We start from the raw sequence: 72,089 nt of genomic DNA, 5'->3' as shown, positions 1-72,089 counted from the left end.
GATGCACATCCAGGGCACGAAGCTCCCGTTCCACCACATCCCAAAGATGCTCTATTGGGTTGAGATCTGGTGACTGTGGGGGCCATTTTAGTACAGTGAACTCATTGTCATGTTCAAGAAACCAATTTGAAATGATTCAAGCTTTGTGACATGGTGCATTATCCTGCTGGAAGTAACCATCAGAGGATGGGTACATGGTGGTCATAAAGGGATGGACATGGTCAGAAACAATGCTCAGGTAGGCCGTGGCATTTAAACGATGCCCAATTGGCACTAAGGGGCCTAAAGTGTGCCAAGAAAACATCCCCCACATCATTACACCACCACCACCAGCCTGCACAGTGGTAACAACACTGTAAAGAGGTTGCTGTAAATTTTACAGTAACTTACTGGCAGCTGGATGCCAGTAAGTTACTGTAAAATGTTTTACAGTAATATTACTGTATTTTCACTTACAGTATACTGTACCATTTACTGTAATTGCATTTACAGTATTATTACCGTATTTTCATTTACAGTATTAGTATTGAGTTTTTTTTTTTTTTTTTTTTCATCATTTAAATTTTCTTTTTTTTATTTATGTTTACCCCACCCCCCAAAAAATCACAATAACTCACAAACATTTGTCCTTATAATATTCTTTTTAATCGTTGAACATTTTGTTTTAGAAGTACAAATTACAAATCTTGACCTTTAGGAGCCACTAGCTGAAGAAAAAAAAAGGCAACATCTCCAAAGTCCATAGAATTAATCTCCTGGTGACCATTTGTATCTGTAGCATGGCAAAAACGTACACGCACTGAAAAGCAAAACAGGCCTTAAAACAATAAAATACAGTCAAAGTCAGTGTTGTGTTGTTACATTTCAGTAATTTTGCCAGTCAAAGTTGACAAGCTCTCTGATGAGAAACACTGAGGGTTTCAGGCTGATGCTTTTCTTTGGACCTTTCCAGATTTCCATCTGATCTGTGCCTTTGGTGTTTGGTGCCATCAGGGTTGACTCTCAGAATGAACCTGCAAACACAAGCAGGGAAAAATATATAATTTTTTCAGACCGGTGTTGGCAGAATTTTCCCTAACCCTCAAACTTGATGCTGCATGTACTTTGGCGTTAATAAAAGCACTATATCTGATTCTGAATCCACTTACAGTAGTGGTGGGGGAAAAATCGATTCTGTTCAGTGTCGCGATATTTTGCGCACGCAATTATATTGATACAGTAGCGCAAAGTATTCCAATATAGGTTATAAGGCTGTGACGGTGGCAGTTTTTTTACCACTGCGGTGGTAATGGACCAACTACCTGCAGTGGTTGGGGGGTTATTATGAAAATTGAAATAAAAAAATGTAGTTTATTCGAGCAAAAAAGTCTTTATTTGAGCAATTCCGTCAAAGAAGCAACACAAAGCCTGTAAAGCATTCAAATACATATCAGTAAATATTAGAAACTTACATAATAGAAAAGTTAAATCTATATATAAAAAAAAAAAAAACTTTCGTTTAATACTTCCACACAAAGACACGTGATTCCACATGAAGCCATACCGCTCTGTGCTTTGAGAGGGATGACACGAGGAGGAAAGAGACCATTGATCTATTTTCTGATATCTTCATGTTTTCTACTTGTTGTAAAAGGTATGAAAAGTGAATTTAATTTTCCACAAGGGCAAGACATTTAAGCTATGTTTGAAATTGCGCTGCCAAAGAGAGCGAAACTAAAAATCAAATAAACTTGACGCGCCGTACATGTCTAATAACAAGCAAAAACTGTGTTGAAATGAATCTGACGTGCAAGTAAAAATGTAGGCTATCTGTCCTACAACGTTTTTCTACTTTACCACAGTAAAGAATGTGAATGTAATAGGCCTAAATAAAAGCGAACCAAGGAAGAAACGTTTATAATCCCCTTCGAAAATCGAGACGTAAGTGAAGATTTTGGGAAAAAAACAAGGTATTACATGCAGGGATGAGTCACAATTTTTGGATATTCGATTAGTTTATTTAATTATAGAATTATAGTATATCGAATAGGTTGTGTAATTATTCTCTAAAATAAAATCTCCATGTTTTTGGTGCTAATGCGGTGGTGACGCGTTCATATAATTACGTTCTGTAATAAGGTCCTGTGTCCTGAATGTTCAAGGACAAAGTTTTTGCACTACCCTCCAGTAAATGTGTAGAAGATGTTCACAGATTTAATGTGACATTTGAAGTGAGTTGAGCAGTCTTTGAATAATATGGGGGACATGAATCGCAATTTATCGCAGAATCGAATCGCAATACTTGCTGTATCGCAATGTTAGGAAGCGCAATAATATTGAATTGTGGCCCAAATATCGCAATACTATCGAATCATCAAATTTTTGCCAATTTCCACCCCTAACCTACAGGGATGGTATTACCCCATAATAAATTACATTTAAATCATTAAATCTTCATTCTTTTTCAATACATTCACAGGAATGCTTAGATTTCCAGGGAATGGATAATTTAAATTAAACTTAATACAATGTAAGTTGCTTTGGATAAAAGTGACTTCCAAATGCATGCATGTAAATGTAATGTAATGTAAAAAAAAAAAAAATATATATATATATTGGTTTACCTGATTCTGCATTCGACAAAATAGACAGCTAATGCTGAAGAGTCGTCTGTTAGCAGTTGTAACTGGATGATGATTCTGCCCTTCATTGTCAGCATCCATGTTTTTGCTTTGAGAACAGACTCTCCTGAAACAGACAAAGTCAGAGCAGCCTTTTAGTGTTATAGTTTACAGAAAAAAACTAAAATACAATAACAGAACTTATTACTAACAACAATAACATGTGGGGTGAAGATGAGGTAAGATATAATGTTGTATGGTGTTTATAGTTTTTAATCAATTAAACAACATTAAAAATATTAGTTAGCAAAACTTTGCTATATTGATAATGGTATATTGCTAACCCTTTCCTCCTCCTTCTCCTCTTCCTCCTCCAACGTCAACCCGTTCTGTGTATTAGTGGAGAGCGTCAGCAGTGATGTACAGTCCGGAGGGAATGGCCGCTGCAAATTCAAAATAAAGAACAGAAAATAACATGTTTGCCTGCTTAACTAATGCATACTTCAGCTAAGTTAGTTGATGTCATCTTACTCACCTGTAGATGTTATCACCATTACGAAGGCAATCACAAAAAAGACTCCAAAATACACCTCCGACATTTCAGACGACATAATTCAGACCACAAACTTGAAAATAAAACAAAAGATGAAATTAACAACGGTGTTGGATAAAGGGTTAGTTTACTCAAAATTGTAAATTGTCACCATTTACTCACCCTCAACTTGTTCATAACTTCCATTAAATTATTTAATGTGCTGTATACAAAAGAAGATATTTTAAAGAACATGAGCAACCAAACAGTTACTGGTCCCCATTGACATCCAAAGTATTTTTTTCAATTATAGAAGTCCATGCGGACCAGCCACTATTTAACAACATTATTCAAAATATCTTATTTTATGTTCAGACGAAAGAACTTCATGCAGGTTTAGAACACGTTGTGGGCGAGTAAATGATGACATACATAATTTTCTGTTTAAGGTGTACTACGTTATCCCTTTAACTTAGTTTTACTCAGTATTTACGTTGTACATCTGCCAAAAAGTTGTGAAAGAGGAGACAGAACATACCAAAGTTATTATGCTTCTCTGTTTAATAAGTTTACTTCGGCTAATTTAGGTGAAGTTGACCATAACGTTACATACCAGTTGATGTTATCACAATGAAAAGGCTCCAACACACTCCATCGTTGCAGATGGCATTATCCAGATCAAAAACCTGAAAATAAATCATATAGGCCTACGTGAAAATATTGTTTAAAACCCGCACTTTAACAAGGGTTTCGTCTATCTCACTTTACCTCAGTATTTCACGTTGAGTTCGCTGTTAGCTCGGTTAACGTTACCGATGACTCCGCCCGCCTGATGAGCTAACTTGCGTTAAAGAGGCAGAGGAACACACAACCATTATTTTTTATAGTTTTAACTAAAGAATATTTCGGCTAATATAGGTGAACTTAACTTACTCACCAGTTAATATTATCACCGTGACAGCGACCCGGCCGACAGTCAGGAAAAAAGACAGTAATAAAGGCACCAAAAAAACATTCTGACGACAGTCAGGAAAAAAAGGCACTAAAACCATTCAGACGAAAACAAAACGATACATCATGTTTGTTTGCTGTTAACATAAGTAAAAACATTTGAAAATGTTTGTTTTACATAAAATAGAAATTATATACTAACCTTTTTGGTGAGTTACATGATCTTTTGTCCGTGCATTAACTGCCACTTCACCCCTCAAAAAAACACTTGAAAAGAAATCCCTCTTGCCATTGGTCAGTTTTTCGCGGACAAGTTCACTACTGTAAATTGATTTACAGTAGTGAAGAATTACAGTAGTGACCCTATATTTTCCCATAATCCTTTGCTGTTTACAGTAACATACTGTATACATATTTTACAGTATCTTACTGTACATATTACAGTAAAATACTGTTCAAATTACAGAAATCCGTTACAGTGAAGGCATGATGGATCCATGTTCTCATTCTGTTTACGCCAAATTCTGACTCTACCATCTGAATGTCTCAACAGAAATCGAGACTCATCAGACCAGGCAACATTTTTCCAGTCTTCAACTGTCCAATTTTGGTGAACTCGTGCAAATTGTAGCCTCTTTTTCCTATTTGTAGTGGAGATGAGTGGTACCCGGTGGGGTCTTCTGCTGTTGTAGCCCATCCGCCTCAAGGTTGTGCGTGTTGTGGCTTCACAAATGCTTTGCTGCATACCTCGGTTGTAACGAGTGGTTATTTCAGTCAAAGTTGCTCTTCTATCAGCTTGAATCAGTCGGCCCATTCTCCTCTGACCTCTAACATCAACAAGGCATTTTCGCCCACAGGACTGCCGCATACTGGATGTTTTTTTTCCTTTTCACACCATTCTTTGTAAACCCTAGAAATGGTTGTGCGTGAAAATCCCAGTAACTGAGCAGATTGTGAAATACTCAGACCGGCCCGTCTGGCACCAACAACCATGCCATGCTCAAAATTGCTGAAATCACCTTTCTTTCCCATTCTGACATTCATTTTGGAGTTCAGGAGATTGTCTTGACCAGGACCACACCCCTAAATGCAATGAAGCAACTGCCATGTGATTGGTTGATTAGATAATTGCATTAATGAGAAATTGAACAGGTGTTCCTAATAATCCTTTAGGTGAGTGTATATATATATATATATATATATATATATATATATATATATATATATATACAGTGATATGCATAAGTGAATACACCCATGCTAAAGTTGACTAAAAAGAGGAATAAAAAATCATATTTTGGAAATTGAACGTAATGCCTTAATTTAAAAAATTAGGAAAAATCCAACCTTTAAGGACACCAATTTTCTTTGTGAATGAATAATGTATCGTAAATAAATAAATGTTCTTCCTTAAAATACATGGTGCATAAGTGAGTACACCCCTATGTTAAAGGGGGGGGTGAAATGCTCATTTTCACTCAATCTCCTGTTAATCTTGAGTACCTATAGAGTAGTATTGCATCCTTCATATCTCCAAAAAGTCTTTAGTTTTATTATATTATATTAAGAAAGATAGGATGTTCCGGAAAAAAACGAGCGTCTGGAGGCGGCCGTGTGGGCGAAGCTTAGCTGTGCTAACGCGCCGAGCTAGTAACAACACACAGAGACAATAGATTAGAAGCAGTTTTACTCACCGAACCTTTATCATTGTGACTGCTCGATCCTTAAGCATTAGACGATCTGCAAATCCGTCGATCTGGGCTTTGTTTATAAAACAATCATCGTCGAAATGCAGGGAACAAACAGTCTACACCTCCGTTTATGCTCAGGAAAAACAAACTCCATCCACTGGTGCCTTAACGCTGGGTTCTTTGGGAATCTGTGCAGGGTTGTCTTGCCCTGGCAACCAAAAACACACTTCTTTGGTGACATTGGCTTCCCAAAAGCCGGGCAGGGCGCTTTGATGGCGAACTGCTTTCGCTCTCTTGCTCTGGTTTACGAGTGCGCGCGCGCCCGCGATCTTACCGGAGAAGTGCCCTTAGGACCCATATTAGGAAATTCCGTTACATCTGACGTCACACATACCCATACTCGAAAAAAACTTTCCGAAACTTGTGACAAACCGGAAGGACAATTTTTGGCACAGAAATACTCCTTCAAACGTGCAATTAAATTTTTGAAACTTTGTCCATGTTTAGCATGGGAATCCAACTCTTTAACAGTGTAAAAAACTCAGTATGCATGAAATAGCATTTCACCCCCCCTTTAAATTCCCATAGAGGCAGGCAGATTTTTATTTTTAAGTATTTTTTTTAGGATACTATGCATCCTGATAAAGTTCCCTTGGCCTTTGGAATTAAAATAGCCCCACATCATCACATAGCCTTCACCATACCTAGAGATTGGCATGGTTTTATTTCAGTTAGCCTAATAGCTAGTTTGATTTGCATTGAGAGATGATCTTATGGAAAGTACCCCATGCCAATCTCTAGGTATGGTGAAGGCTATGTGATGATGTGGGGCTATTTTAATTCCAAAGGCCAAGGGAACTTTATCAGGATGCATAGTATCCTAAAAAAATTTTTTAAAAATACTTAAAAATAAAAATCTGCCTGCCTCTATGGGAATTTAACATAGGGGTGTACTCACTTATGTACCCTGTATTTTAAGGAAGAACATTTATTTATTTACGATACATTATTCATTCACAAAGAAAATTGGTGTCCTTAAAGGTTGGATTTTTCCTAATTTTTTAAATTAAGGCATTAAGTTCAATTTCCAAAATATGATTTTTTATTCCTCTTTTTAGTCAACTTTAGCATGGGTGTATTCACTTATGCATTGCACTGTATATATACACACATATACATAGCCGACTCACCTATATGTTCCTCAACAGTTTTTCACATCTCTCCAACACCCAGATTCCACACGCTTTCCTGGTTTCTATCCTAACAGTGATATGGGGGAGTACACTGGGTTCAGAGCCCTCCCCTCGTACAGCACAGCCCGGTCTCACCCCAAAACGTCACATACTGACGCGTCTTGACCAAACGGCAATATACGACGAAAAGGGTACCCCTAAAACGTCCATATGAGACGAAGACATAAGCGCACCAGCAGCGCCTCTTAGCGGTACCCTAACGCATACCTAAACCTACCCATAACCCGAATAGTCACATACGGACGTTTTAGGGGTACCCTTTTCGTCGTATATTGCCGTTTGGTCAAGACGCGTCAGTATGTGACGTTTGGGGGTGAGACTGTGTTGTACAGCACACCAAATAAGCATACTTTTTACTCTTTCTGATTATTTTTAAGAGTGATCTTGTGAAATACACATACTTATACATAGGCCTACATACACACATTTATGTTAGATGTGATAAATCATGTTTGATCGATTTGACAGCACTAGTTAATAGTTTTAGGACAATGGTTCTCAAACTTTTTGACTATAAAGCCCACCATCCAACACAATAGTCAAAGGCCCCTCAAATTAGATATTTTGTAGGATGACAGTGACGTTTGTTTTCAAACTTTTAAGGTGTTAAAAAAAAAAAAGCTTCAATGTGCCAAATAATTAACCACAATTCATTTTATGAGGCCCCCTAGTGAACCCTAGAACCCTAGAGTCTTAAAAATGCAACCCTAAAACGCCTAATTGTATCATATTTTATAGTCAAATTTCTAAAGCCTCTAAATTATCAACACGATCAAAACTTGGCTGAAATTTTTTTTTGTTTACAATCGTATTCTCGCATTTAAATATAATCTCAATAAGACAATATTGGGAGACGTGAGTTACAATGACAAATTATATTTGTATGCATTTTATCTAATTAGTCTGCTGTTATAAAGTTCTCTTTAATATACCTTACGTTTTCAGAATTGTATCTTACTTTTTTGCCCATATAAACATAAGCAAATTGTAAAATGCACCAAATTGCATATTTTTGGTCAGTTTGTGCCTCTGAATAAAATTAAAAGAAATGAAGGAACACAAAGTTGTTGACATAACATTTGTTCAACATTTTATCTCAATCAGATCCTCCATATGAAGTAACCGTGGTGACTAAACCCTCAGTGAAGGAGAATGACTCTGCAGAACTGACGTGCTCCAGTAACAGCAACCCTCCTGCTAACAGCTACCAGTGGTTCAGCTTAAATGGGGGGTTGCTAGGAAATGGACCCACTTATAAACTGGAGAAAGTGTCTCGTCATACTGAGGCTATTTCCTGTACAGCCATTAACACAGAGGGAATAAACAGTTCTAGTCCAAGGAAACTTAATATATTGTGTAAGTATGTGTGAAGGTTCAACAATCAATGTTTACATTGGTATTGTTAGTGAAAGAAGATTGCTGGTTTTGATTTAAGATATATCTATCATCTATCTAATTTAGATCCTCCTGAAATTAAAAACGAATCGACTTGGGGATAAAAGGGGATAAAAGTGTCCAAATAAATAGGGAATCTGGTGTCCTCGCTGTGCTGAGGCACGTGAAGGAAAGGGAGTGTTTAGACAGGATGGTCCAGGTAAAAGGTCCTAGCAGCCGCACACTTCTTTAGCGGCTCATCTACCCAGGGCCACGGAGCTGAGGGCAAAATGCCTGGCCATTCTCAGCCCGACGGCGACGACGCGTGCATCCTTGCGTAGGTAAACGGGTCCAACGGCTCTACGTCATCGTGGAATGATTAGATTAGATTAATTTCACCTGCCTGCTCCCCTCCTGGACCTGCAAGGACGCCAGCGTGCATGCACAAAGAAAAGAGCCCGGTCTCTTGAGGCGGCATTTAACAGCGGCGGTGATAATAAGGCTTCATTATCTGCAGGTGTGCCTCACCACGCACCTCCAGTTCTTGTTGTTTCAGCACCCTTCCTCTCTCTCACACCCACTCCAGTCGGAAATCTGGCAAAAGGCGGCGATTTAAGAGACAGGGTGGCGCTGATAATAAGGGAGAGGCAGCCGTTTAGTCACAACACAGTTATAGTTTATTGTATTGTTATAATTTCTTATAATTTATAATTTGTCATTTTTTATAATTCCTCCAAAAGCCCAAGTGTACATACAGGCCTATATGGTGTGTAAAACAAATTCATGAGGAAAAAAAAATGCAAATAAAAAAAAATAGCTCCATTGCGGATTCCAAGTGATCAAGGTCTTAGGATGTTCCATTTAAACATATTGCAAGGGTTCCGCCAGTAGTGGGCACTGGGAGGTATTCCAGAAAGCAAGGTTATCTTACCATCAAATATACCCTTAACTCTTGGTTGGTAAACCCAAATCATGCTTACTCGAGGTATGCTGGTTCCAAAAACGTGTCCGAAAGTAAGTTCAGTCAACACAGAGTTTGTCAACGGTTAACACACAAGAAATTCTTAACAGAACGATCAATCGACGAGTCACAGACGCTAAGAAAAAGCGTGCCATACTACCTCTTTCTTCTTCTTGTCAATTTCCAATTGCCAATTTCTTCATGTCAATTTACATACTTCGTGAATATCGCCACCTATTTGGTGGTTGTGCAATAATGTTTAAATCTTTTAGTTTAATAATCTTTAATCACTGTGAATAAGAACTATATTATTTGTTTGATGCTAATTATAAAATATTTACTTTATATTAAATTAGACTATTCAATTATTAATTTTAAATTAGACTAAATAACATTTTGTGCTTGCAAAGATAACATGGCTGCAAAAGTTTATTTTTTGTTTAGTCATTTTGCTTCTGCATTGTTTGAAATGTAAGATATATCATAAATGTTTTTTTTTTTATTATTGAAATAAATTATAGCATAGAAAATGTCCTGTTGCAAAATTAAACATCTGAACAGATGAACGATGTGTGAGATTATATGTATATATATATATATATTAGTCGAAAACGGTGTGGTGTAAATAGCCCCTAAAAGTTCATGAAAACTGACAGTAACTGAACACAACTGACATATCGTGACATGATAGAACTTAATTTGCACTGAACTTAGTCCTTTAAGGTGTGTTCATTGACAGTCCCTATACGATTACACTTACATTTACATTATCCAACTGTATCAGGAGGCGGCATAAACTTCTATGTACATACCAACTTTAATTGCTTTGAAAAAAGTTTGATAAAGACAGGCCTTTGGTGACCAAAAAAAAAAGACATTTTATCAACATTTTATTTAAATCAGATCCTCCATATGAAGTAACCGTGGTGACTAAACCCTCAGTGAAGGAGAATGACTCTGCAGAACTGACGTGCTCCAGTAACAGCAACCCTCCTGCTAACAGCTACCAGTGGTTCAGCTTAAATGGGACGTTGCTAGGAAATGGGCCCACTTATAAACTGGAGAAAGTGTCTCGTCATACTGAGGCTATTTCCTGTACAGCCATTAACACAGAGGGAATAAACAGTTCTAGTCCAAGCAAACTTAATATATTGTGTAAGTATGTGTGAAGGTTCAACAATCAATGTTTACATTGGTATTGCTTGTGAAAGAAGATTGCTGGTTTTGATTTAAGATATATCTATCATCTATCTAATTTAGATTCTCCTGAAATTAAAAATGAATCTACTTGCCAGGGAGCGATGTTGACAGTCTGTGTCTGTATTGTGGACTCCAACCCTCCCAGCGAAGTCAAGTGGTTTGGTCCAGATTTCTCGAAAACCTTCCCCAGCTCCAGCATCAAACAAAACGAGTCTCTGACCACATTCACAGTACAAAGTTGGCTGGGTTTACCCGAGACTGTCCAGTGCTTTGCCAATAACAGTTTGGGAAGCTCTTCTATCACTTTGGAAGCTCCTCAAAATGGTGAGAATTTACATCCAGTCTTTTTAAAGCACTCTATCATTGTTTTAATGCAGAGGGGAAAAATCATTAAAATATTTGTTTGTTTCTTTTCACAGGCATAATAATATACATTGCTGTTGCATCAGCTATTTTAGTTGTTTTAGTTGGCGTTTTGGTGTATGTTGTGAGAAGACACCGGTAAGGGTATTTTTTTCTCTCTCATTTGTTCTCTGGCAACTTTAAAATACCTTAAAATAACGTATTTTTTTTTTTTAATATTTTAAAAAAAATCTTGCAGTGGGAACAGAGCTACACAACAGCCTGCAATGAAGAATGAACAGAATGAAATGAAGACATGCCCAAAGAGGTCTGATTTTAAAAAGTAAGTCCCCCCCACCTACACAATGGCAGCCTATGGGCACTGGAACAATCCTTCCTAAAACGCATTAAACTTTCGATTACAAAGACGTGAAACTCACCGAGTGGTCAGGGGTGTTCACTGATATGCTCACACAAAAATCGCTGCAAAAGATGCTTTCCAACAGGTTTTATCGTAGTTTTTGTCCAACTCCATTGACTTGAATTGGATGGGCTGTGTGCGGTACGGTATTACTCCGCCGCTTCTTCTTCTGCTGCTTCTGTGTATTCAATTAAATGCCAGTGGTTTGCTTGTAATTGGCAAAGGTGCATTATCGCCACCAACTGGGCTGGAGTGTCTATTATTCAAGCTCTCAACGGAAGAATCTACGGGTGTGAGGCGTTTGGAAAAATAGGTCCACAGTTTTACAACGAATGGTAAAACACCTGTTGGAAAGCGATTTTTTTGTGAGCATATCATTGAACACCCCTGACCACTCGGTGAGTTTCACGTCTTTGTAAACGAAAGTTTAATGCGTTTTATGAAGGATTGTTCCAGTGCCCATAGGCTGCCATTGTGTAGGTGGGGGGGAAAGCGAAATAAACCTAAAATTCTCGGGACAGCAGCATGTGTCCACATTTTAATCTTAACCGTTCTATTTCATCAGAAATGATCTGTAAACAGGGCTTTAAGTGTAAAATACCGAACTTGTCCTTTAAAAAAAAAAGTCAGCAAAGATGCATTAAATTGATCAAAAGTGACAGTAAAGACATTTATAATGTTACAAAAGTCTTCTGTTTTAAATAAATGCTGTTCTTTTGCAATTTCTATTCATCAAAGAAACATTATACATACAGTTTCCACAAACTTTTGAAGCAGCACAACTGTTTTCACCATTGATAATAATAATAATAAATGTTTCTTCAGATCATCAGAATGATTTCTGATGGATCATGTGACAGTGAAGACTTGAGTCTTGTTTACAGGAATAAACTACATATTAAAATCAAACATCAACAGTTATTTCAAAACCCAACAGTTATTTTATATTCTAATAATATTTCACAGTATTACGGTTTTTACTATATTTTGGATCAAATAAATGCAGCTTTGGTGAGCAGAAGAGACTCATATATGATAAAATGGAACATAAAAAAATCCTAATGATTCCAAACCTTTGGAATCATTCTATAGTTTGTTCCCTATACCTATTTCAGAACTCTTACCAATGATTTTTTATCTAACATTTTATGCAAAGCATTAAAGAAGAGAAAGGCCATGATGAAGATATTTACGCAAACAGCCCGGACGGTCATGACTATGACAACTGGGGGGTAAGTATACTAATTTACATCAGTAAGAAAACACTGTTTTACAAATAAGAAGTCTGTTTGAGTGCAACAATTCATTAGACATTTATAAGAGTGTTGATTTTGTTGTGATCTGAATGTGTTTTTTTTGTGTGTGAAAATCTCCTCGACTGAACTGTTTGCACATCAGCTAACTGTTAGAACTGACAACAACACATTTAAGAATCCTGTATGCAGACACTAATATGCAAAAGCTGTGACTTTAAAACAACACTGCATGGGCCTTTACATTTATAATTACAGTTTTTCTCGATTGCTTAAACACATTTCTTGAAACTATGCCTCGTATTCTCAAAACTATAAACACAAATCCATAACGTCTCACCCAATTCCCCAAACATCCTATTTTCAGGTCAAAATGAAGCTCTACACTCAAAACCATTCACTCTTGCTGAAAAACCAAACTTTGCCCTCAGACAGGACACACAAGCCCTCAAAATCACACACACTACAACATAGTCTTACACACTGGAGCAATAAATTCAAAATAACATTTCCAAAACTGGTAAGTTATGTTGCTTGTGGTTCCCCCCCCCCCCCCCCCCCCCACCCCCCACAAACCTTTTCACAAGATGAACACAAAAGACACAACCTGTAATTGTCAATACACTGGCACATTTTTATTCATACACAGAAAACACACACACACAATTTTTTTTCCCTGTTTTACTCTTTTTTTTTTTTTTTCCTTTTTTTTTTACTCTCTCCTCTAATTTTTTTATATATATATACTTACAGTAAGATGTGTGTGACCAACATATGACAGTAAAAGAGCACACACAAACCATATTCTAATATGGAATTCGAATTGTATTGGAATGGTAAAGAGTGTTGGGATGTAACAGGAGGGCCTCCACTGAAGGAGACAATATGATGGACACGTCTAAGAATGTTCCACATATGGTTGAAATACCATCATTTGCCTAGAAAGATAACATTCTGGGAGTCGAGACTATAAAGGAGAAAGGATGCCCTCCCTTCACTGTCACACTCTGCAGCCACACTGTGTGACTGTACGACTGCTGGCCTTTTCTTGCAAGAAAATAAACCTCATCAAAGACTATTGGAAATGTTTGTCACTTATTCAGTGATAGAATTCTCCCTGAAGGTTCTCGAGGCGACGGTAAAGCGACTCAAATTTGGCCTTACTCGTAGCCGAGCCTCCCTCATAGTCATGCCATTGACAAAGACATGGGCAACTAGAGTGGCTTGAATTTCATCTGAGACTGCTTGTCTTCTTGTCCTTGCCCTTCCTCCTCCTCATTCTTATCCCTCTTCCTTCATGTCTTTCTGGATCCATTGTTCAAAAACTCAATAAACTGATTTGGGCCCTTTTGTCTATCTATTGAAGGATCTGATTGATGTGTGTTAAATTTTGACTCCTAGTGTTTCCACCTGGGTAATTGTGTGCTAACTGAGCTGAAGCTGTGCTGACTTGAGTGAACAATTTTGAATGCTAGTGCTTTCTAAATGACAACATGGTCTAGGCCAGTGGTTCTCAAACTTTTTAGCCAGCGACCCCTAAACTAACATCGACGAGAACTCGCGACCCACTACCACAGAATACACAAACAATATACCAAAAAAAAGTTGTTTTAAATCCACATCCACTTCCTATGGAAGCTTGTTTCCACCACAGAATAAAAAATAAAAAAGGTAATTGCGACTTTATATCATTTATAACTTTATAACTCGCACTGCAAGTTTATATTTCACAATTATGAGAAAACAAGTCAGAATAGCAAGATGTAAACTCGCAATTTTTAGATAAATAAATCGCAATTATCTTTTCAAATATTTACTTACGTGGTGGAAACAAACTTCCATAATATTTATTGTATATAAATTTAGGCTTACCTTTCAGTGGGATGGGTGCACTTGTTTTTCGGTGCACAAAAGCGTAATCTGTGGCCTGATGTTGGATACGGCTACTCGCAGATCATCCTCAACATCAAGACGTGATCTGTATTTATTTTTCATGTATGTAACAGCGGAAAAAGTCTGCTCGCACAAATAAGTAGATCCAAACGGAAGCAGTACATCCATTGCCACACCGGATAACTCTCTGTATTCTTCTGCTACTGCGATCCAAAATTCAGGCAGTGTGGAACTGGAAAATAAAGTTTTTAATGCCCTATCACTGGACAGCTCCAGCAAATATCTTCCAGTTTTGTGGGGAGATTAGTCCTAGTTTCAGTGAATGGTTGCCATATCCAGTCATACAGTTCTGGTTGCGTCTCTTTTGGAAAATACTTATGGAATTGTTCCAAAAGGCCGTGGAGATGACCAGTGATGTGTGCTAGGTTGCCGAGACTCAGTCCATTCTCCTCCAGATGTTCATCCAGCTCAGGAAACATCTCCACATTACCTTGTTCAACTCGCTCAGCCCATCTTTCCAGCTTTTTCACAAATGAATCAATTTTCTCATTCATTGTCAAGATGTTTGTGTTTGGACCTTGTAATGAAAGATTAAGCATGTTAAGCCTTTCGAATATACAGGCCAAATAAGCAAGTTTTGATAACCAATCTGGATCTGTCAGATGGTGCGCGAATTCAGATTTAGATTCTTTCAACAACGAGTGCACTTCCTCACGCAGTTCGTAAAGCCGGCCGAGTGCCTTCCCGCGAGATAACCACCGGACTTCGGTATGAAACAGCAGCGCTTCGTGCTGCGAGCCCATCTCGTTGCAAAGGGTGGCTAGCAGTCTACTGGTTACTGGACGTGATTTGATGTGATTTACAATTTTGATTGCACCTTTGAGAACACTGTTAAGCTCACTATCAAGTGCTTAGCTAGCAAGAGACTCACGGTGAATTATGCAGTGCGTAAACTTAACATGAGGAGCCACTTCTAAAACCTTTGCCTTGAGTCCCTTGATTTTACCTACCATTGCACCTGCACCATCAGTACATACGCCAACACAGTTATCCCATGAAAGTCGCATCTCTTTTAGTCTGGTGTCCAGCTTGTTGAAAATGTCACTGCCGGTACAAGTCCCCTCCAGCACTGAGCAGAAGAGCATTTCCTCATGCATTTTTCCATCAAATGTGTATCTGATGAATGCCAGCAACTGAGAAGAATTAGACACATCGGTAGATTTGTCGACCTGTAACGCATATTTCTTTCCATTTAACCTATTAATCAATTGACTCTTAATGTCTTTTGAAATATCATGAATACGGCGAGCTATCGTGTCATTCGACAATGGGACAGTCATAAGTTCACTTGCAATTTTCTCACCATGCATGGCCCGACACATAGCCACAGCTGCGGGCTTAATCAAGGTTTCTCCGATCGTGTGTGGCTTTTTGGACTGTGCTATCAGGTATGCCACCTCATAAGATGCCTTCAGAGCATTAGCAGTAATTTGGGTTTGTTGTGCGAGTGTGCGTTTTTGAATCTGTAATTCCTTCTCTTTTCTGCGAAAAAAGTCTATAGGTTTTTCAACACAAGCAGGATGTCTTGTCTCCAAATGTCTCTGCATTTTTCCAGGCTTCATACTTTCATGGGCAAGCACTTCTGAACAGATTACGCACTGAGGATGGTCCACATCGTTGACAGTAGAGCAAGTGAATCCATACTTTATGAATTCCTCTTGATATTTCCGACGTTTCCTACATTGGTCAGAAGGGGTCTTGCTCTTGTGTTTTGTAGAGGTACACGGTTCAGATGATTCAGGCAGACTGTCCACAATTTCCTCAACATTTTTAACCTTGTTGCGAATTACAAATTTATCCATTCTTGCAGTTGCAGTTTCCACGTGCAGTTGCGTGCTGTATTGATAACTAGAGATCAGTCGCCGCACGGTGACGTCATATCTTAGAGTGACGAAATATTATTTAACATTTTTTTTAAACCTTCTAATCACTTCTGTCTTTAGAAATCAGAAAATATTTATTTGTAATCTTAATTTTTTAGTAGTGAAAAATATTTATTGTAATCAGAAAATACAGAATTTTTTCAAACCAACTCGCGACCCCTTGACCCCAGTTTGAGAACCACTGGTCTAGGCAATGAGAAATGAAGGGATTTGTGTGTAGAGTTTTGCAGTGACAGTTCAACAAATCTGACTCATGTGTCAAAACAGGGAATAGTGTTTATAGTTTGGTGAAATGGGTGTGCTTTTTGATAAATGGCGTTATGGTTTTGAAATTTTAGTTCAAAAGCCTGGTTATAGTGTTTAAGCAATCGAGAAAAACTGTAAAATGTATTATTTAGTGAACCTATTCTTTTTTGTTTAAATGTCTGTAACATATTTTGCTTCTTTTTAATTAGGATTATGTGGGACCATTGTCATCTGAAAGCTCCTTGAAAGATGAATCCATCTATGAAAACGTTTGATGAAATTGACACATGCTTCCCTACCAGAAATGACAGAGACTGAGAAAGACCAAAAAAGGCAAACAAATCTGTTGACTCATAAGGTGCTGGAAATGTTCAATGCTAAAAAGGTCTTGCAACTGAAGAAAAAAAAACAAAACAAAAAAAAAACCTTGCTATGTGTTAATATCATATTTGAAAGCTTTTAATATATAAAGAATGAACTGTAGGCTATAAGCCAAAATATGTTTATATGCATAATAGTATCAATTAAAGGTGGTATCAGCGATTTCAGGCCCAAACATAAATGTTCACATTCATCTAATCTTACCTAACGATCCGCTAGCTGCCCGTCCCATAAGCATGCCGTCAAAAAACCGCGTCTCTGTAGGCAGCCTAGGCTCTGAGATCTGCACACAAAAACAGTTGTTTTCACCCGGTTTAGCCAAACACTCAAAACCAAAATAAATAGTGTTCCAACCAATCACCGACAGGGGCGGGTGTTGTGAGGTTTTGCGCTCGTGCACGGCTGCCTATGACGGCTGCACGCGAAAACCTTGCAACACCCGCCCCTGTCGGTGATTGGTTGGAACACTATTTATTTTGGTTTTGAGTGTTTGGCTAAACCGGGTGAAAACAACTGTTTTTGTGTGCAGATCTCAGAGCCTAGGCTGCCTACAGAGACGCGTTTTTTTGACGGCATGCTTATGGGACGGGCAGCTAGCGGATCGTTAGGTAAGATTAGATGAATGTGAACATTTATGTTTGGGCCTGAAATCGCTGATACCACCTTTAAGTTTAGATGTCATCAAACTGAAACAAATACAAGAATTCCAGTAGTACAATATTTGAAATGCCTGTAAACTGAAATAATACAGTAAGAACAAGTTAATACTGCTTTGATTTATTCATATTCCGTAGTATTGGATGGCTTGGATGTTAAACCAATTCCGCATACTGTGCAATCTGCAATAAGCTGACTATGTTAGAGATTTGCTTTTATGTTCAATTCTATGCATTGTGATGCTTTCATTCATTTTCTTTTCCAAGTAAAATAAGGCATTTTCAAGTGTAGACTATACTGGACACTAGTGTGCTTGTGAAATTGGTTTAACAGCAGTTGGCACACATCACGTTCCTCAATTCTACACCACCTGGCACGGACTATGTAGTTCCCAATGAGCATTTCTGTTTTCAAAAAAAAAAAAAAAAAAAAAAAGGTTTCATTTCCTTTTCTTTTTTATAACAAAACAAAACTGAACACTTATTAAAACTTTTCTCATGAAATGAAAGTGAAAGACTAAAAGTTCAAAAGGTTTTTTGTATCCTGGGGGATTTGAGAGGCTGTGGGGAGAGGCAGGAAAAGCATAGTTTGTTTCATATTGAAAGGGTGTTTGATGTGAATTTAGATCTGGTGACTTTGTTCATACATTCATTGTTTAGCTCACAGAACACATGTAAAACAGCATGACCCCCTGTAGTGGGACATCTACTCACCTTCCAATAAAATTGATATATTTCACATATTTGAAGGGGACTTGCGTGTTTAAAAAGTTGTTGTTAAGCATCAGCTTATGTATTCTCTGTGTCTGTGTCCACAGACTTTTATTTTTATATTCTTGTGTCTTACTTTGCCTGTGTTCAGTACTGGTGTGTTCTTGTTTCCTTGGTTGCCATTGTCATTCGTCATTGCCTAATTGATTAGAGTCTCACCTGTCCCTCATTACCACTGTGTATTTATACCCTCAGTTAGCTTCTGTACTTTGTCTTGTGTTAATGTTGCTACCTGAAAGTGATCTTTGTTTGTTTGCTGGATTATTTCTGTTTGTTTCTTTTCAAATAAATACTATTTAACTGATCAGCCAGCAGCAGGTGTGACAATTACACTTATGTCAAAATTTTATGAATTTAATTTTTACTTTTTTCATAATCTGCCTGCATGTTTGTATCCCCCAGGATACATTGCCATTTGGGGATATAAAAATAGACTCTGTGGTCTGTAAACTGTATACTTTGAGGCCCATTTTAGAAAATCAGTTCAATACTTTATACTCTTACATGAATGTTTACATTCCATCATTTAGCCATTAATATTAATTTAGTTAGCACTATTTATTCGGTTTTAGGTCAACTATACATATGTTCGATATTAGAACTGAAAAGGTTGGACTGTAAAACTGCTGGGTTGTGTTAACCCAATTTTGGGTCAAATATGGTCTCACCCAACGTTGGGTTAAAAATTCAATTTAAAAATGGACAAACCCAGCCGTTGGTTTACATTTTTAATGTAACCAATGCAATTTTTCCATTTTTAAATTGCATTTTTGTCCATTTTTGATTTTGTCCAAAATGCAATTTGTCCATTTTTAAATGGCATTTTTTAACCCAACGTTAGGTGAGACCATATTTGACCCAAAATTGGGTTAACACAACCCAGCAGTTTTTAGAGTGAATAGGTGATGGTTTATTTCTAGCTTTCCTCAACAGGGTGTCGATCAGAACAAACTGGATTCGACAAGTTCCATGCAAAGGAGGTTTATTGTTGACAGTCTTTGGCTGTTGTACACAACACAGCTGTACAGGCTTTACAGCTTAATATGTTTAGATGTCTACAAAGGGAAAGGGATAAAGATTTATAATATATTAACAAATGTCTTGAGTATTATTACACAAACATTATTTCCATAAAGCTACCAATCTCTCAAATAAAGAAATTATGAAGTTCAATTATAGAATAAATAAATTTATTTACATGCAACAAAATTCGTATGCAACACCGCCACCCAGTGGTCAGAAATAGTAAAACATTCAAAACCGAAACTAATTATGAAGTGATTTAAAATTTAAATGAACGGCACATAATTAGAAACATCGCGTTCAAAAACTTAAAATAGCAAGCGTTTCAGCTGTTAATGTGATGATCACACATACATACATGCATACAAATCACACACTGGGTGCAATATAAATACTACGAATTGCAAGTAATAACATAACTTGCACATTCACGTGCACTCGACAGCACGCGATAAACTGCTTAATCACTGACGAATATTCATCACTTAGTGAAAGGATGACATTGTATCAAGGCTTTACAAACTCCTTAACCAACATGGATCATTAACTTGGTAAACAGTCAACTTACCTTTGTTTATTGACGCACACTTTGCACACGCATACCCTTGCACCTTGTTTGGGTCACTGGCCCTGTCCCAAATGACACCCTAAGCACTCGTGCTCTTCCTACGAGTCATTTTGTGAAGTAAAGCCGCTTTAACCACCCCAACTCGTAATAAGGGTGATTTACAGGTTCTCTACTGGACCAATGATTTTCTGTGGCTCAATAACCAAGGAAAACACTCAAGTACACAATTCCTTAGGTATAAATATAACAATTTTACAGCAGGTTGATGCAATGACAGGTACAATTCTAATCATGTATTAGTAATTACTGATAATATTTAATCAATAAGCTTAAAGAGAAATAAAACATCAATCAAACAGGACAATATATTCAGCACGGGTTGTTAAATACATGCATTAAATCAATTCATGTGATCACCTATAGCATGCATAATTTCATTGCACTGCAAACCTCAAAATCATATAAATCACTTAAATACCACAGCAATATACACACCAAATATCAGGACATACCATCAATACCACTCACGCTAAATACATAGCCGTCATCAATAGCTATACAGTATAATAACCATATGGGAGATAACCTGCTCTCCTAACCCCTTACTCACACACGCGCTCACTTTACACACAAATAGCGACCAGTAGTTGCACGCATAAATTAGGGCCTCCCCGGCGAACATAGCAATACCAAGACACATCAACAACATTAAAATGAGAGTGGCTTCCTTACCCGCTACCGGACGAAGGGGAAAACCCCAACAAAATATCCCTCCCAGTCATTCGCACACGTCTATCTCCAACCCACGTCCCGGCACGGCAGCCTCGGCAAAGAACTCAGCAGCAGCCAAAAAAAAAACTCCCAAACAACAAATACATCATACCTTTATGGCTTTGATCCCTAATTGCTAATGCAACACAGGTGTTCTCCTACGAGAGGTTCTCTCGTATTGCGTAAGTTGCTTACGCTATGGGAAAGTCTTCTTTCTTCGAGATCTGAAGCCAAAAAATTATCCTTAATTTTGTATTCATTGTCAACGCAGTGCGGCAGCTGGCAGACCAAGGCAGGCTGTATAAGCGTGCTCATTGGCTGCTCGGCGGCAACTGCTTAAGCCTATCAGTGAGCCTCGTGAAACGTGACCTCCAATGAGGGCGCTTCGCGCCCTCCACACCCTTCTAACCGTCAAGATGGGTGTGGCCAGTGTGTATATATCGAGGGCTCACAGGCTGAATATCTGATTTTTCTTGTCTTCAGCGAAGCTCTTCGCATCGCTGGATCTTGAGAGCCTCCGCCGTTGAAACCAGCGACCAAGCAAGCTTAGGAGAGCGCCTGCAGAAGCCGGCCGCCTTCGCCGCCTTCGCCGCCTTCAGCCTTCCGTGCCTGCTACGCTATCCGGCGACGTATCCTTTTTCTATTGCTGTGTGTGTTCGCCCTGCGACACGCGTTTCTCTCACATTAATAGAGCACGGGGCGTTTTTCTCAAAATGCCCCGTTTTTCCTGCGGCTAATGCCGCGCCCCGCTCAGCAACGGAGACCGCCACCTCATCTGCGCTCTCTGCCTGGGCCGCGAGCACGCCGCCACCGCACTCTCTACGGGTGGCTGCCCTGAGTGCGAGGAACTTTCAATGTCGACCCTGCGGGCTCGACTTGAAGTTTTCAACCAAGATGTCGCTCCGCCTGTCCCTGCTGGGCCTCGCAAGAAGAAGCGCCGCTCACAGCGACCACCGGAGACCGACGAGGCACTTAGAAGCTCGCCGGAACCTCTCCCTCGAGCTTCTCTCTCGGCTCCCCCCCCCCCCCCTCCCGGCCGCGCAGCCGCCGGCTCCCGCCCGCGCCGCCGCCGCTTCAGGGGATGAGGCGGACGAGTTTGATGAACGCGCCGCTGACAGCTGTTCCATCCTGGCCTCTGACAGCGACGAATGGTCTACTGCCTCCTCTTCAGTCCAGGATTCGGGCCGTACTCGAGCGGGCGAGGACGCGGAACTTTTACGCCTCCTCACGCGGGCTGTTGAACAGCTGGTCCTTGATTGGTCTCCTCCTGAGGAGCCAGCACCGAACAGACTCGACGGCTGCTTCCTTCATCGCCGCCGCCGACAGCCAGCGTCCAGAACCGCACCCTTCCTGCCTGAGCTTCACAGCGAGCTCTCTAAATCGTAGAATGCCCCATTCTCCGCGAGAGTTTCTTCACACGCCTCATCGACGCTCTCACAGGTTGACGGCGCCGCTGAGAAAGGGTACAATGCCATTCCCCCCGTGGAAGAGGCGGTCGCAGCGCACCTTTGCCCGCCCTCTGGCTGGCGCTCAAAGGCTGCCCTCCCGTCCAAGGCTTGCAGGACCACATCAGCTCTCGTCGGCCGCGCTTTCACCGCCGCCTGACAGGCTGCATCTGCACTCCACTCTATGGCTGTACTGCAGATTCTCCAAGCTAACCTCCTCCGTGATTTGGACGAGAAAGGTTCGGAGTCTGCTTCCATCACGGATTTAAGGAGCGCGACGGACCTCTCCCTTCGCGCCACGAAATCCGCTGCCCAGGCCATTGGACGGTGCATGGCTTCTCTGACTGTTTCAGAGAGGCATCTCTGGCTCACGCTCGCTGACATGAGGGAGTCTGAGCACGCGGTGTTCCTTAACGCCCCCCTCTCCCCCACCGGCCTGTTTGGCCCAGCGGTAAACGGGATCGTGGACCGCTTCTCGGAGGTTCAGAAGACTACACAGTCGATGAATCTCTTTCTGCCTCGGCGCTCTAGATCTGCCGCACGCCGTCCTCCTGACCAGCCTGCGCAAAGCTCTGCCCAGCGCCCAACTCGACCTCTGTCCTCACAGCGACGTCAGGGCGGCCGCCCTCGATCTCGCTCGACCAGCCGAAACAGGCCGCCTCCTCCCCGGGGACCCCGGCAGAGGATTGCGGTAAAACCTGAGCCTGCAAAAACCTCCTAGCCCGAGGAAAGAAGCGACGATTGTGTCCCGCCGTGGCCGGACCATCATCAAAGCTTCATGCCCTGTCAGTCCCCGTTGCCACGGCTACTGCAGTCACTCATATCGCAGCCAACAAGCCGGTGAATCCACCCTCTCGCCTGCACACAACCGCCGTTTTCACGGCGACTCAGAGAAATCTCGAAAAGAGCATTATGTCTGGTTGCACGGCTCGCGCCGTATGTGTTTCAAATGCAGTAAATGTGCCCACTTCTCTGTGTTCACCTCTGCACACAAGCACTATAAACCCTGTGTCTCTTACAGAGCCCACTCTCATAAAGCAGGCAGAAGCCGCTCGAGTGTTAAAAGTAGGTCACGTGTCCACCCCGCTGTGCCCACACCTACTCACTGCCTGCTCTGTTACACATCCCCTCACTACCGGTCATGTTTTAAATGCAGATGCTGTGCCTGCTCCCACGCGCTCACACATTCTTTCGAACATTTCGCCCCCGACGCCGCTGTCACGCTTCGTGCCTCACACTGTATGTTCCCCGTCCAAAGCCACCAGGACGCTGTGTGTGAATCGGCCAGTTATCGCTGCGTGCGACCCGCCGTATCTAAGCACCGAGAGCGTGCGCGCCGCGCCCGCCCCTCCGTTTCGAGCTCTCGAGCCCGCGATGCGTGGCGATCAGAGCCCGGAGGCCATTCTGCCCCTGGCTGCACACGCGAAAGCTATTCCAGGCGTGTCAGAATGGGTGCTGAGCACAGTAAAACAGGGCTATACTCAGCAGTTCTCTCGCCGCCCTCCGCGCTTTCAAGCGCGTATCGAGACCAGAGTGAATGGGGAAGTAGCACATCTACTTCGAGCAGAAATAGCCACACTTCTGTGCAAAGGGGCTATAGAACCGGTTTCCCCTTCTATGAGCGAGTCGGGCTTTTACAGCCGTTATTTCCTCGTTCCCAAGAAGGACGGAGCTCTCAGACCAATTTTGGATCTGAGACGTTTGAACAAGGCTCTTATGAGAAGACCGTTCAAAATGCTCACAACCAGGCAAATTCTCGCGCAAATTCGCCCGAGGGACTGGTTTATATCTCTCGATCTGAAAGACGCGTACTTTCAGATCCAGATAATACCCCGTCACAGGCCATTCTTGAGATTCGCCTTCGACGGTCAGGTAAATCAGTACACCGTCCTACCTTTCGGCCTGTCGTTGGCACCCCGTACATTTACGAATTGCATGGACACGGCTCTCGCTCCCCTGAGGGGTCGGGGAATGCGAATTCTGAACTACTTGGACGATTGGCTAATTCTAGCACAGTCAGAGGCCGAACTCATCGCCCACAGAACAGTGCTTCTAAGCCACCTGGACAGCCTGGGGCTTACAGTAAACTGGACCAAGAGCTCATTAGTGCCCAGTCAATCAACCTCTTTTCTGGGTTTGGATCTGGACACTGTGGCAATGACGGCCTGCCTGTCGACACAGCGCGCGCGCTGCATTCGACACCTGGCCGCGTCCTTCCAGCCGGGCAGAACCGCACCTCTCAAGACATTTCAGAGGATGCTGGGTTGTATGGCTTCAGCTGCAGCAGTGCTTCAGCTGGGTCTGTTACGTATGCGCCCGCTACAATGCTGGCTGAATGCCCGAGCGCCTCACAGAGCCTGGGCTTCCGGCGGCATTCGAATCAGAGTGACTCAGAGCTGCGTTTCAGCACTGAAGCCCTGGTTAGCGGCCGACTGGTACCAGCGGGGAGTGACAATGGGAGCCATCTCACACCGCAAAGTTATCTCGACGGACGCTTCCACCTCAGGTGTGGGCGCTCTTTTCAAGGGCAAACCGGTTTTTGGCCTGTGGTCAGACCAGGAGAAATGCCTCCACATAAACTGTTTGGAGATGATAGCGGTCGAGAACGCGCTCAAGCGCTTCCTCCCATTCATACAGGATCACCATGTGCTAGTCCGCTCGGACAACATGTCCGTGGTATCCTATGTGAACCGACAGGGCGGTGTCAGATCCAGGAACCTGTGCAAACTGACAGAACGCCTTCTCGTGTGGGCTCACCGCTCGTTGCGCTCGCTGAGAGCCGCGCACGTGCCGGGCCACCTGAATGTCGGAATGTCACCAGACTGTCCAGAGACAACATTCCCCCGGGAGAATGGTCCCTGCACCCCCAGACAGTCCAGTTTCTCTGGCGCCTATTCGGCAGAGCGGAGGTCGACCTCTTTGCGTCGAGAGACAACGCTCACTGCCCGAAATTTTTCTCGAAAAGCGAGGACGCGCTGTCCCAGACATGGCCCAGCCTCCCGTTGTACGCTTTTCCCCCGATCTCCCTGTTACCACAGGTCATTTCGAGGATCAGGGAAACGCACCACCCAGTGCTTCTTATAGCCCCGCGTTGGGAGAACCAAACCTGCTACCCAGAGGTAGTGAGGCTGTCGCACTCATCCCCATGGCCGATCCCTGTGAGAAAGGATCTCCTCTCTCAAGCCGGTGGATCGATCTGGCATCCCCATCCAGAACGATGGTCTCTGCATGCATGGGTAATCAACGGATACCCGTTGACCTGCCAGAAGGGGTCGTGAACACGATCACGCAGTCTAGAGCCCCCTCCACAAGACGGCTCTACGCGTCTAAATGGTCGGTGTTTTCTAAATGGTGCGCTACTAAGAGCTTGGATCCACGTGCATGTGGGGTCCCACGGGTGCTCTCCATCCTACAAGAGCTGTTGGACAAGGGCAGGTCCCCTTCCACGCTCAAAGTGTATGTGGCGGCTATCGCAGTGTTCGCTGAGACGATGCGCGGCCAGGCAATAGGAAGGAACGAGCTCATTATCCGCTTCCTCAGAGGAGCTAGACGGATGAATCCCCTGCGGCCCCCCTCGGTTCCTATTTGGGATCTGTCCTTGGTCCTGGAGGCCCTGAAGGCTTTTCCCTTTGAACCGCTTGAATCCGTGGATTTAAAGTACCTGTCGCTCAAAACCGTTTTTCTGATAGCTCTGTCTTCAGTAAAACGCGTGGGGGATTTGCACGCGCTATCTGTTAGCCCTGCATGTCTTGAGTTTGGACCGAACGACTCGAAAGTCATTCTCAGACCGAGACACGGTTAGATCCCCAAAGCGATTGGAACCCCTTTTAGGGCACAAATCATTTCCCTTTCGGCTCTGCCAGCATCCGATAATGGGGACAGTGATAACCTCCTATGCCCTGTCAGGGCGCTGAGAGTTTACATCACGCGCTCCGCCGCTTTCAGGCGTTCCGAGCAGCTCTTTGTTTCCTTCAGCGGACGCACCAAGGGTCTCGCCGCCTCGAAACAGAGCCTGTCCAGGTGGATAGTGGACGCGATTGCAGCAGCTTATGCCTCCAAACACCTGCAGTGCCCTCTGGGTATCAGAGCCCACTCTACTAGAGGCATGGCCTCTTCGTGGGCCTGGTCCAGTGGAATTTCTATCCACGATATTTGTATGGTGGCGGGCTGGGCCTCCCCATCGACATTCGTGAGGTTTTATAACCTGGAAGTTCCCGCCTTACAGGCTAAATTGCTGTCGGTATAAGTGACATGTATGCTCTGCCCAGTCGCTTATGTGCAGACTACGTTCACATGCTGGCGATATTTCTGGTATGGTACTTAGGGTGAAGTGTTTTATACTCAGACCGGCTGGGCCGCTCTGTTTTTCATTCCCCGTTACGCGCTGTTTACCGGTGCTGGCCCGCGCTGCTGGCCGCCCGTCTTCCACTCTGTTGCGCGGGGGATTATTCTCTTCGTAAAAGACCGATGATGTCGCTCTTTTCTTACCCTAATGAGTGCTTATGTACTGTGCGGGCTCGCGCTGCCGGCCCCACTGTTTTGCACTGATTTATACTTATAGACCGGCCGCGCCGCTCTATTTTATAGACTGAGTGAAGTGCTTTGTACTGTGTTGGCCCGTCTCTCCGACCGGCCACCTGTTCCAGCAGAATGTTTTTCCCTGGTCTCCCTGGGATTCATGTGCTGGATGCTCGGCGCACACGGCGTTGACAAGGGGTTCCCGTAGCGTAAGCAACTTACGCAATACGAGAGAACCTCTCGTAAGAGAACGTACTCGTTTACCTAATGTAACCTCGGTTCTCTCTAGAAGAGGGAACGAGTATTGCGTAACCTGCCGTGTCGCGCCACGAGCTTTTGCGCTTCAGATTACGAAAACCAGATATTCAGCCTGTGAGCCCTCGATATATACACACTGGCCACACCCATCTTGACGGTTAGAAGGGTGTGGAGGGCGTGAAGCGCCCTCATTGGAGGTCACGTTTCACGAGGCTCACTGATAGGCTTAAGCAGTTGCCGCCGAGCAGCCAATGAGCACGCTTATACAGCCTGCCTTGGTCTGCCGGCTGCCGCACTGCGTTGACAATGAATACAAAATTAAGGATAATTTTTTGGCTTCAGATCTCGAAGAAAGAAGACTTTCCCATAGCGTAAGCAACTTACGCAATACTCGTTCCCTCTTCTTGAGAGAACCGAGGTTACATTAGGTAACCGAGTACGTTTCTCTTCCCCGGCACATCATGAGGAAAACACTGTGGACGCTAGCGTTGCCACTCCCCTTATTTGGAATGAGCAGCTTACACATATGAAGGCCCTGTCTCAAATGGCACATTTCATATGCACTTTGGGTCTTGTGGACTTACAATGGCTGCCGCGTGGGCGTGTCCGTTAAGTCCGTGAGATTTGTCATTTTAGGCCTCAGAAGGGTGCTCGCGAGCGCCCCCTTTGTGGTCGATATGCGTCCTCGATGCGCACTTTTGCAGAGCCCGCACTGATGCGGACTCCGCAGCAGACTTCTTCCCGACAGTCAAAGCGGCATTACGTCACAAAAGTGCAGACTCATAGGAAGACCACGAGTGCTTAGGGTGCTATTTGGGACAGGGTCACTCTCGCTGCTGATGATGTCCCAAATAGCACACTACGGACTTGTGGACTTCCTCAGAGTCCACACTTTGGTGACGTCATGTAGTGCAGACCTAGGGCCCTTGGCGCGAGGGCGCATTGAGAGGTATTTTTGGGACAGACTCGATCGTCACGCCGGAAATAATGGTCTGGTTGTTGTTGGACAGAGATTAGCATGGTTTTATTTCAGTTAGCCTAATAGCTGGTTTGATTTGCATTGAGAGATGATCTTATGGAAAGTATTCCATGCCAATCTCTTGGTATGGTGAAGGCTATGTGATGATGTGGGGCTATTTTAATTCCAAAGGCCAAGGGAACTTTATCAGGATGCATAGTATCCTGGATCCATGAAGTAACTGATAAAAACTAATAAAAATCTGCCTGCCTCTATGGGAATTTAACATAGGGGTGTCCAGACTTATGCACCCTGTATTATAAGGAAGAACATTCATTTATTTACGATACATTATTCATTCACAAAGATAATTGGTGTCCTTAAAGGTTGGATTTTTCCTAATTTTTTAAATTAAGGCATTAAGTTCAATCTCTAAAAGATGATTTTTTATTCCTCTTTTTAGTCAACTTTAGCATCGGTGTCTAAACTTATGCATAGCACTGTATATAATAGGTTGTCGCAAAAAAATTCAGTTGCAGATAGAAGGAAAAATCAAGAAGCTACTGAATAAACCTCTGCGAGATTGCAATGTTCGATCTGTCAACACATCCTCCTCCTCCTTCATTTGCAATAATCCTCCTCAAAATTGACTTTGAGCATTTTGATTCATCATAATGATATACAGTATACTTAATGTAATACACGACCAGACTTCCTCTCAATGGCTATGGCATCTGCAGAACTTACAATAATAATAATAATAATAATAATAAAAACATTTGCAATAAATTAGCCAAGAACAACAGTGTCTTAAACTGCCTTGCTGGCTCTAATACTGTGCTTTGTGTTTTGGTCCCCTGGAGAATCAGGAAACGTCCTAAGAAAAAGATCAAATATGTTGTTTTCCTATTTGGCTACAGTCTTCTGTTTGGACTGGCTGATGAATGGTCAGATATGAAGCTTCTCTAACCAAAGTAGCCTACAAAACAAGAAATGTTAACATCCTATCAAAGGCTTCCTGGATGATTTCTGTCTAACTTTTTCTAAGAAAGGCACATCATCAGTGTAGTGCAGGATTTTTCATGTTTGGTGATGCGTTGCAATATCCACTCAAGAGAAAAAAAAAAAAAAAAAAGAAGAAGAAAAAAAAAAAAGGAAAAAATTCCAAATGGAGCATATACTGTATACGCCCATTATTTTCTTTCAAAATATGAACATATTCAGACATAAAAATGTAATAATTAATCAAACAAGGATAAATGCAGAATTAAGAAAAATATATTTCAGTAAAAAAGCTAAATGTATTTGAAAATCCTTTAAGAACATAAAGTAATTGTTTTGGCAATTACTTTGGATTTAACTTATATAACCATCGTCGTTTTTTCTCACAGGATATTAAAAGCAGAAGGTACTAAAAGAAAACACTCTTATAAAACACATTTCATGGATCGTGACTGATCTGCAATAGCCATCTTCATTCATGACACGTGCTATAAAAATATAGGTCATATTTCCACTTCAAATTTACAAGGAAGAGGGGTGATATCTAGTGACTGATTGTACAAATTACTCTCTATTTAACCCAAACCTTGAAAACGAACTAACTGACTACTGTAAATAGGTTAAATGTGGTTTCTCTATCAGAAATAAGAATACATCAGGTTTTTATAGGATAGGGACATATACAACAGTAATATTAATTTTGACATTTTAAATTTTAAAAACTTGAATCTGTGCAAAACAAGCCCCTATTTCACCCTCTGTTAGCCTACTGGCAGAGCAAATTTAGATCTAGAGATTTAGAGGTTAGAAGTTCATTTGATTACTCAATATGACATGAGACTATTATAGACTATTATATTTTTTATATTGTCTAGCCAGCATCTCAAAATTTCCACTGGTTTCGGCACACCAACAATCTTCTGAGTACATTTTGTTCAACTGTTGAATGTTTGGCCTAAAGGAGAAGTGACGTTAGATGTTAGAATAATGATTAGTTTAAATTACAGTTTACCGTTTTATTTATTAAAAAATCCATCACATTTGTATTCCTCAATCAATTCATTATTAACAACATAACAATAATTTATTTTTATTTTTTTATTTCCCATAATTTTTTTGTAAAAAATTGTATAGGGTCTAGAGGATGGATACCCGACCCGAGCCCGACGGGACCCGTCGGTACCCGACGGGCCGGGCCGGGTTCGGACAAATATTTAGAAATTATGTTCGGGTTCGGGTCGGGCTCGGTCACATCAGCGCGATAAGGCATTGAACATTTTAAATTTAAAACAGCTTATTATGTAGGTAACGTTAGCCAATGTGCCTGATGCTTTCACTTGATGCAAACGTTCGTTTTTGTGATTAAAATGCATGTAAAATTTTACTATAACATCTGTCTTCCTGTGTGCGCAAATTTCAAATTTGTTTATAGCCGTGACAACCAAACACGTGCATGCGCGCCTATGTTAAGTGCGCTTGTTTCTCCGTGAGCGCTGATGCACTCATCCTGTTGACATTTCCGAATGCCTGCCTACAGTTGCTTAATAAAAGCGGGCTTTCCACACAAACAAACGTACATGTGTCATTAGTATGAGAAAAAAATGGGATTTTAACTGTCGGTCTCGGGTCGGGCTCGGACATAAATATCTTTATGCCTGTCGGGCTCGGGTCGGGTTCGTTTACTGCTCTGTCGGACGCGGGCCGGGCTCGGACAGAAAAATTCGGCCCGATCCGCACTCTAATAGGGTCGCTAACGACCCAAGGTGTGGAACAGTGTAAGTACAGTATACTTTCTCTGCACAACAATAATTTAATATTTTATGACCTTTATTATATGTTTGATACACAATGATGAAGTGACGTTTCACTCATAGTTACAGCAGGCAGAAAACAAAAGAATAGAAAGTATCATCAGCAAAACTTGAAATGGCTCAGCGATTTACTGCAGAGCAAGTACTGAACACAATCAAATATTAGTGGCACTGTCACTTGATGATGGATCAGGTGAAGAAGCTGTCAGTGATCAAATATTGATTTTGAAGATGTTGAAAATGATAGTTTTGAGAATATGTTTTAGATCGCAAATATGAGCCAGATGCTGAATGTTCTGGGAAATGAGCTCTGATGAGGACTTTGATGATGGTATAAAACATCTGCTCAAACCAAACTCTCCCAAACTCCAAAATGGTTACAAAATATGCTTTATTTGATTCTTCTGTAATTGTTACTCTACTATTGTCACAGTTGTGTTTTGTCTGAGTCTTGTTTTCAGTAGTCACATGTCTTCCTTTGTTCTGTCTTCCCGCCACTCCTTGGTTTCCATGGTAACCTTCATTAGTTAATCTGTCACACCTGTTTCCTGTGTATGAATCACTGAGGCTTTCCCTAGTGATGGCAAAATGAGGCTTCTTGAACCACCGAGACCTCGGAGCCCATTGCTTCAGCCAAAGGTTCATTACTCGAAGCTTCATTCAGCATTGCTCATTAGTGACACCTAGCTACCGTGGAAAGAAATAGCACATAATATTTACCTGCCAGTGCCAGCTGGTATAAATGAGGATACTGATGCTTCTGATCCAGTCCAGATCCAAAAATCCGAAGCAATCCAAATAATCTTATCTAATTAATATAACAAGACTATGATATAGCTACTATAATTAATAATAACAATATACTATAACTATTCTAACCTGATAATGTAATAATATACAGCCCTAACACATACACTCACCTAAAGGATTATTAGGAACACCTGTTCAATTTGGCATGGTTGTTGGTGCCAGACGGGCCGGTCTGAGTATTTCAGCGGATGAGTATTTTCAGTATCAGGCGGATGGGCTACAACAGCAGAAGACCCCACCGGGTACCACTCATCTCCACTACAAATAGGAAAAAGAGGCTACAATCTGCACAAGCTCACCAAAATTGGACAGTTGAAGACTGGAAAAATGTTGCCTGGTCTGATGAGTCTCGATTTCTGTAGAGACATTCAGATGGTAGAGTCAGAATTTGAATTCTATCTTTTATATCTGTAAACAGAATAAAAACATGGATCCATCATGCCTTGTTACCACTGTGCAGGCTGGTGGTGGTGGTGTAATGGTGTGGGGGATGTTTTCTTGGCACACTTTAGGCCCCTTAGTGCCAATTGGGCATCGTTTAAATGCCACGACCTACCTGAGCATTGTTTCTGACCATGTCCATCCCTTTATGACCACCATGTACCCATCCTCTGATGGCTACTTCCAGCAGGATAATGCACCATGTCACAAAGCTCGAATCATTTCAAATTGGTTTCTTGAACATGACAATGAGTTCACTGTACTAAAATGGCCCCCACAGTCACCAGATCTCAACCCAATAGAGCATCTTTGGGATGTGGTGGAACGGGAGCTTCGTGCCCTAGATGTGCATCCCACAAATCTCCATCAACTGCAAGATGCTATCCTATCAATATGGGCCAACATTTCTAAAGAATGCTTTCAGCACCTTGTTGAATCAATGGCACGTAGAATTAAGGCAGTTCTGAAGGCGAAAGGGGGTCAAACACAGTATTAGTATGGTGTTCCTAATAATCCTTTAGGTGAGTGTATATGACACAATAACGACAATGACAATGATAGTTATCTAACTCTCTGACACTACTACAACTGCTTCTACTACTCCTGACAGAGAGATTCGAACCTCCTCCTACTCGAACCTCCGCGAGATTCGAACCTCCTTTTTCCGGAAGCAACACTCAGACCGAACTAATGACCTATCCACACAAACTGAGGCCTCGTTTGTCATTAGTCACGTGATTTTCACGTTAACAACACAAGCCTCGAATCGCGGCTTTATCTGGCACGCCCATTTTTTCTCGACACAAGCTCCAACGCCTCGGTTCAAATGTCACAACATTACCTGCCATGCCTGAGCCCTTGTCTTCAGCCAAGAAGGCCGCCAATGCAATGCCATGCCTGAGCCCTCAGCCAAGATGGCCGCTGCCTCGCCGCCTGAGCCCTCAGCCAGGATGGCCGTCGCCACACCAATACCTGTTCCTGTTCCTGTCCCAAGATCTGTTCCTGTAACTTGATCTGTTCGTGTTCCTAGACCTGTTCCTGCCCAAAGGACTGTCCATATTCCCAGATCTGTTCCTGAGCCCTGAATTCCCTCCCAGCCTCCCTCTCCCACTGTCACAGTTCTGTCTGAGTCTTGTTTTCAGTAGTCGCATGTGTTCCACCACTCCTTGATTTCCATGGCAACCTTCATTAGTTCATCTTTCACACCTGTTTCCTCGTTAGTCTTGTCAGCTGTCTCATCTCCCTTATCTGTTTTCCCTATAGCTGTGTCCAAATGTGAAGGCTGCATCCTCCAAAGGCCGATCTGAAGGCCGACTGCGTCACAGCGGCGTGACGAAGGTCGTCTCAATTCAAAGGCTGCATCCTTGGAAGGTCGCATTTGAAGGCTGGTTGCGTCAACGCAGCGCGATGAAGGCTACCCTGATTCAAAAGCGATGCCAAATGCGCCCTTCGTTTCCCCGTGAAAGAAAGGATACATAAATGGATACTTAGCGGCCTCTCCTACCCTATTCTACCCCATAAGTCATTGCGCGCCGTTGACGACAGCATTTATTTATTTATTTTTAAAGGCGGCCGAGACTAGAGTTCGGTGGTGGACAGCAAATTCACATTTAAATGTAAGTATTATGTTTTCATTTACTCAAATAGCTAGCGAAACCACAGTTAAAGTTTCTTATAAACTTCATCTTAACTCCTACGTCACCATTGCGTGGCTTCATTTGTCAGGTAGCTTTAGGCAAAACTTGTGGTAATAACGTTATTAGTTTAACGACCTATTTGTAATATTTGCACTAGTCTATCTCACTTGTGTATTATAAGAAATATCACTCACCCTATAAAGCCCAAAACAATAAGAAAAGCAGCAGATAAGGCAATGGGGTTTCACTTTTATGTGTTTTTGTAGTGCTGTCATGCAAGCTATGTGGTTTTAACCAAATTTGAGTATACAGAAATATTAAGTATTTTGTATGCATGTCTTGATGTGTCATATTTTGCAGTATTATATATATAAAGACAATTAATACACACATCTTTGCTGAAATGTATTGTGCTGTTGTTGTTAACAAGCCATGGTTAATTTGCTCTGCCTTTAGGATTGCAAATGTCCTGGGACAGGTGAAGGTGTGAGTGGGAAACCCACTGCTGAAACTTGGCCCAGGTTTGTCCTCATGGATGAGGTGTTGGGACAGAGGCATTGCACCAGCCCCCCGTCCTCATTGCCTCAATTCCTGAGGACACACCAGGGCCGAGTTCAGTAGTCGGTGACCACGGTGAGGAGGAGCCAGGGGCAGCAGCACCAGCAGCACCAGTAGCAGCAGCAGCAGCACTAGCACCCACACCAGCAGGAGCACAAGCAGCACCAGCACCAGCAGGAGCACCACCACCAGCACCAGCACGAAGGCAGCGAGACAGGACGAGTTTTTGGACTTGATCAGAGAAGACATGCAACTAGAGAGGGAGACAGAGGCGAGGAGAGCACAGGAGAGTAGGGAGAGGTTGGACAGGCTGTTTTCTCTTCTTGAGAGAATGATTGAAAAATATATATATTTTCTACATATTCTTGTTTAACTTTTTTCACTTTCATTTTTTAAAAGAAAAATTATGTACATTATTTTTATGCAACTTTAAATGTGTAAATAAAAGAGAATGAATTGTTCTGGACATTGTTTATTTTTGTAATGGCAGTCATAATTTCTACATGAAACAAATTCTTCTATACCTTTTTTTTTTTTCAAATAAAATTGGTAAATGAAAATCATTTGTTCCATAGGCTACATTAAAGTACTTTTTCCAACTATTTACAGCATACGTTAAACATATCAAAATCAACATAAACATTTAAATTTACAATACATAAAATTAGAAAAAAATGATGTAGAATCTTATTCAGCCGAGCAGGGAGACCCTGGTGGGGCTGCTGGACCGGGATGGGCTACCCCTGGTAATGCCTTCTGCTGGTGGGACATCATCTGGGATGGTCTCCAGAGTGTTTAAGTGCATATTTCCACTATCCACTAAGTTGTCTACCAACAGGTTTGCTCGGCTGATTCAATCGACAGCTTTCTGAAAAAAGTACTTTTAATAACTACTGCATTGGGGAAAAACTACTAAAACATTAGTTAAGCAAAATTATCTTGCATACTCTAATGTACTTAAAGTATCAAGAGTAAAACTAAAGGTATGTATTCTGCAGGAGAAAAAACTCCTTGTCAGGGTTTTTATGATGGTTTTGCATTTATATTAGGCTACTACTGCATTACTGCGTAGGCTATGTTGCATTTTACTTATGTATATTTTCAAGGTTGTTACATTAAATACTTTTGTGTAGTTTAATGTAAAATCATATTGTGATGTGCGGGAAAAAAGTACTTCAGTAGGTTACTTCACATTTGTACGTGAATACTTAACGAAGTATGCAGTTCCGAAAATTAAAGTAACAAAATGTAGGCTTATTGTCACAATATTGACAAATTGTTGCTAACTACAGCTGCGTCCCATATCAAAGGGCGCATCTGAAGCTTTCGGACCGGTCTAGCTTACGGAGGATTGTTCTTGTCGCCTGGCAACTGTGACAGCTGCCGATGACGAGCGGGAGAAATACTGGACTTTTTTATATTCAATTGGGTTTTATATTCAAACAGGGCTAAACCGAAAATACATGACCTGGCAGCGCCGGGGCTGAAACATCCTTAACATGTCCTCCAGTAAAATATAAAACATAAATAGCCAATTCTGGCTCCATAGCTGTTTACTCAATTATATCAAATGAATTATCAGGATGGCAGCAGTCCTCTCGCACCGTTGCTTGGCGCCAGTAGCGGTGATCGGGAACACCTGGTTGCACAGTTAGGAAATCCTACGAAGGCTACATGGTCGAAGGACGCATAGGCTGCATCCTTGAAGTCTGCAGCCTTCACATTGGGACACAGCTTATGTATGTAAGCCCTGTGTGTTAACTTGTTCATTGTTCAGTCTCCGTTGTATTAAGAGTGTGTAGGCTACCTTCTGCCCGTCTTATGTACCTGTTTGAGTTATATTGTGAGTAAAAGTTTGCATTGGAACTTTTGACTCTTCTTCTGCCTACACCACACCATGCCACATATCAGGTGAGTTTTATATTATCGCAACAGGTAGAGATCCATCTGTGTTAGATATAGATCCGAGTCGCTAAAGATCCAAATGTGTAATAATGATTAGCGAGACATTCATGCAAGGGTTAACATTAATGCACTGTGAACAAGAACATGCTCATTTTTATTAACTAAGATTAACAAAGTTTAGGAAATGCTGCAAGAATATGTTGTTCATATTAGTTATTGCATTAACTAACTTTAACAAAAGACATTATTGTAAAGTATTACCCAGGTTTTCATTGCACTTCTTGTGAAAAGCGTGAGCGTGCATCCAGTTTAGCTGTAGTCTGACTGTTTCATGTGGGACAGGCATGTCATTGTCACATCGTAGATTTCCTGTTAGCACCTAACAGCCCTCTGTGTAGAAAAACAAAGTAAGACCCCAATTTTTGATTATATCTGAAAGCATAAACATGCAATGTATTTTTTCAAAACACTGCTTTGGTCAAAACACAAACTTTGCATGAAAAGTATTGGATGACAGCTGTAAACTAATTCAAGTCTTTAACTTGTTATTTAACCTTCATCCTTCCTGAATATTAATAAGACACAGGAAGTGAGACCGTAACAGATGCGTGAAAGCCCCCTCACTGACTGACATGCGAATAGATTCTGGTTCTGATAGCAACAACAATATTGTAGGAAGCCACTGATTTGTGAGAAGCTCAGAGGTAAGTCAGACAGCATCGACTTAAACAAATTAGGCATTTATTTCAAATGTTATCAGAGACTGTAACCCCAAAATGACAAGACAGATCATATGTTTTCATGTTTCAATATGTCAGGATGTTGTAAATGTGCTTTGGAAACGTTCTTCACATTAAATTATGTGTTTTACTATGTGTAGCCTACTTAATGTAACGTTAAAAGCCATCAATAAGAAGAGAAGAGAGCCAAGGTTTTTCTGATAGGTCTAAATAAGTCATGCTGTATATAATAAGCAACCGAAAATGGCACTGAATCTGTTATAAGATCATTGTTTTTCAAATTTACAGACAGAGATGTTATTCCATGAGGTTGTTTTTGCCGCTGTCTTCTTTGCTTTATATCCCTCAGGTAACACACTTACTCTTATTTTTTTTAGTCTTTGTGTTTCTATTGTATTTACAACTAATGGCTTTAAACTTAAAATATATTCATGGATCAAAATGCATCCTATTATTTCAAAATAGTATATAAATATAATACAGAGCTGAGTAGTAACTGATTATATATAATCTGGATTACATAATCAGATTCCTAAAATTAAATACTTGTAATTAGATCATATTACATTTTAAAATACTTGTAATCAGACTACAGTTACTTTTTTAATGATTACTAAATATTCACAAAATGACAGTAAATTATTCATAATTCAATGATTCTCCATAATTCTAAGAATTTTCTCTTTTAAAATGTCCTTTCTAAAAAAAACTATTGCTTATATATGTTCGGAAATTCTTCATGTTTTGTGGAATTACGCCCACAAGAACAACCACTAGGCAGTTATTACATGGAAAATTGAGAGGCCACACAGAATAAACAAGCAAATATATACAGTGAGGAAAATAAGTATTTGAACACCCTGCTATTTTGCAAGTTCTCCCACTTGGAAATCATGGAGGGGTCTGAAATTGTCATCGTAGGTGCATGTCCACTGTGAGAGACATAATCTAAAAAAAAAAATCCAGAAATCACAATATATGATTTTTTAACTATTTATTTGTATGATACAGCTGCAAATAAGTATTTGAACACCTGTCTATCAGCTAGAATTCTGACCCTCAAAGACCTGTTAGTCTGCCTTTAAAATGTCCACCTCCACTCCATTTATTATCCTAAATTAGATGCACCTGTTTGAGGTCGTTAGCTGCATAAAGACACCTGTCCACCCCATACAATCAGTAAGAATCCAACTACTAACATGGCCAAGACCAAAGAGCTGTCCAAAGACACTAGAAACAAAACTGTACACCTCCACAAGGCTGGAAAGGGCTACTGGGAAATTGCCAAGCAGCTTGGTGAAAAAAGGTCCACTGTTGGAGCAATCATTAGAAAATGGAAGAAGCTAAACATGACTGTCAATCTCCCTCGGACTGGGGCTCCATGCAAGATCTCACCTCGTGGGGTCTCAATGATCCTAAGAAAGGTGAGAAATCAGCCCAGAACTACACGGGAGGAGCTGGTCAATGACCTGAAAAGAGCTGGGACCACCGTTTCCAAGGTTACTGTTGGTAATACACTAAGACGTCATGGTTTGAAATCATGCATGGCACGGAAGGTTCCCCTGCTTAAACCAGCACATGTCAAGGCCCGTCTTAAGTTTGCCAATGACCATTTGGATGATCCAGAGGAGTCATGGGAGAAAGTCATGTGGTCAGATGAGACCAAAATAGAACGTTTTGGTCATAATTCCACTAAACGTGTTTGGAGGAAGAAGAATGATGAGTACCATCTCAAGAACACCATCCCTACTGTGAAGCATGGGGGTGGTAGCATCATGCTTTGGGGGTGTTTTTCTGCACATGGGACAGGGCGACTGCACTGTATTAAGGAGACCGGGGCCATGTATTGCGAGATTTTGGGGAACAACCTCCTTCCCTCAGTTAGAGCATTGAAGATGGGTCGAGGCTGGGTCTTCCAACATGACAATGACCCGAAGCACACAGCCAGGATAACCAAGGAGTGGCTCTGTAAGAAGCATATCAAGGTTCTGGCGTGGCCTAGCCAGTCTCCAGACCTAAACCCAATAGAGAATCTTTGGAGGGAGCTCAAACTCCGTGTTTCTCAGCGACAGCCCAGAAACCTGACTGATCTAGAGAAGATCTGTGTAGAGGAGTGGGCCAAAATCCCTCCTGCAGTGTGTGCAAACCTGGTGAAAAACTACAGGAAACGTTTGACCTCTGTAATTGCAAACAAAGGCTACTGTACCAAATATTAACATTGATTTTCTCAGGTGTTCAAATACTTATTTGCAGCTGTATCGTACAAATAAATAGTTAAAAAATCATACATTGTGATTTCTGGATTTTTTTTTTTTAGATTATGTCTCTCACAGTGGACATGCACCTACGATGACAATTTCAGACCCCTCCATGATTTCTAAGTGGGAGAACTTGCAAAATAGCAGGGTGTTCAAATACTTATTTTTCTCACTGTATATTTTTAGTAAGTGCATACAGATTTGTGTGATATGTTTTATTTTGATTGTTTTTATTTTAAAATATTTTAATTGATTGTCAGCTTTTCATCAATTTTACCCCCTGATGTTCCCACACAAACTCCAATTTGAAAAAGCCAGACATGTTTAATGCACTTCACGTTGTTGATAACAATGAGTGGAATACATTTTCTTTCTCCTTGCATTTTTATATCAATAGGCCAATACTTGAAATCAATGTGATAAATGAGTTGGGTCAAAAGTACAAAAAAATGTATCCGATATTATATTATATTTCCTAAAATGCGTAATGTAATCTATATAGAACCCCAATGAGCTTTTTTCGAAGAGTGCGGCATCAAGATTAAACATCTTAAATATCTTTTGGATGTTTCTCCATTCTGGTTCTTTTTCACAGGAAAGGCTCACACACAAAACAGCGTGAAGCAGTGGCCAGGTGAGGTGTACAGCACACCCGGAGGAAACATCACCATACACTGTCACACTCATGGGGACATTCAGGAAGCCATCTGTTTAGTAAACTGGTACTATGAAAGAGTTGGGAAACATGAGAACATCAACAAGCTTGCTCAGTTTACTGGGAGACATTCTGAAAAAGCAAACCACTCACGCTCAAGCTTTACCCTGACCTCACTAGAGCTCAACGACACCGGCATGTTCAGCTGCAATTATATCTGCAAAATCAATGGCACATTTGAGCAGCATTGTGGGACTGGGACTCGACTTTTTGTACATTTTAGGACTGAAAATGTGACTCAGGGAAGCCCACTTTGTACCTCCAATATTACAGGTAAGAAAGAGGATCATTTTCTCTTTGTAAAATAGCTGTGGAACTTTTATGTTTTGGTACAATTTCTCATTATCACTCTTGTTCTCTGACCAGATGGAGTTGAGGATGAATCCAGAGTTGACCTGATTTTCCCCTTTCTTGTTTTAATTGTTTTATTATCTAAACTTGTGGTATTTATATTTATGAGTTCCATTGCACTTTTTTCTCCACATTAAATCCAATCCTCTTGTTTTCTCGATGCAAGGCATGTTTATTCATATGGCATATTTAATATTCAATGGTAGCTGAAAGTGCTTAAACTGGCATAATTTAAGGAGAAAAAAATCAAATGAAAATATAAATCTTTAACAATTTTTTAAATAATCTAAGAAAAAGCGTGCTCACAACTAACAGGACTAGAACACAAGCAAATGTGAACAGTAGACTAGTTTTGAACAGTAGTTTATAAAAGAACATAACCTAATGAAATAATGTAGAGCAATCAGATAAGTAAAGTACAGCACAGTGCTTTGGTGAGAATGCACAAAACAATGAAAAAAATATTATATCATACTGAAAACACACTTCAGTTTCTCAAATTAATAACAATGGAAGATGTGAATCAGTGTGTGGGCACTGGGAACATTACTGCTGGTGTGCCCGGGTTATGCAGAGTTCAACAGTCACTACATTCATTCCACAAGAAATGTTTTCCATTAGGTTGTACCAGAGATGGCAAAAGTAAATGATTTTTTTCCAAGATAAAATACCCTTTTTGTTCCAGCTTTGTTTGAGGTTTTATACTGAAACCCATGTGGTCCAACATTATCACTCTAAAAAACATATGGACACACCTAACCGTTGGTTTAAATATTGTATTTACATTTTTAAATCCAACAGTTGTGTTTGTCTATATTTGACCCAAACATGGGTTGAAACAACCCAGCATTTTTTTTAGTGTATGAAAATGCATTATCACTGAAATCAGCAATTGTGGATGAGTCACCAATTGAACAGCATTTATTCAAAATGGGAATCTTTTCTAACAATAAATCTTTACTAGCTTTTTATCAATTTAACACATCCTTGCTGAAAAAAAGTATTAATTTCTTTCAAAAACAGAAAGAAAAATATTACTGACCCTAAACTTAAATAAATGTTGTTCTTTATTAACTTTTTATTCATTGAAGAATCCTGAAAAAAATATGCTTATTAAAAAAAAATATTAAGCAGCACAACTGTTTCCAACATTAAAAACACATCAGCAGTGTGATATCAGAATGACTTCTGAAGGATCATGTGACACTAAAGACTGGAGTAATGCTGCTGAAAATTCAGCTTTGCGTCACAGGAATAAATTATATTTTAAAGTACATTAAAATAGAACAACATTATTTTAAATTGTAATAATATTTCACAGTATTACTGGTTGTTTCTGTAATTTTTATCAAATAAATGCAGCCTTGATGAGCATAAGAGACTTATTTCAAAAATATTAAAAATGGTGACGTTTCCAAACTTTTGACTGGTAGGCTACTATATATATATATATATATTTGTTTTGTTTTGAGTGTATGGCCAATAAATAAAGGAATTAAAAAGATGGGCACAAAACCTGTTTGTCGCGCCTCACTTGTCATGTCTCTATTCCCCACCAGTGGGCCGCGCCCGCGCCCCACACTTTAAGAAACGCTGAGCTAACTTAACAGCTAACTTAGCAATAGGGGTACCGCCGTTTGGTCAGGATTTTTCCTCTTTTTGGCTGGTGTCGACCAACAATGAAAAATCGTTGTCTGGCTGCCTTTCAGTGTCCTTTTCATCTTTCCATCCGTTAGCATGCACCGTCAGCTTTCTCCAACCATTCATCCCAGCGACTGCGCAAAATAGTGTGCGGTGGGCGGGGGGTACATTACAGATTATTTAAAATATGATACTATATTTCTTGCTGGCAAATGAAATTAATAAAGAAAACGAACAAAAGTATTCATTCTGAATATTTCATATTTATTTTAATCTGAATGATGTGATGATATTGGGGGGGTTATATTAGCTGGATCTGATTTTTGAGGGGGTCATGACCCCCGTAACCCCCGTGCAAATTACGCGCATGACTGTATCATACAAATAAATAGTTAAAAAATCATACATTGTGATTTCTGGATTTTTTTTTTAGATTATGTCTCTCACAGTGGACATGCACCTACGATGACAATTTCAGACCCCTCCATGATTTCTAAGTGGGAGAACTTGCAAAATAGGAGGGTGTTCAAATACTTATTTTCCTCACTGTATATATATATACACACTGATACACTGTGTGCCATTATTTGCAGACATAGCCATTATCTGCATAACCTGTTTGCTGAGCTGTATGCAAACATTAATATCAATGGAAATGAGCATATAAAAGATTCTTCGTTCTCATTATTTCATCAGTTGGAGGATGATGATAATCCCACCAATTACTGTTCAGAAACAATGGATATCTGAAATAACTACTCAAACAGTATCATAACCTGATTTTATTTGATGGATTATTATTTATGACTGAATTTAGAATATCAAATAAAGCATGATAATATTTTCTGTGTCTCTTGAATATAATGGAATGGAAGTTGCGCACGCAGCTATAATACAGATACAATATGATAACATATACAACTTGTAAATAAAGAAAGGGCAAAAGACACTCACCACAAGGGGGAAACATTGACCTTTATGTCTTCAGCGCTTGCAGCTCCGAGGGCTTTCAAACTGAGAGAGAGAGAGAGAGAGAGAGAGAGAGATGGTCATATGACAGGGATGAGGGGTGTGCTCACTATCAAAACACTTTCTCGTACGTCTAAAATGAACTTTCAGAAAGACCGCCGAAGACTTTTTACCAACTGAATTTATCAGCTCGTGACATCGCGACAACTTTAATGCCTGAGAGAAAGACACTTAAAAGGATATAGCACAATGATCGCATCGTGTGATGAATCACATGTAGAAGGGAAAGGTAAAAACCATCTGGACATTAATGGACGCTTTGGCAAGTTTAAGGGAATGAAGTGCAGCGTTTCTACAGGGAATAACAACATCTGTCGGTCCGTCGCCCCTGTGACCTCACCTGCGTCTGCCTGCGCGCGCATCTCGCTGCCAGGTGTGATGGACGCTGAGGGGCGAGTGGACGAATCCAGACTCAGAATGCATATATTTAAAAACGGTAAATAATCGCAATTAATAACTAGAAACATGACCAAAGGCCTCCTGAGGTGACAGACCTAGGTCTCTGTAATGTATGGATTATCATTTGATTATGACAATGTTACTGGATCAGGAGGTTCTCTTGTTTATATTGGTAGATAACTTTCATTTACTTTATCACTTGAAATATCATGTGTGAGGATTGCAACACTACATTTTTAGTGTATTTCTGCTTGACCAATAAAGGATGAAAAAAGGACATAGCATAAAATAGTGAGTAGGACTATAGCCACCAGTGTTGGGTAAGTTACTCTAAAAAAAGTAATTCATTATCAGTTTACATCTTAAACTGTGTAATTAGATTACTGTACTAATTACTCACTTTAAAAAGTATTGCATTACTAATTACTTTCTAAATCCCAAATCAGCCCCGACCAGTTGAACAATACAAGGATATAGTCATGAAACTGCTCTTTTATTCTTTCAAATAAATAATATTGAGTTGCATAAGTTGTTCCTGAACTGACCAAAGTGTTTAAAAGGAGAAGGTTACATTAAAAATATACGTTGTTCTATAGTCTACACAGTATTTAATACAATTAGCCAAATTAAGAGTAATCCCTAACTTTACTTTTTCAAGGGAAAAGTTATTAAATTACAGTAAATAATTACTTATTAATGCATTACACCCAGCACTGATACATTTGCTCAACACAAACCCATGCTTTTTTTTTTTTTTGCCTTTTATATACTTTTTATTACTTTATATTTGTTACTTTACACTTTATTTTACTTTACACTGTTTTTGAGATCAGTTGTAGATTTCTACTACATTTTTTGTCAGATTTACTATGTATTGGTTGGTTATTTATATAGGCTAATAAATTACAGTGGCACAAACTCTTGTTAAAATATTAAAGGAATTCTATGAAATTTCAGAATTTTAATCCAGTTCTACTGGTTAATTCTATTAGAATTAACAATTTCCTGAAGTACTGCCTGAGATTCTGAAAAAATAGGAATTTCATTTAATGTAATCTAATTAGGGCCCGAGCACCGATGGTGTGAGGACGCTCTTGGAATTGCTCCGTTTATCTTATTTGTGTTTTGTTTGATGCCTGTAGGAGTAACTTGTGACTTTATTATCATTCTTTCTTTTAAAAGTTAGAATATTTAAGTGTTTATTATAAATTATTTATATGTGCACATCATTACTTTTCTTCATGTGCGCGATGTCTCCTTCATATTTAATCAAAATAACTGCCCCTCCCTCTTGCAGCGACATCCCTTCTCTTTTCTGATGATGTGTTTAGCGGCATGAGGGCGGGGCAACCTGTCACTCACATGAGATTGACCAATAGCAGACCACAATCATCCAATTAATTCCCCATGGACAAAATCAAATCCCGCTCTACATTTTTTTCTTGTTTGAGAAGCCGTTTCACTTGGATATACGGCACAAAAGGGAAGAAAAGACTATCGCAACTTCCGTTTCATGCCGACTTTAATATACATAAATGTAATAAAGTCTTAATGAAAATGTAAAAATGCAAAAAAGTTTGTGTGAGTGTTAGGTGTAGGGGATACAAATATAATTAGTTCATTATAAAAACAACAGATGTCAATGGAAATCCCTACACCTTTATATTCAAGTGTGTTCTGTATGTGCTGATGTAGGTCATATAATCACTGTTATCTATATCAGTTAATCTTTGTTGCATTCAAAGAGAAGCAATTGACATGTAAAAGTCTTAGTTTAACATACTTTATAAAAGGGCTGGATGACCGTCTGGACTCACTGGTCTACCCAAAGGCCCTCTTCTTGTCAAGTGCTTGTCAAGTGACATGTTCCCAAACAAACAGATGAAGAATGGTTTCATAGTAATCCAGAGAGCTATAGAATCTGCGCTGTGTAGAACTACAATCATAAGATTCATTTTAGTCATGCTTTAGATGTGACGACAGACAGCATGGTTGCTAGTTTAATTCACAGAAACCTCTCACAAGTGGTTGTTTCATGGCTAATCCTTAGAGTTGTGGGTTATCAGTATCAGTTTTATCATTAAATTCAAATGATTAGACATGCTCCAGTATCGTGTGATATCTGCGAATTAGCCATGTCAGCATATGGAGCAACTACTAACCCTGAACTCCTGATATAGGTCTTAAATGTAGCAGCTTGTTAGATTAGATGTGGTGGAGGAGACTTTACAGAGTGCTTGACTCATGCATCAATTTTGGTCAAGATCTTGTATTGGCAATGCAAGAGTCCAGCACTCTGTAAAGTCTCCTCCAGCACAAATTCACTTTCAATGAATTTAAAGTCTGAAATCAGAGGTGCCGATTCATGTGTGAAAATGATTCTTCATGCTCCTCCCAACCATTCTTTCACAACTTAAGCCTGATGAATCTTGACATTATCATACTGGAATATGGCCATGATGAGTCTTCATACGTGGTAGTTTAAGAAATAATAAAGCTACACACTCCATCAGTTAGGATTAGAAGAACTGTTGCCAAACATATAACATGCTAGAAACATAATAATCACTGCAATAATGATCCAACTAGACTCTTAAGTTATGTGATTTTCCTTGATGGTTTGTCGTAATCCACTCAATGTGTCTGTAAAGTAACTCAGATCTGCACCTATTAGCGTTCATGCGATCCAGTCACATTTGAAGCTTAATATTCAGCAACAACGCACCCTCATCTTACAACACATGAATGTGGCACGAGAGTGTGATGCAAACATGACCACATAACGTTTAAAGTCATACGTCACGATTCAAAGCCGAACTGGCGTTTCACTAACTGTCCTTCAGTGTAACTTCTGCCGTGCCTGTGAACGCCTCTCATCTCCAAAACACATTCCTCCTATTCAATGAAATGAGAATCTATGCAAAGCGAATGAATTACATAATCAGCTCTGTAAGAAGGGGATTAGAGGTTGTTTTTGTTCTGTGTGGAGCCTCAAACTCTCTCTGCCCAGACTGGGTGAGCTCATTGTGAAATGCAGAATTGCTAATGCTAATACAATATGAATGCTTAGGCTTGACATTTCTTTAAAGTGAGGCAATTAAATGTTGGTATCTTAACAGTGATGATGCTCTGTTTGTTTGGTCAATACATTTGTTTAAACTGTTTATTTGTTAAAACTGATGCATTGTCTTTCCAATCAATTGTGTGCAAGGACACTGACAATATCAACTGATACTCCTTAATAAGCAAGTTATCAGTTAGTTCAGGGGTTTTCAGTATTTTAGATGCCACAGAGCCCAAAATATGATCAACTGACGTTGTGAAATAGCGAATATCCCGAGCGTTGTGTTCTTATTATACCAGCTAATCATCTTCAAATGTCTATCTTGTGTTCTGTTTGTGCGATTCAGGTGGCGTGTCCCCTGACGAACGGGGTCAGGTATGGCGTTTTCTGTTTGGGATGTACCCCTGCAGCTCTACGGCTCTAGAGCGCCACCTGCTGCTGGAGCAGATGGCGGTGCGCTATCATGTCATGAAAAGGAAGTGGCAACACCTGCTTCCTGGAGCCGTTCGCCTGCGTCTTAATGGCACTGATGGTAAATCATATTCCAGGGTAGAACAAACACTTTTAAAATGGAACGGTTTGCCCTTATTAACCCTTAGTGACTGCAATAAAATGTTCAGTCTTGATATTGAAAACCTCTAATATATATAAACCTCTAATATATATAAGTTTAATTTAATTTTAATTAATTAATTTTAATTTATATATATATATATATAAATTAATTAATTAAAATTAAATTAAACTTATATATATATATATATATATATATATATATATATATATATATATTCAGAACTGACAAGTTGTGGTGATGTTAAACCCCAACTAATAATAAATAAATCGTTTTTCAGCTGAACTGTTGACAGCAGTGAAGTTTTTTGACCAGAGGCAGGACGGAGAGCAGAATCAGCAGCAATATCAGTCAGAAGAGGCCCAAGAAAAGTTGTCCTTTTTGCAACTTCAGGCTCAGGTAAAACTAAAAAAAAAAAAAAAAAATGGGCTTGGTGATATAAAAATGTATTGTATTTGAATAAAAAAAAAAAAAAAACATTAACAATAAATAAACAATTTTGTAATAAGAATGTACAGTATGTCAGGTCAGCGTCAGTTTTGATTTCATACTGACTTTAATGTGCAGGTGCTATTTGAACGGGTAACCTTTGACCTGGAAGAGCTACAGGAGGCCATTCGCATCATTGACAAAGATGTTCCTCGAACCGACCGAGATCTTCCTTACTACCGGTGAGAGCTTGTTTCATTTGTACAGTTTAATATGCTAAATAAAGAAAATGCTGGTCGAAGCATTTGCTAATTGCAACTTTTTATCTCACATTTTTGACTGTTTTTCCTCACAATTGCAAGTTTATACCTCACAATTCCGAGAAGAAAAATCAGAGACACAAACTCGCAATTCTGACTTTATTTCTCACAATTCTGTGTTTATAACATCTAATTCTGATTTTTGTTTCTCAGAATTGTGATATAAACTCCCCGTTGCAAGAAAAAATATATATTGTGAACTCAATATTGCAATATTGACTTTTTTTTTTTTTGCAATTCCAGCTTTTATTCTCATAATTTTGAAAGATAAACTCGCAGTTGCAAGAGAAAAAAAGTCAGAATTGTGAGATAAAAAAGTTGCAATTACCTTTTTCATTTTTTGTTCCATGGCAGAAACAAGCTGCCATACAATCCTTTTAAGTTTTGAGAGTTTTGATCTGGAAGTTATAAATATGATTCTATTACTTTGTTGGGTCTTATTGTTCACATATTGTTATGGCTTTATGGTGCTCATTATCAAAGACATTATTATTACATCTGTTCATTTCCTTATAGCAAAGACTTCCTTGTTCAGATTTCCATGTTTGATTCTTCTATAGAAGATGTATCAAAATACATCTTGATCTACATAAATCTGCAAGTCTATCCATCTTAATGACTTGATGATTGTTTTTTTTTAAACTCTATTTTAGTGTTTAATTTACACCAAAATTGTTTTTTTTTAAAGAACCATAATTGCATGTGTTTTGCATGGCAACACATTTCTGCCAAATAAAGTCAATAATTCCTTTCTCATGTTTGTTTACACACACCACACACACAGAGTTGTGAAATTTACGGCTCAATTTGCATCACTAATGTGAGTTCCCAGCGCAAAGCAAACATGCCATTGCCACACCAGTTTATCAAACAACCTTGGAGCTCAATGCAAATAACACTCGGGAGTCTGGCACACCGTTTTACTGCGGTTAAACAGTAACTAGTTTTGAGTATGGTCATTTTAACTCACTTTGAAAGGAGAATTTAATATCAAAGTACATACAAAATCTACAATTAAAGCAGAAATCTGTAGCTCTTTCACAAAGACAGTGTTGGCTTCTAAACAGCCATTTAATAATTACAATATATAACAAATTGCAAATATAGGCAAGCATACACAATAATTACTAATACAAAATAGACATTAAATGGTATATTAGCAAAAATTGACTGACTTTTAACTGACTTTTAGCATATGCATTTTGCTTTTAAGTATAATTCATGATGTATTACACATTGTAAACCTTTTTTAATAAAGGAATGGTACTCTAACTTGATCGAAGAAATGATAATAATATAAACTAATATAAAATTAGCCTATTTTGCAGCAGCAACATCAAACTTTCTTTATAGCACTAAGTTTTTTTTTTGTTTTTTTTTTGCAGATAACAAAATTTTAATGTACAGCACACAAAATGATTTTATGCACTGTATTTTTATATTATTTTTTATAATCGCTTAATTAAATCAGTCTTTTGAAGAATAAAGAGCCCCTAATCTCTTGTGTTTCTTCACAGAAATGAAGGTTTGGGTAACCTGCTTGTGTTAAGAGATATCCTAATCACATATGCTGCTTTTCACCCAGGTATGTGCTTGTAAATACACCTTTGAGTCTTTTTAAAAGAAATGAACACTTTATAATTGTTCTAATGTGACAGTAAAGACAGGGTTCCAGACTGCGACCAAAATATGCGACCATTTTTTGAGAATGTGCGAGTTAAAATTTTATGTGGTCGCATTTGTGCGAGTGCATGGTCATGTACAACTCAGTTAAATTCACGCATGCGCAACAGAACGCCGTTGTATCAGTACATCATGAATCCATTTTCCAAACCGTGTTTTTGACTTATCCTGAATCACTACGGTACGCCTATAATAAGTGTTTATATTCTGAATATTTTATCCCGGGGTCGGCTCGGCTGCGGAGTTGCCCAGTGCCTGCGTGACTCGCGGCTCGCCATAGACATTAACGGAGAGAAGTAGCTCCGGGTACAATGTTCTTCCGCAAGACACTTGCAGTTTATTTATTAAAGAACGTAGCCTACATGTCACGCGCATTGCACACTGATGGTGAAACCATAGACTGTAAAAAATGAATGAAAATCCTGAAAATTCAGCTTTGCATCACCGAAATAAATGATAATTTGAAGTATAATAAATTGAAAACCAATTATTTTAAATTGTAATAATATATCACAATATTACATTTTTTTCTGTATTTTTGATCAAATAAATGCAGGCTTGATGAGCAGAAGAAACTTCTTTCAAAAACATTAAAAATAGTAATGTGTCCAAACTTTTGGCCTGTACTGTATATATATATATATATATATATATAATTTCATCAAAGAGCCCTGAAAAAAAAAAAATCCCAGTTACTCTTTTATTTCTATTTTATTTGGGTGTTTGTGATCTGATCTTTGTTTGCTGATGAAGGGCGGCATCTAGTGGTTAAATGTTGAAGTACAGTGTTTCTAACTTAAAGTGTCAGTTCAGTTCTTGCCCTGTCCCAAATGGAACCCTAAGCACTCGCGGTCTTCCTCTGAGTCCGCACTTTCGTGACGTAATGCCGCTTTGACTGTCGGGAAGAAGTCTGCTGCGGAGTCCGCATCAGCGCGGGCTCGGCAAAAGTGCGCATCAAGGGCGCAAATCGACCACATGGGGGTGCTCGTGAGCACCCTTCTGAGATCTAAAAATGACACACTTCGGTCTCATGGACTTAACGGACACGCGCACGCGGCAGCCATTGTAAGTCCACAAGACCGAAAGTGCACATGAAGTGTGCCATTTGGGACAGGGCCTGAGTCATCATTTACTCACCCTCATGTTGTTTCAAACCTGTATGAGTTTCTTTATTCTGCTGAACACAAAAGAAGATATTTTGAAGAATATGGTTAAGCAAACAGTTGATGCACCCCAATGACTTCTATAGAATGGTAAATAAAATACTATTGAAGTGAATGGGGCCCATTCAACCAACTTTCTTCAAAATATCTTCTTTTGTGTTCAACAGCAGAAATAAATCCATACAGGTTTTGGAATAACTTGAGGATGAGTAAATGATGACAGAATTTTCATTTTTTGGGTGAACTATCCCTTTATCTGGTCTCTGCAGAAGTAAGTTACGCTCAGGGTATGAATGACCTGTGCAGTCGCTTTCTGGAGGTTCTCGACTCAGAAGTGGACACTTACTGGAGCTTCTCCTGCTACATGGAGAAGTTTTCCAAAGACTTCCGTGCTGATGGACTGTATCGCAAAATGGGTGGGTTTCCTTGGTTTTTCCAAACCGTTTAGATCTGTTTTTAGCAAAAATAACGGCCCATGATTTCTTACTGGATTGAATGGTAATAATGGTCAAATGCTTTTTCTGCTGTTGTGTTTATCAGAATTGGAAGCTGCTTTACTAAAAGAACTGGATCCTCAACTACACTCTCATCTGGTCACAGATAACATGGAAAGACTCACATTTTGTCACAGGTGTGTGTCGGTTTTCTTTTTTGCTTTCTCTTTTTCCTTCCCTTCTTGTCACTTTGTACATGTTATCTTTGTCTTCCATTCAGGTGGCTTCTGTTGGGTTTCCAGCGGGAGTTTGAGCACAGCGATGCTCTGCGTCTGTTTGAGATTCTCAGCTGTGATCACCTGGAGCTCATCTCACAGCAGGTGGATCGCGTTCGATATCAGGAGAGACTGGCGCGAAAACACAGCCTGGGTAATATACATATATACATTTTACATATACAAAATAATTATACACAGTACACGCACATATATTATGTAAACACAAACTTTTATTTTGGATGCAATTAATCGTTGCGACTACAAGAGCAAGTTTTTGCAAATGTGTGAAATAAAATCAGTAATTCAGCCACAATGCAGTACAAAAAAAAAACTAACAGCAAGGAAGAGGTTTCACAAGAGTACAAAACAGACATACACTCAAATACACACTTTAGTCTTTGAGAATGTCTAAGTATAAATCCAAATCCACAACTTAATAAAAATAAGTATTTATGTCTAAAAACCACTAGAGAATTTATACACCACTTTATATAGAACAATACAGGCATCTAGTGGCACCATGGTATTACATACGTTTTTTACTCCCACTAGATGGCACTAATCTACCTTCAAAAATGGCAATTTAAATTGCCTTGTCTCTATTCTATAGTTTTTATCCATTGGTTTGGCTCATTTCTTGAAACAGAAATGACATTCTCAAAACAACATGGACAAACCTCCAAACCACTTGGCAAATGTTCACAACAGAATTGAATTTCTCATTAATTTCATCAAATTGCAAATGTCTAAGTACATGTCTCAATGTCTCAGTACATTTTTGCAAATGATTAAGTACAGGTAGCCTACATTTAGCACAATTTCCAAGTGAATAGATCTTGTTGATCTAAACTGATTGTTGATTCTCTGTCTAATGGTTGTTCGCTCCAAAACGTGACAGCGTCATTTCATTGTATAAGTCATCACATGCACAATAGTCTGTTCAATTGTCAAAATTAGTCAAGAACATAATACCATGAATACCATATATGTGTGTGTGTACATCTATATATATATATATATATATATATATATATACCATATAATATTATTGGCCACCGGGCCATGGTGGATGTCCCAGGCCAGCGAGGGGGGCAATATAACTATGTGTGCTGCCATATCTGAGAATGGCGTGGCCGTTCACATCCCCAGTCATACAATACACAGAAGCTCCTCATCTTCTTGGACCGCCTTCATTTTGATTTGATCCCTGAAAATGAGAGAGGTCTCGTAGGGCCTCACCTACCACAATATGTCATTGTATGGGACAGTGTGAATTTCCACCGTGGCCCGCTCATCAGGGCCTGGTTCACTACTCATCCAAGGATGGTCATGGTGTTCCTACCACCTTACTCTCCTTTCCTCAATCCTATTGAGGAGTATTTCTCCGCTTGGAGGTGGAGAGTGTATGAGCATCGGGCTCAAGATCAGAGGTCCCTGCTCCATGCAATGGATGCTGCGTGTGAGGATATTACAGGAGATCAGTGTGTAGGGGATGGTTGCGACGTGCACGCCGTTTCTTCTCTCGTTGCATCGCAAGGGAGAATATACGCTGTGATGTGGACGAGAATCTGTGGCCAGACAGACAGCGGCGTGTGGATGGCCAGGAGGGTGAGGACGGTGGCCAGGAGAGGGAGGGTGAGGACAGCGACCAGTGAAAAACTGTTAGTTGTGAAACTCCAGCTTTATTTACAGCACTGTAGGCTGCATATCATTTTCATTGTTTTTTGTTTGTGTGTTTATAATGCTGTATACATTTTCTTTTTACTCTGATATATGGAAGTTACTTTATGTGTGTAAATGATAATGGTTACAATTTCCTTTGCAGTATGAGTGCAGTGTGTGATGTCAAACCTTGGAGGCTACTCTTACCCTAAAATCCGATTTCTTTTTTTCAGTTTTATACACAATTGTATTCTGTTAGCTAGACAAAAAACAGTACAGTAACCATTGTCAATGAAGGACTGGGCTAAGACTGAAAGGTGGACATGAGGGATATTTCAATGGTCCTCTGCCATAGTGATAAAACATCTAAACATTTTGACTTGCAGTGCTTACACAATGCCAAAGGGACGAAGCATTTTGGGGGCACTGACTGTTTAAATGAGAAGGAAATTTAGTTTTGACTCATGAGTGAAGTGTTTTGGGAGAGGTATGAGCTTTTTGCAGGTGAACCATTGTGTTGTGCCGAACCATCCACGTTATTTTGGCAAAAGCACCAAGAGTGTTGAGAACGTCCGGTCTGTTTCAAGAAATGAGCCAAAGCAATTGAGAATGATCTTTGCCATTTTCGTGGCACTGACTCTTTATATGGGAAAGGAATTTAGTTTTGAAGCATGAGTGAACAGTTTTGGTAGAGATATGAGCTTCTGCAAGTGAGCTATAGTGTTGTGCTGAACTGTAAGACTGTTTTGCCAAATGATCTTAGAGTTTTGAGAATGTAATTTCTGTTTCAAGAAATTAGCCAAACCAATGGAGAAAAACTGTAACATGGAATACTTCTTTAATTGACAAATAATATATATATATATATATATATATATATATATATATATATATATATATATGCTTGATTAGAAAAACAGCAGATAAACTCTAGTTTTTGTTTCTAATGTATTTCATTGTGCTGTATTTAACTTTTCTCAGCACTTTGTTCAGATTTGCTGTATTTAAATGTGCTATAAATAAATTTGACTTTATTTACATCATTTATTGCCTTACTAAATGATTTTGATTTATGACTTTGTGATCGCCAGAGGAGGAACCTGTGACGGAGCTACATGCCGTTAACACAGATTTCACCTTTGAACTCTTCATGTGTGCCACCATCTTGCTGGAGAACAGAGACACTTTACTCAGCTGCAGGAACGAGGTTCAGCTCATACAGTTCACCAGCAGGTGTGTGTGTGTGTGTGTGTGTGTGTGTGCTTTCACATTGAAACCTTTATGAACATATAGTGGCCCTAAAATGTCACTTTAAGATGTCTAGAAAATTGTATTATGTCAAAAATACTTTTTGTCTTAATAGGACAAGAAATGTAGATAATTCATTTTTGTGCACTGTTTTGTTAAAAACTGCTATATCTTTTTCTAATGCAATGAGATTTATACATTTTTAATGTGACTTAAGTGTCTAAATGTGTTTTGGGGTCACTGTATATTGCATTTTTTTCCCATTCATGGAGCTTGCGAGTCTAATCATGCTGTCATGGTCAGTCTGCAGGGCAAGCTGGACCTGAACAGCACCCTTACAAAAGCTGAGGAACATATTTACAACTACTGCAAACGCTCATCCTGGGACTATTTGAATGGCCTCTATCGCACACGCAAGAGCAAAGAGGACCATTTCTTATATCAACTCCGTAACCTTTTTTCCTGAGACCAAAAGGCCAGCATGGAATTTTTCAAGAAACAATCTTGTTGACAAACACAAGTGGAAAAAGTGGGATTTTGGGAATCCAGTGGGAATTTTATTCCAAAGAATGATGCTGCTTTTAACCAGAGTTTTGAACCGGAGCAAGATGGACTCCTTCCAAACAGTCCCTTCAGTATTTGAACTTTTAAGGCTTCTATTATGGTGCCAGAAATATTGAGAACAGCAAAACACTAATGTAACCACTCTAAGATAATCAAATAAGACTTTTATTTAACCTTTTACTCTGACCATGCTTGAAAATATAAGTAGCATTTGTGAATTTAACAGTTTTTTGATAGTATTGAAGACGTATTGACTGCAGAGATGCTTCGTCTGTTAAAGTAAATCAAAATTCGATCAGGATTTTATTGTGCGCAATGGCTGGATAAACACAGAAAACCGAAATCCTTACTGCTGATCTAAGCGAGACCCGACCTGTGAATGTTAATAACTCTTAGAAAAATAGTTCTTGCGTATTTTACAGCACAATATAATAATAGAAACACGGGCTCAGTTCTGAGAAGCTCTAGAAGACCCTCTGTGGTGTTGTCTTACCAATCGTAGAGTGCTCAAGTATGTACTGATCAGAAATAGCACGTTGAACCAGGACACCCTTCACCGTGAGACCACACTGCATTGGTTTAATTATCTAAGATGCACAAGATATGAGTGGACACTTGGAGATATGGAATATTGCACATAACATTTGGTGGTTATTTATTAAGAAGTGACACACTATGACACATTCAGTGAGGGAGTGATGTTAAAGTTGTTTTCTAAGAGAATTAAATGAATGACCAACATTTTTTGGGGAACGGGTGCTGTAATTTTGATGCCGCCCACTGATGTTTGGATTATATTTTTAGGTTTTCACAGTTGATTAATGTTTTAATTAATGTAGCAATAATTTAGAAACACTGCAATGTTAAACAGAATGAATGAATCTACTGTAGCTGTGTATTTTCAGTCAAAAGTGTCGTTCATGGATTTGTGTGTGTGTATGTGTGCGAGAGAGAGAGAGATACTGAGAGTGAGTGTTTTATTTTAAGAATACTATGTGACATTTAAGCTGTCAGTTTTTAGTGAGTCACTTCATACAGAATAGACTCATGCGTGCTAGCCATTAAATATTCTTGGGAAATAAAGTATTGAGATTTGAATATGACTTATTTCTTTCTAGAAATAATGTTTATTTCTCTAATTAGTTTTACTGTTAAAGCTGATGTATGATACATGGTAATTTCCTTGAATAGGGTACGCACCAAAAATCATAATATTAGTGCAACAATGTTACCACATAATTTATTACAAAATGCATAACATTCCTTAAAATTCTGACACACAGACTGACTTTTTCTAAAGCATGATGGGAAGACAAGTACATGGTCTCGATTTTTTAATTTACAAATATTGTAGTTTTGACCGTATTCAGCAAGCTGACCCTTTTACCAAAGTTATTTTAAGAAAATATTTCTTTGAGAATTTTTCCTTTCATTAATGAGGAATGTGAAGTATTTGGTAACACCAAGAAAAACTGAGAAATAAAGTGTATCCAAATATTTTACATTTCCCATTAATTAAAGAAAAATATTTCTTTGAGAATTTTTCTTAGAGACTCTGCAAAACTGTATGATATACAGTATATTAATTTTGGCTAAATTTGCAACCCCTTTGCCCAATATTTGAAATAAATTTTGATATGTTTTTATTATTTAATCTTACAAATTGAGGTTTTCAACTATTTACAGATGGTAACAAGGTTGAAAAAAAAATGGCCAACCTCATACAAAATGAAATATAATTCAAAACCGCTCATAAAATCATTCATTGTTAAATATTTTGAATGCTATTAGTGGGAAATATCACATTTGCATACAGTGTTATATGCACATACATTGTTTTGGATTAACTTTGTTTTTAGCAGACGTATCTCTACAAGAAAGTCTTATTCGTGAGTGTTTCGGTTGACACTGTCTGATGAACTTATCTTGTAAGAGCATGTGTTTATCTCGCATGCTACAGCACAACTGGGCATTTGAGGCAAAAAAGCACCACAAAAAGATCTCAAAGTGCTTAAATCTGCTAAATAAAAAAGGTGAGGACACTGCACTTATTGAGTTTGTGTCATACTTGATGAAGACTGAATGTCCCCATGAATGGAAACCAGTGTTTCGGTGTTGCACTGCCTTGGTTGGTTGTTACCTCACTGTGCTTGCTCTGAATGGCAGGCGTTTGGCACATGAGAACTGCAGCCTGGAACTTTCTCTGCCTGTGGGTCAGGTGACTGCAAGCTGGAATCCCTATATACCAGAAGAGTCCAGGGCTTCTGCCTCTGAGTCCAGCAGTGCAGGAGTGCAAAAGGCACCAGGAACACGCTATAGCAGAGCTTTGGCCGAGGGCGGACCCCGTGCTGAAGGGAACCGGACACACGTTGCACTTCTTTATCTCTCAAGTACAACTTTTCCAGTAAGGTAAAAGTTTTCTTTGAAGCATTGCAAGCAGTTTGGCTTGGTTTTCTGTTCGGTCTGTTTTAGATATGGACCAGTTTGTCAGTTCTGCATTTCATTTTTTTTTTTTTTTTTTTTTTTATTTACACAGTGCTAAAACAAAGTAGTTTGTTGTTCTAGACCAAACTGGGCTGATTGTGCTTCCATCCGTCAACTCCCACATTAAACTGAGCATGTGAAAAAATATATAAAAATGCCGGAAGGAATTCCCAGAAGAAAAAATAACAAGCTTATTATTTACTTTGTGATAAGAATAGAAATTTGTCATCCACAAAATATTAATTCTGGGGAAGCTCCATGAAACAGTTGAAAACCCCTGTGCTAGAAGAAACTGAATTAAGTTTAATTTAAAGCACTATGATTATTAACTGTAAATAAATATAAAAACTAAAATATATTAAACGTATAATACAAATAATATATAAAATACAAGCAATATTTGAAAAAAAAAAAAAAAAAAAAAAAAAAATATATATATATATATATATATATATATATATATATATATATATATATATATGAAAAAAGCACAAACAGAAATGGCTAAAATTGAAACTAAAATTTTCATAAAAAATTAAAAATATCTGCCACACATGCAGGCGCAGCAAATCATGTGGATATGGTAGGTCACATGACCCCTTCAGCACTAGGCCCTTTGTGTCTCTTAACTTTCAATGTGCTCTTGTCTCATGACATCAGCTTTCCTTTAAGAAACAGTCTGCGTCTTTGTCAGGCCTATATATCTTCGTCTCAGAAGATTTTCCTAAAATCCTTCATTTGATTTGCTCTGAAGAGTTAAGCAGGAGCAAAACCTCCAGTCGCTCTTGTATACCAACCTCTTTAAGGCCTTTTTGGTTTTGCATTTTATAATGTTTAAAGATAAATAAGTCAATATTCTATATTTAAAATTAATTAGAATTAGTTGTTGAGTAAGCAGTATGAGGTGACAGAAATTAACAGCATGCTGTCACACACACACACACACACACACACACACACACACACACACACACACAGTATTGGTCATGGCATGCAGCCAAGCAGGCAATCTAGACCTTTCTAAAGCAGCTGACAGCACAGGCCAGCATAATGTGGATGTAACTAGAAACATGCCACAGTCAGTCTATACATATTCTATATATTTAAAGATTGACCAATGTTTTTTATGATTGACAGATTACTCAAGTTCAATATGCATTGTCTTATTTAAATTTTTTTGACAGAATTATTATTTTTTTTTTTTTTTTTTTTTTTAAATAAACACATTTTAGCTGTCGTTTATAACCTTGCATATACAAAAAAGTAAACTTTATTTCCCTGTCATTCTAAAAATACTTTATTCAGATATTTTACTAAAATTAAAATTGGTCATCCGGTCCAGACAGGATGTCAAAAGGTCCAGCAGTAGGTATTGATTTGGGCACCACCTACTCCTGTGTGGGAATCTTCCAGCATGGAAAGGTGGAGATCATTGCCAATGACCAGGGGAACAGAACGACCCCCAGCTATGTCGCTTTCACAGACACCGAAAGACTGATCGGAGACGCAGCCAAGAACCAAGTTGCCATGAACCCCACAAACACAGTGTTCGGTAAGGCAGCCCATAACAGAATTTATCAGAACATGATGCGATTTACATGAGGAAAAAAAAATATTGTATATGTTACTATTCTCCATCAGATGGCAATGTAGTTATTATAATGCTAATACTGTAATCCAGTAATTTCTAACACAGCAGAAACCAGCAGCAGTTTTAAAGTAATGCTTGTTTGTTGCCATTGTGCATTTTACATGCATCTTATTTGTTCAACAGATGCCAAGCGCCTGATTGGTCGACGCTTTGATGACCCAGTGGTTCAGTCTGACATGAAGCACTGGCCCTTTAAGGTGATCAATGATGGTAGCAAGCCCAAGGTGGAAGTGGAGTACAAAGGGGAGATGAAGACCTTCTACCCTGAAGAGGTGTCTTCTATGGTCCTCACTAAGATGAAGGAGATCTCTGAGGCTTACCTGGGAAAGGTGAATAGAACTATGCAAAAGCATTGGAATTAGGTGCTTTTAAATCTTTTCTATTTAGGTTTTTACATATTTCAGGACACTTTCTGGCCCTTTTGCTTCACATGTAACGTGCATTCAAGCATACAGGAAATGGATGACCAAGCAAAGAGAACACATCGCTCTAAAGATCAAATTGTCATTAAATTAATGAGAAAATGTGTGTACAACATTTGAAGCCTTTCCCTGAATCTTGCAACATGCAAAGTAAAAAGAATCCTGCCTAATTTATAATTTACGTAAAGCCTTTAATTGATCATGTACTTTTATAGAAAACTAAACCAAACCAAAACAGAAAAACTCAAGTACTGTTGTGAAGACTATATATCTCATGCATTTGTGCAAAGTTTGTGCAAACACAGCTTTATGCATCTTATCTTTTAGTGACGCCTACAGTTAGAATGGTTTTGAGACATTCACCACAGATTAATATCTGGTTCCGCAGCACGCGTTTTATGTTCAGAAATCTCTAAAACATTTTGAAGTTTGAAATGTACCTCGACTTTTGAGAGATATTTGAAGATAACACTGGTTCCAGGAAGGATGTCAACTTGGCCACAATCATTAGTGTCAACAAGTTTGTTTTTATGAACCTGTGTTGCTTAAAAACACAGACATTTTCCTGAAAGCATCTACCTGTATTGTTTATTTATGAGCAAAATTATATTGAACAAAGTGAACTGTAATCATAATGAATGCAAAGACTCTTTCCTTATTAATCACAAAAATCTCTCCTCTACAAAAAAAGTCACTAAGCACTTTTTATATACACTAGTATCTAGAAGCCACTGGGTTTATTAGAATCAAAGCCAACATAATATTTTACACAAAAAATAAAACATCTCTGAGTAAGACATGGACTTGATTTGGATCTTCTTGTTATTTCAGGCTGTGTCAAATGCGGTTATTACTGTGCCTGCATACTTTAATGACTCTCAGCGCCAGGCCACCAAGGATGCTGGAACCATTTCCGGCCTTAATGTCCTTCGTATTATCAATGAACCAACAGCGGCTGCTATTGCATATGGATTGGACAAAAAGGTATACAGACATCCTGAGCTATACTTTACCAGTTCAGGGCTTTATATATAACTTGGTAAACATTAGGGGTGTGATGAGACACTTATCTCACGAGACGAGACGAGATACGAGATATGGTTCACGAGAACAAGACAAGATGAGATTTTAGAGAAGTCCTTAATGACAAAATGCATGACTGGCCTTTTGAAATGTTTTAACTACCGGTAATAATATTGTAATGAATGTCATTTCAGTTCTACTTTATGAGTATGAATTATCATATGCATTGAAAGACAATATACAAGCACTTTAAAATGTTTTGCCTCAGACACAACTGACTGGCTTCTCTCCTGTGTGTTTTAACACGAGTCTCTTCATACCTTACTGTACATGAATTATGAGCTTCCAGAACTTCTGATTTAGGCTGTGCATTACCTCCTAATTCAACTCCTTTCCACAAATTGAACAGAAAACAAAAAACAAAAAACAGTATAAATAACAAAGTAATCAAAGTACTCTCTTAGTATTAAAAGTGCAAAGAAAGACCAAAACAGAGACCAGAGCCACAACTACACAGTCCAGAGATAGGTTTGATATTGGGAGACAGGCTATTGTATGCAGCCTAATTTGCGCGTATTGAGGAGCTCGCGTTTTCACGTACTCTGTGTATAAGAAGTGCGGTGCTGAGCGCACATTCTACAAGATACGATATTTATCAGACGCTTAGGCTCTATTGCACAACGAATCCTCTGCTATCATCACACGATCAGTGAACTGTGATTCCTGCTGCACTGTGTGCGACTGCAACTCTCGCTGGATGAGCAGAGCTGATGTTTACAATAGTTTACAATGTTTTTTTTATTTTTATAAAAACAACAAAACAACAGTGGAGGCAAGAGATCTCGTCACATCCCTAGTAAACATGCTTAACTGGTTGTAAAGACGTTTGGATGAAGTTGTTTGTAGGCTTTTTTTGTTGTCCAGCATCTCACCTTTGTAACATTAAAGAGTTAGGAGGGTTAAACTACTGCTTTATGGCCACAATTCACTACAGGTTGGTGGTGAGCGCAATGTCCTCATCTTTGATCTGGGTGGTGGAACATTTGACGTGTCCATTCTAACAATTGAGGATGGCATTTTTGAAGTCAAGTCTACCGCAGGTGACACCCATCTGGGTGGTGAGGATTTCGACAACCGAATGGTCAACCACTTCATTGCCGAGTTCAAGCGCAAGTTCAAGAAAGACATCACCGGCAATAAACGTGCAGTCCGTCGCCTGAGGACAGCATGTGAGCGCGCCAAGCGCACCCTTTCCTCCAGCACACAAGCCAGCATTGAGATCGACTCTCTGTTCGAAGGTTCCGACTTCTACACTTCCATCACCAGAGCACGTTTTGAGGAGCTCAACGCCGACCTGTTCCGTGGTACGCTGGAGCCGGTGGAAAAGTCTCTTCGGGATGCCAAGATGGACAAGGCGCAGATCCATGACATTGTGCTGGTTGGTGGCTCCACTCGCATTCCCAAGATCCAAAAACTGCTTCAGGACTTGTTTAACGGCCGGGATCTTAACAAAAGCATCAATCCTGATGAAGCAGTAGCTTATGGAGCTGGTAAGAGGGTTGATTTCCACTATAGATGAATTAGTAAACACTTTTGCTTTTTGACATACTAATCTTTCCTCAAATCCCACCTAGCTGTCCAGGCAGCCATCTTAGCAGGTGATAAATCTGAGAATGTTCAAGACCTTTTGCTGTTGGATGTCACTCCTCTCTCTCTGGGCATTGAGACGGCTGGTGGTGTCATGACTGTGTTAATTAAGAGGAACACCACCATTCCCACCAAGCAAACCCAGACCTTCACCACTTACTCAGACAACCAGCCCGGTGTACTGATCCAGGTAAATCAAAGGGGTTGCTGTACCCATACATACTTGGTCTTCCTCCCCTTTTGAAAATCCCAGGTCGGATCAGCATGAACATCCATTTCCAAGTCTCTCTTACAAAATAATAATAGACTATATAAGTATATAATATATAAGTATACTTCAAGTTCATTTTATTAAGTGTACTGTTATTAAGCACATTTTATGTAATAAGTATACTAATATTAATGTACTAGACATATAATTGTTAGCATACTGTTTCAATATACTTGGGACTAAATTGGCCCACTTTTCAGTGTATAAAAGTATAATTTTAAGTATACTTTAAGTGTACCAGAAGTAAACTTTGAGTACACAACTTATAGGTATACTGATAGTTTAAAAGTCAGACTTGTAGTATTTTTTTTAGTTTATGAAAGTACACTGAAGTCTGTGTAAACTACTAGTTTAGTATTATACTGCAAGTATACTTGTACATTTTCTTTAAGTGAACATAACATCATACTTATAGTTTACTTTTTATATATATTTTTTGCACTTTAAGTATACTACTATGTTCCTATTTAGATATACATTTTTATACTTGAAATATACCTTTAAATGCACTTTAACTCATTTTAAAACATTTCATTCAAAACATTTTATTCTATCTTCATGCATCCTTTTTTTAATCAATACTTGAATGTGGGTAAGTTTCATGTTGAACAAAAAGCTGAGAAAATCAACTTTTTGTCAAAGACCATGTCCGGACTGGTTTCAGAATGATGATCAAAACACAGATGGAGATCGAGTCCATCAACATCCCCAAAAGCTTCACAGTTGTTAACCCTTGATGGGTCATTCGGTTTATTCGGTAACGTTAGACAGTTTTGAACTTATATGCTGTTTAATGTAATGACCGCATTATTTTACATTCGTGTTAGCAATCTTTTACCACTTGTTTCTGCTTCTTCATCTGTGCTTTGATCTGGATATTCTGTACTATTTTCAGATGAGTAATAGCGCCCCCTAATGAATAACAGTGAAAACATGTATAGCTGGAAAACTGAGATGGGTATAGCTGCAGCCTGGAGATCTCCAAATCGGGGTGGGGGCTTCCTCCCATTGACAGACAGGCACATGCTGATTTCCTAGACAATGCTTCAACAAATACTAACCCCTAAACCTACCCTACACCCACCCTACACCCTAACATTAACCAATGAAATTGACTGCATGTCGGGATTTGCACTGAATAGTGTGCTAAAGAAAATGGCAGTTCAGAAGATAAGCATTTAAAAAGATAATACGAAAAGAGATTGCTGAGCCGGGCCGTCTGTAACCCCCCAGCCAGACCTCACCAGACAATGGGGCCTTTTTAGTTGTGACCAACATCACTGCCCCCTTCTACCCTGCGAATCTTAAGCCACGAAACGCCCCCATCGCTTAGAACAAAGCAAAAGAGTAAAATCAGACCAAATTAGATCAACTAGAAATTATATTTAATTTAAGAATTTTTATTTCAAAATCTAAGTCAATGACAATTGGTTGAAGCCAGAGCCAATGGTGCAAGTCTTTGTGAATGGAGACCCTGCCCCCTTTTGGAGGTTCTGCCCACTTTTGGAGTTCACGCCCCATTTTGGAGATCTCCGGTCTGCAGCTATACCTACATGGGAAAATTCAGTCAATGGCGGGGAAAGAGTGAAGTAGTATGTACACTACCAGTGGATTAGCCTACACAAAAATCTCGATCAAAAGATTGAGTACAAGTATAGGTCAAATATACTTAGACTTTTCTGTCAGTATAAGTATCAGTATAAGTATACTTAAGTGCAATTTTAAGTATATTCTTGAGATATACATAAAGAGTATACTGAAATTATACTTTTTTATTTTTAGTTTAAAATAAGTATACTAATAGCACACTTGAATAAACTTCTTTTTCGTAAGGGTTGTACAGCTCCAGCTGGTGGACCATTATAGTCATGCTGTTCACCAGCAAAGAATTATAGTCAACCAGTATGGCCTTCTAATGAAACTGTCTGACCAAGAAAGGCTTGCTGGAAAAGCTTGTTAAAAAGCCTTGTAAGGGAACCAAATAAACCAACGTCCAAAACATAACACGTGCTGTTGACCAGCAATGCTGGACTACTCAGGAAGGTCCTTGAAACAATTAAGATGTTGACAACAGTTCTTCCAAAAGCCATTGAGGCATTTGTAACCAATAAGAGTCTGTTTTAGTAATTTTGATTTTCTAACCCCTAGGTATATGAAGGAGAGAGAGCCATGACAAAGGACAACAACCTTCTTGGAAAATTTGAGTTGACAGGCATCCCTCCCGCTCCTCGTGGTGTGCCACAGATCGAAGTTACCTTCGACATTGACGCCAATGGCATTCTCAATGTATCCGCAGTGGACAAAAGCACTGGAAAAGAAAACAAGATCACGATTACCAATGACAAAGGTAGAATAAATTGTTCTGAACTTGGATAAAGTGTTGACTTAATACTCATTAATTCCAGAGAACTCTAAAGTTAAAAAATGGGCTTAGTTTAAACTGTTAGTTTCCCGCTAATCTCTTCTGCTTCTTTCAGGTCGTTTGAGCAAGGAAGACATTGAACGTATGGTACAAGAGGCTGACCAATACAAAGCAGAGGATGAAGCTCAGAAGGAGAAGGTCACCGCCAAGAACACTTTAGAGTCCCTGGCCTTTAACATGAAGAGCACTGTGGAGGATGACAAGCTGCAGGACAAGATCAGTGCAGAGGACAAAAAAAGTATTACTGACAAATGCAATGAGGTCATAGCCTGGCTGGACAGGAACCAGGTAGGGAACATCCTAAACTGCACAACTTACATGCCAATCTACAGGTCACACTTGTTTACAGGATTAAGGATATCCCTTTCAGTTATGATTATGTAATTGAAGGATCTTTATTTGATATCTCACCTTGAGGAAGTGAAATCTATTTGTGTGAGTGTTTCACCCCCCAAAAATGACCTTTTACCTGATTACCTGATTATTGTGGGGTTATCATCGTTCTAAACCCCGCTTTTAACCCCACGTAGAAAATCATTATTTAGAAGCAGGGTTTACCCAGGTTATGAAACCCTGCTCTGCATTGTGGTGGCAAAATGTTATGGCGATGCTTAGCAATAGATACCCAATGATGTGCCTCATATTTATGTGCTTTGGACAATGATAGAAACATTTGTATAAAGTGTTGTATAAATACTGTTATATACTATTATATCCATTGTTCCATATATCCATAAAAAGTAGTTTAGGTGTTTGAGGAGAAAAAATTAAAATGGTGATGAAAAACTTGTAAATTGAAGTAATAAATAAACCACATTATTCTTACCTTATTAGTCCAAAAAGTCCATTAAAAAAAAACAATAAAACAACTTGATGGTAAAGTCAGCAATATATAATATGAGGTTGCGAAATGCTAATGCCTTAATGTAAACAGGTCACGTTCTTCCTTCATTGACACCGCTTGTAAATATGTAAATAAGAATGTTAACCCAGTGTTTAGGAATGTACAGTGTAAATTGTAAATCCGGGGTAAATTATAAGCAGTGTGAAACACAAAACAAGATAAGCCAGGATTCCATTTTTCCAGGGTGTGTGTGTGTGTGCGTGTGCGTGTTCAACTATTTCAAGTGTTTCCCAACCTTGTTCCTAAAGGTACACCAACAGTACACATTTTCATGTTTCATGTATTATTAATGTTTTTTTTTTTGTTTTATTCAAGGTAATTAAAGCAACAGTTTTTCAATACTGGAAGAATATGTAAAAGTATGGTATTTAGGCTAAAAGGCACCCCACGATTGGCTAAAGGCAAAAAAAAAAATGTACATGACAATAAACTTCCGACTGACTTTTCCATTTGTTGACATGACATGATTATATTTAGATAGATAACATCATATGTTAATGTAAGACATTAAGAGATAATCACTATATTTATAATGAAACCATCATATTTGAAAATATATGAATAATTTCATATCATAAAATATCATATTAATTATTACTACTGTTAAGCTATATTAAATTATTAGGGTATCTCATTCAATGCCTATAGAATCTTAACTTTTTTAAATAATTTTGTTTCTGTATTTTTAAAATGAACGTAATGACAGTATATTTATTGAACGAAATACATAATTTTAATTATCAAAATTAGTATTAACTTTGATATTATTCTAAATTTATTAAGTATTTGTATCAATATTTTGTGCCTTTTACCCCATGCTGGTGAGCCTTTTACCCTGTGTGTGGGATAAAAGGCCCTCCTTACCACCTCATACATTTATGATTTATTTTCACACAAAATCTGTTGCTCCATCAATGTGCAATAAAAACATATGTATTTTTTTTTCTGCAATCACACACTATGGGAGTAGTAAAGCACATTTTTCTTAAGGTGTGCCTGTAACCCCATTGAACCCAACTGTTGGTGTGCCTCTAGTATCAGTGTTGGGAAATGCTGCATTAAGCAATGAGTCACCTCACAGAACAAAGAGCATCTTCCAAGACTTTTCTTATGTCTTGTACCGCAGACTGCAGAAAAGGATGAGTACGAGCACCAACAGAAGGAGCTGGAAAAAGTGTGCAACCCCATTATAACCAAGCTCTATCAGGGTGCAGGTGGCATGCCGGGTGGAATGCCGGGTGGAATGCCTGGGGGATTTCCTGGAGGGGCAGGAAGTGGTTCCTCCTCTGGTCCTACCATTGAGGAAGTGGACTAATCCTGACACTAGAACATCCAGGCTCACATATAAGAAACCAAATCAAAATCAGATTTTTGTCAACTTGCTACATTTCAAACAGGCTTCATGTTAACTAGTGTTTACTTACATTGATGTGCCACATAAGACCAACTTATAGCTTATGACCAAAGCAATATGGCACTTACAAAACAGCTTTAACATATTAGCCTATGTTGGCATCATGTTTGGAAATCTGTTATTCTGTCTGTAAGCTATTATTCAGTGTTTACAAGGTTAGTCATGCTACAATTACAACAAAATGCCTAGTTGAGGTGAGGCCTTGTAACTTGTTCGTTTAGCCGTTATACTCATTATTCATAATTATTCCACAGGGAGAGGTTTTTACACATCTGCTTTTATAATTCATTTGTTTTAGCGTTTCCTGTATGACTCAATAAAAATAAAGCATATTATTTCCTGAATATCTTGTCTCATGTTTTTGCTTTTAGAAACGTAATATCCTTTTGTTTTTGTTTGGTTGGCTCAGCTATTGCCGTCAAAATGATATTGTTCTTTTCCTCAAATGACAGATACAAACATTCCTGAGCTCCTCCTAACTGCATGAAAGCACCTGTATGAATTGTGAAATTTAACAGATGCTAGAGAGAATATAAATCCAGAGAGAGAACTAATAGCAAACAACAGCAAGACACAAGGCACTTGTCAACAACATGATCTGGATCTTTAGCTTGTTTGCTTTGGTGGCTTCCACTCTAGGTGAGTTTTGAGGTCATGTATGTATGTATGTATGTATGTATGTCATTGTACTGTACAAAACTAAACACAACTTGTTTAGTGATACTTTTCTTATTAGTCTTTTTATGATCTTTGCTTACAGGATGTGGAGTGACTCAATTGCAGCCGTGGAATAGTGCTGCCAGGAGTAAAATTGAGGATAAAGTATATCCAAGTATAGTTGGGGGAAATAATGTAATCCATGTTATAGATGGAATGAAAGCAAACCCTTGGCCCTGGCAGGTCTCTATCCAGGTAGTGTTACAAGTTTTAAAAACATAATCGTTAAGTATTTTCCAAAGCAAGATGTTTTTTAATGTTTTTATTAGTGGATCCACTTCTAATTTATTATCATATCATAATGGTCGTGGGATTCATTCTCTGTTTAATCATGTACTCATGAAGTTATTTATATTTAAACCAGAATTCCAGAGGTGAGCACTTCTGTGGTGGTTCCCTGATCAACAATTACTGGGTCCTCACTGCTGCCCACTGTTCAGTTAAGTAAGTAGCTATTCATTGTTTCTTTGTTCAATCATGTATTATATCATTCTATCCAGGTATTCAGATTTTGATCAAATAAAAAAAAAAAAAAATGTTTTCAAGTTGTCCTGCTTTTCCTTTTCCCGCTGTCTTTCTAGGCCTGGAAATCATTATGTTGTCCTTGGACAGAGTGACCGTGGCTCCAATAAGGAACTTATTCAGATCAAGCAAATTGCCAAGGTATCATCTTTAATGTGATTATTACATTAACACAGAAGTTTTAAATCTTTAAATTGCACTATCATTTCAAAGTTAAATTATCTTCAAGGCTGCATTTATATGATCAAAAATGCAGTAAAAACAATAAGATTGTTGAATATTATTTCAGTTTAATATAACAGTTTTGTGTTGCTTAACCATGATTAAGATTCAGAATATTTTTTTTTCAGAATTCTTTGATGAATAGAACGTTCAAAAGAGCAGTATTTATTTGAAATACAAACTTTTGTTGCATTATAAATGTCTTTACTGTCACTTCTGATCAATTGAATGTGTCCTTGCTGTATGTATTCATTTCTTAAAAACTTGCTATACATTACACTTATAGGTCATCACCCATCCCGATTTCAACAAACAGACCAAATTCAACAATGATGTTACACTGCTGAAATTGTCCAGTCCAGTACAGATGACGTCCCGTGTCTCTCCTATTTGTCTGCCTAGCTCCTCCACCAACATCCTCCCTGGGACTCTTTGTGTCACCACTGGCTGGGGCAAAACCAGAACCGAGAGTAAGTCCGCAATTCTTCTCACCTGTACATAAATAAATAAATAAAAAAACAGCAGTTGATCCTTGCTCAACCATTCATACACTTACTGTCTCACATTATTCTTTTGCTTATAGTGACTCCTCGGTTCTTGCAGCAGGCGACCTTGCCGATAGTGAGTCAGACTCAGTGTAGGCAACGATTTGATCCAAAAAAAATCACTGATGCCATGATCTGTGCTGGAGCCTCTGGAGCCTCATCTTGCCAGGTATATGAAGACAGATTCACAAAGATATTACACACAAACTATCCATTTCAATATTTGAAAAACAAATAATGTTGACATTGTCACAATGTTAATCACTGATGTTTGTCTTTCAACTACAGGGTGATTCTGGTGGTCCTCTGATGTGTGAGAGTTCAGGTGTTTGGTATCAGGTGGGCATCGTGTCCTGGGGCAAAACAGAATGCAATGTTGACATTCCAATAGTTTACACCCGTGTCTCTTATTTTCGCAAATGGATTGATGGAATTGTTCAATTCAACTAGAGCACCAGCAAGAGTATTTACCCTCCAGAGGACACATATGTCTATCATCGCTACATTTTATCTTTTGTTGTTCACGGTTTCTGATTCTCATGTGTCTGAACATTCAGCCATTAGTCAAGGTTTCCGGTTACCGTAACACTTTTTTATGATGCTATTGTTTTGAATACTGAAAATACCTCATATGGCAATTAAATTATTAAAAACACTACTTATGTAACCACAATGTATCTGTTTTCATCTAATTGTAATTAACTAATTGCATTACACTTGTTACTCAATAAATCTTAAATTATTCATGGTATGCTTTGATTATTTGTTAAAATGCAATGACCAAATCTTGAACAAAAATAAGCATTAGTACTTGTTTTTTAAAAATAAAACTTTAATTTCTTTAAGTTAATAAACAGAATGGGGTCACTAAGTTTTTTTTTTTACTTTTATTAAAAGATCCTGAAAACATGCATCACATTCTATATTGATACTAATAAAAAATGTTCCTTGAGCACTATATCAGCATGTTAGAATGATTTCTGAAGGATCATGTGACACTGAAGACTAGACTAATAATGCTGAAAATTCAGCTTTGCATCACAGGAATAAATTACATTTTAAAGTATAATAAAATAGATAACAGTTATTTCAAACTGTAATAATATTTCACAGTATTACTGTTTGTATTTGTTATCAAAAAAAGCAGCATTTGTGAGAATAAGAGACTTCTTTCTAAAACGTAAAAAAAAAAAAAAAAAAAAAAAAAACTTACCAACCCCAAACTTTTGAACGGTATAGTGTAGGCTGTAAAAACTAGTATATAAAATAAACGTAAAAAAACAAACAAACAAACAAACAAAAAAAACATCAAACCAAGTGGCGTTTGCAATCAAATTGTGCTTTTTGATTTTTAGTGGATGTATTAATCAGTTCTCATGTCTTTTCTTAAAAATAAATATACCATGATGCTCAAATTCAACTAAATCAGATGAGCTTGTTCATGATTGCCTGTTTACACACTTACAGTGCCAATAACTTTTGAAAACCCTTTTATTACGCATACGTTTACATACGCCTACATGTCCTGCACTCAAAAAATGAACTAGGAAGGTTGTGCACTTTACATAATATATTTATATTTAGTTTACTTATAATAATTGTGTTTGTTGACTTTAAATGTTTTTTTCTATTAAGGTCCACGTAATTATGTCTCAACTTAACAGTACAAAATCCTAACGTGTTGTCTAAACACAAACCATTTATGTTAAGTAAAAAATTCTTACATCCAGCGGGTGGCAGTATAGTGCGACGCCAACTGCCATTTTGCCCTAACTTAATTTGATTGTGTTCAATCTGCTTAATATGTAAAATTTAAGGTTACTTAATCCTTTTGTGTTGGATTACATGAATGATTTGTGTTGCATTAACTGAAACTGGGCAGTGCTTGTTAGTTCCCAGCATGCTTTGCATATGGTTGAATTAAGAGAGAATAAATGTTAAAATTAAGTGTTATTTTATGGGTTTTTTTGAGAAAAATGAGAAAAGGGGAAGACTTGATAGTGTGTAATTGTGTGTAATGTTCAATTACATTGGAATTATTAGAACCATTTAAATTACAGTGGGTTACCATTGTGGAGACGTGTGGAGCATTTTGTTTGGCTGTGGACTGATTCAGTTACTTTTAACTGCTTTGGTTGAAGGAGCATGTAAATCTTAGCATTTAATTCAATGTATCACAGTTTCCAAAAACAATATGAACATTGATAATAATCAGAAATGTTTCTTGAGCAGCAAATCATTAGTGACCCTGGATCACAAAACCAGTCACAAGTCGCACAGGGTATTTGTGGCAATAGCCAACAAATTAGATTAAGCTGAGATAACATAATTCAAATGCGTGGAAATGTGTGTCATAATTATATTAAGTTACACCAACGATTTATTTTTTTGAGTGTGGGGCCTGTTTCAAAAAGGAGGTTAAGTGAAAACTCTGAGTATGTTAACCCTGAAATGAGTGAAACTCTGGGCCTTCTGTTTCAGAATGGGAGGTATGTCAAACCCGAGAAAGCAGAGTAAGTCAAGCCCGTTTCTGAAAGAGAGGTAACTTATACTCAGAGTCAGTTACCATGGTAAATTAACCTAACCTGGTCGGGAGCAGGTTTTCTTTGGTAAACCCAGAGTTTTTCTTATGTAGTAAATGCATCTTGATTACAATTTTTTTTAGATATTTTGACTGGAAACAACAAGGCAAAAAGGCTAAGTAAGAAAACTATTTTTTTGCAGTGCAGAACATTCATTCATTGCGCATTTTTATATAACATCAGAGATGCAGCACATTAGTAAGGCCACTGTATCGGAGTGGGAAGGAAAGTGTGCCTCGCTCTCACACACTTTCTGTGAGTTTTTGTGTTGTTTCCTCGACACAAACCCATGAGATCCATCAAAGAGGATTTTCACAGGATTGCAGGTCAGTGTTGGAGAAATCGGTTTAAATGAGGATAATCTGATCAAATATATTCACTTGATAACATCTTGCTGTGACCTCTGGAAGTAACCTAATAATTAGAATTTCCTTTAGGATTTCCAGTGTGGTTGGATGTATTGATGATGACACACATAATCCCATCATCGCACCTTCCGAAAATGAACCAGATTACTGTATGGAATAGGAGGAATTTG

The 72,089-nt window shown here is 39.0% G+C and overlaps 4 protein-coding genes and 2 long non-coding RNA genes across 10 annotated transcripts in view; 5 read left to right on the top strand and 1 right to left on the bottom strand.

Moving 5' to 3' along the window:
* The window catches only part of LOC307167340 (B-cell receptor CD22), a 98,978-nt gene extending 81,921 nt beyond the window's left edge, over positions 1-17,057 (top strand). The window contains exons 7-13 of the mRNA XM_079886364.1: positions 8,132-8,383; positions 10,266-10,517; positions 10,623-10,886; positions 10,982-11,063; positions 11,164-11,232; positions 12,482-12,557; positions 16,870-17,057. Of these exons, the coding sequence (XP_079742490.1) occupies positions 8,132-8,383; positions 10,266-10,517; positions 10,623-10,886; positions 10,982-11,063; positions 11,164-11,232; positions 12,482-12,557; positions 16,870-16,935 (1,061 nt within the window). The 3' untranslated portion in view covers positions 16,936-17,057. The remainder of the gene's footprint in view (positions 1-8,131; positions 8,384-10,265; positions 10,518-10,622; positions 10,887-10,981; positions 11,064-11,163; positions 11,233-12,481; positions 12,558-16,869) is intronic.
* Positions 855-3,038, bottom strand: LOC307167371. Its single transcript, XR_013822767.1, has 3 exons — positions 2,945-3,038; positions 2,604-2,727; positions 855-1,013 (listed from the first exon to the last, which is right to left on the bottom strand). It is a non-coding gene; the product is annotated as an uncharacterized lncRNA (long non-coding RNA).
* A 19,713-nt stretch (positions 17,058-36,770) lies between the features above and the next one.
* Positions 36,771-41,626, top strand: LOC307167367. The gene is made up of 4 exons (XR_013822763.1): positions 36,771-36,877; positions 37,202-37,262; positions 39,767-40,159; positions 40,253-41,626. It is a non-coding gene; the product is annotated as an uncharacterized lncRNA (long non-coding RNA).
* A 1,274-nt stretch (positions 41,627-42,900) lies between these two features.
* On the top strand, positions 42,901-56,766 carry LOC307167344 (TBC1 domain family member 15). 2 transcript variants are annotated; one of them, XM_079886376.1, is made up of 10 exons: positions 42,901-43,343; positions 46,717-46,902; positions 47,225-47,343; positions 47,512-47,615; positions 49,211-49,278; positions 50,809-50,955; positions 51,080-51,170; positions 51,254-51,402; positions 54,005-54,146; positions 54,472-56,766. In XM_079886376.1, exons 1-10 carry the CDS (start codon positions 43,097-43,099, stop codon positions 54,485-54,487), a joined length of 1,269 nt encoding a protein of 422 aa, XP_079742502.1. In that variant the 5' UTR covers positions 42,901-43,096; the 3' UTR covers positions 54,488-56,766. The 2 variants fall into 2 exon arrangements, with proteins under 2 accessions (XP_079742502.1, XP_079742501.1); XM_079886375.1 differs by having other exon boundaries at positions 54,465-56,766.
* A 15-nt stretch (positions 56,767-56,781) lies between these two features.
* Positions 56,782-67,307, top strand: hsc70 (heat shock cognate 70). 4 transcript variants are annotated; one of them, XM_079886356.1, is made up of 9 exons: positions 56,782-57,134; positions 58,556-58,761; positions 58,984-59,189; positions 60,114-60,266; positions 61,300-61,855; positions 61,940-62,142; positions 64,372-64,570; positions 64,701-64,933; positions 66,676-67,307. In XM_079886356.1, exons 1-9 carry the CDS (start codon positions 56,797-56,799, stop codon positions 66,862-66,864), a joined length of 2,283 nt encoding a protein of 760 aa, XP_079742482.1. In that variant the 5' UTR covers positions 56,782-56,796; the 3' UTR covers positions 66,865-67,307. The 4 variants fall into 4 exon arrangements, with proteins under 4 accessions (XP_079742482.1, XP_079742483.1, XP_079742484.1 ...); XM_079886357.1 differs by having other exon boundaries at positions 56,795-57,134; positions 58,552-58,761; XM_079886358.1 differs by having other exon boundaries at positions 56,883-57,129; positions 58,552-58,761.
* On the top strand, positions 67,175-70,151 carry LOC307167356 (chymotrypsin-like protease CTRL-1). Its single transcript, XM_079886394.1, has 7 exons — positions 67,175-67,602; positions 67,724-67,875; positions 68,045-68,124; positions 68,262-68,343; positions 68,711-68,894; positions 69,008-69,138; positions 69,258-70,151. The coding sequence occupies exons 1-7, from the start codon at positions 67,557-67,559 to the stop codon at positions 69,417-69,419; spliced, it is 837 nt and encodes a 278-aa protein (XP_079742520.1). The 5' UTR covers positions 67,175-67,556; the 3' UTR covers positions 69,420-70,151.
* The last annotated feature ends 1,938 nt before the right edge of the window (positions 70,152-72,089 follow it).

Source organism: Squalius cephalus, assembly GCF_949319135.1.
Source record: "Squalius cephalus genome assembly, chromosome: 11".
In the NCBI taxonomy this organism is placed as follows: domain Eukaryota; kingdom Metazoa; phylum Chordata; class Actinopteri; order Cypriniformes; family Leuciscidae; genus Squalius; species Squalius cephalus.
The sequence above is the reverse complement of the archived record's forward strand: the minus strand, read 5'-3'. Positions and strand labels throughout refer to the sequence as shown.

Coding starts and splice junctions, on each gene's coding strand:
- LOC307167344 (XM_079886375.1), top strand. CDS start 43,097: ATGATCGCATCGTGTGATGAATCACATGTAGAAGGGAAAGGTAAAAAC. Junction 43,344..46,716: donor AATGCATATATTTAAAAACG/GTAAATAATCGC, acceptor TGTGCGATTCAG/GTGGCGTGTCCCCTGACGAA. Junction 49,279..50,808: donor ATATGCTGCTTTTCACCCAG/GTATGTGCTTGT, acceptor TGGTCTCTGCAG/AAGTAAGTTACGCTCAGGGT.
- hsc70 (XM_079886356.1), top strand. CDS start 56,797: ATGAAGACTGAATGTCCCCATGAATGGAAACCAGTGTTTCGGTGTTGC. Junction 57,135..58,555: donor AGTACAACTTTTCCAGTAAG/GTAAAAGTTTTC, acceptor CGGTCCAGACAG/GATGTCAAAAGGTCCAGCAG. Junction 61,856..61,939: donor AGCAGTAGCTTATGGAGCTG/GTAAGAGGGTTG, acceptor AATCCCACCTAG/CTGTCCAGGCAGCCATCTTA.
- LOC307167356 (XM_079886394.1), top strand. CDS start 67,557: ATGATCTGGATCTTTAGCTTGTTTGCTTTGGTGGCTTCCACTCTAG. Junction 67,603..67,723: donor TTTGGTGGCTTCCACTCTAG/GTGAGTTTTGAG, acceptor CTTTGCTTACAG/GATGTGGAGTGACTCAATTG. Junction 67,876..68,044: donor CCTGGCAGGTCTCTATCCAG/GTAGTGTTACAA, acceptor TATTTAAACCAG/AATTCCAGAGGTGAGCACTT.